This window comes from Taudactylus pleione, unplaced genomic scaffold (assembly GCF_031769625.1).
Source record: "Taudactylus pleione unplaced genomic scaffold, aTauple2 ptg000706l, whole genome shotgun sequence".
NCBI lineage: Eukaryota > Metazoa > Chordata > Amphibia > Anura > Myobatrachidae > Taudactylus > Taudactylus pleione.
The window spans coordinates 814607-886695 of NW_028285108.1; the positions used below are offsets into that span (position 1 = coordinate 814607).

The window sequence follows — 72089 nt, forward strand, 5'->3', positions numbered from 1 at the left end:
CGCCGACCTGTGAATGATCGCTTCGGTTTTCTGCCGTGTCGTCCAGATCACTTTTAAGCTGGGCCCTCTGGTAAATCTAGTGATGTTTTAGTGGACAGGGTTCAATGCCCAGACCACCTTATATGCAGGGCTGCCTCTGAGGGATGTTTTAGTGGACTGGGCCTAATGCCCAGACCACCTTATATGCAGGGCTGCCTCTGAGGGTCGTTTTAGTGACCTGGGCCTAATGCCCAGACCACCTTTTATGCAGGGCTGCCTCTAAGGGTCGTTTTAGTGACCTGGGCCTAACGCCCAGGCCACCTTATATGCAGGGCTGCCTCTGACTTGCGCCCGAACAACCTGGGCCTAATGCCCAGGTTGCTGACTGTAGAACCTAAAAATATCCCTTCAGGGCCTAATGCCCCCTGCGATCCCCGGGGCCTTGTGCCCCTCCTACGTGGCCACAGGCCTAGTGCCTGCTTATACCCACGGGCCTTATGCCCGACAACAAATTATTGATTTAACTTTAAATATAAGTAAAGGTGGCCCACGGCCTCCTACCCTGTCCGTTGGGAGAGCCTGCAGTGGGGAACTTCGATAAGCTCTTTGACTTCCCTCCACTGCAGAGCTCTCCGGTCCTCAGCTCCGCTGACCGCCGCCCGTCGCCGTCTTCCTGCTCCAGCAACAGCGCCTCCGTCTTCAGGGGTTGAGCACGGGGTCTTCCGGCGCCTCTGGAACTCTTCTCCTCCACAGACGATCTTCCTGGCTTGCTCTCCGCCGACGGACTGACTCGCCCCGCTCAGCGGCGCCTAATATATGGAGCCGCGAGGGGGCGGAGCCATGACGCGGCGAGCCACGATTGGCTCGCCGTGCCAGACTCTGATTGGCTGTCCGCCCGCGAGCCATTACTGGCTCGCCAGCGGCGCCAAATTCAAAATCCGCGCTGGTGGTTGGACGAGCTTGAATCTTTTCAGATGCAAGCTCGTCCAGCCCCGTCTCCCGCCGCCGCACCGCGCTGCCCAAACCGCCGCCGCCTGTTTGTCCAGCGGTCGCTGGACTTCGGGCAGGACCAGCCCCTACCCGGGTGACCCCGCTCACATTTCCACCCCCTGTGTCCTTTGTAGTCCCTACAAAGGAGGTCTGAGACCAGACAAAGTCGGGGTCAGCATATCGAGGCCCAGGCACGCCACGATTGAATCGTTGGGAACGTCTAGGTAAAGGTGTCACACCCGCCACCTCTGGAACATCGTCGACTTCATTCACAGTAGGAATTCCTGCGGGTGTCCACCATTCTTCTTCAAGGTTACCCATTCCGGCCGGAGTGGACAACGCGATTTCCTCATTACGCGAGTCATTCTGAATGACGTCAGGTATAGGGTCCCTTTCTGCTGAAGTTGGGAAAAGGCAGGGAAGTAACAGGTCTCGATGAAGAGTCCGCAATACCAGACCATCAGTGGATTCCACCTGATAGACCGGTCCGTCCGCTGACAAACGACATCGGATCACATAAGGTAAGACTTCCCAACGCTCAGACAATTTACCCCCCGGACGAGTCATGCGGACCAGGACCCGTTGCCCTACGGAAAACGGTTCAACCCCTCGTGCCCCAGCCGGGGTACGTCTATGATCGGCTATCATCTTTTCCATCAAATCATGAGCAATTTTCAGACGCCGCCGATGTTCCTCCACCCAACCTGTAGGAAGCGATCCCTCCCTACCATCGGACTCGGTTAGTACTAAATCCTGAACTTCCCGGCCCGGCCGACCGAACAACAAAAAGAAAGGAGAAAACCCGGTAGTACAATGTACCCTATTATTGTAGGCCCAAACCAATTCTTGCACATGTTCAGGCCACCTCCGTTTTTTTGTTTCTTCCAGGGTTCGGAGCATCTGTAGCAAGGTCCGGTTGAACCTTTCACATGCCCCATTACCCTGAGGGTGGTATGGAGTTGTACGGGACTTTTGTAGCCCGTACAGTTGGCACAGACGTTCCATTAGCCGCCCTTGGAAACAGGCTCCCTGATCTGAATGTATCCTTTCGGGACACCCATATTGCCGAATAAAATTTTCCACAATCGCTTTTGTAGCCGACTCAGCCGTCTGGTCACGGGTTGGCACTACCACAGTAAACTTTGTGAAGTGGTCCGTCATTACCAAAGCGTACTGGTGACCACTAACAGACTCTCCAATCAGCACATAATCTATCATTAATAACTCTAATGGTCAATCTGTACAGATGGTCTGAATAGGCGCATGTTGTTCCGAAGGTTTGACCACTCCACAGCGCCTACACTCCCGACAGACCCGAACGACCATGTTCTGCATTTGAGGTGCAAAATACTGACGTCGCAACCATTGATAGGTCTTATCACTGCCCAAGTGCGCTCCTTCTTGGTGTGCATTCTCAATCAGTGGTCGGACCAACGCTTCTGGTACCACTATCTGCTCTACAAACCGAAGCTCCGAACTAAGGTAGGTGCGATGCCGAAGAGTACCTGCACAAACCTTGAGTCGGTCCCACTTACGCAGCAGCTTCTGACAGAAAGTAGTAAGCCTACTCCTTTCCCATTTGCTAGGCCAGTGACCATCTTCCTTCCACTGCATAATAGCTCTGAAACCAGGGTCTTCCTGCTGTTCGCGTGCCCAGTTTTGTTCGGTATTCTGGAGTATCGTGGCACTCTGCTTGACATTCCGATCACCCTTCGTCCCTGATTTCCTCACACGTGTCAGATCGGGGACTTCTACCTCTTCCCAGTCTTCATCCCCCTGGGTCCCAGGGACTTCTACAGGAAACCGAGATAAAGCATCAGCATTTCCGTTACTTTTTCCTGGCCGGTAGCGAATGGTATAGGAAAACTTTGCTAACCGGGCTACCCAGCGTTGCTCCAGGGCCCCAAGCTTGGCAGTCCCCAAATAGGCAAGGGGGTTATTATCGGTAAAGATATCTACATGGGTGGCTGTCAGATATTCAGCAAATTTTTCGGTCACAGCCCAGACTACGGCCAATAATTCCAACTTGAAGGAACTGTAGTTGTCTGGGTTTCTCTCTGTCTCTCTCAAACTACGACTCACGTAGGCAATCACTCGCTCCTGGCCATCCTGAACCTGAGCAAGTACGGCCCCTAGGCCTTGCAAGCTCCCATCAGTATATAAAACAAATGGTGTCTCAAAATTAGCATAGGCCAATATGGGGGCTTCTGTGAGAGCCTGCTTTAAGCACGCAAAAGCCGCTTCTTGGGATACGCCCCACGCCACCGCTTGAGTTTTCTGAGTTGTGGCCACCCCTCGCAATAGGGCGTGGAGTGGCTCAGCAATCTTAGCAAAATCCTTGATAAAACGGCGGTAATAACCAACCAACCCTAAGAATGCTTGTAACTCGGTCACTGTACGGGGTGTCTTCCATTCTTGCACAGCTGCAATTTTACTTGGTGTGGGATGTACCCCATCACGCGACACCACATGCCCTAAATACTCCAAACTAGTCTTTAGTAGGTGACATTTCCGAGGTTTGACCTTCAACCCATATCCCTCCAGGCGCTGCAGGACCACCTCCAAACGAGCTAAATGTTCATCCACAGTGGCGGAATACACAATAATGTCGTCTAGATAAATCAGGAGGGTTTCGAAATTCAAATCTCCCAGACACCGCTCCATCATCCTCTGAAACGTTGCCGGGGCATTGGTGAGCCCGAATGGCATGCGGCAAAACTCGAAAAGTCCCATGGGCGTAATGAACGCAGTCTTTTCTTGATCTTGTGTGGCAACCGGTACTTGCCAGTATCCGCTGGCCAAGTCTAAGGTGGAAAAAAACTTGGCCTCGCCTAACGCCGCCAGGGACTCCTCAATCCGAGGTAGAGGGTAGGCATCCCGTACGGTGCAACTGTTCAGCCTCCGGTAGTCCACACAAAAACGGATGCTCCCATCCTTCTTCCTAACCAACACTATGGGGGCGGCCCATGGACTCTTACTCTCCTGAATCACTTCGTTATCCAGCATCTGTCGAAGCATTGTCTTGACCTCCTGATAAAGCTTTGGGGGAATAGGCCGGTATCTTTCGCGAATGGGTAAAGTGTCTCCAGTACGAATCTCATGTTGTAAATCGTCCGTGTAGCCAAAATCTTCCTCATGTCTCGAAAAAGCTTTCCGACGTCTCCACAGCATCTGGTCCAATTTCCGCACAGTATCGGAGTCACAGTCAGCTAGTGAGACATCCATCTGCTCCCTTATTATCCCTCCGTTCCACTCTATACTTGGTTCTTCCTCTTGCTCGACCTGTACCGACATGGTCCATGATTCCGTGGCTTCTGACTGAAGCAAAATACTTTGGCCTCTGCGAACACCATCACCATCAATAGCTACCACCCGGGCAATTATAGCTCCTGCTGGGACACGCTGACCTTGCTCCCCTAAGTTACATATTCGGACCAACACCTTCCCTTCCTTGACTACTGACAAAGTTCTAGCCAGAACTATTCCGGACTCTATTCCGAAGAAGCCTGTGGGTTCTATCATTACCTCGAACCCATCCAATCGCTGATGGGTACGCACCTCCAGGGGGAGTACTATCTCCTGACGAGGGGGTAGATCTATTCGTTGCCGATGGCTGGTTTTAATGAGGCCCAAAGATTCCTTTCCTTTTCCCTGGGCCCCACATCGCTGTCCCACCTGTTGAAAGGCTTGTTGAACCGGTCGTTGTACCCCCAAATGTCTCCAGTACCGAGGACCATTCTCTTGAAACAAAATTTGATCCAGGTCTTTCAATACGTTCATACCAAGGATCACCGGTCCATGACTCAAACCTGCGCTACTGACCACAAGGATACCTTTCTTCCCCAACTTTCGGCCACAAACTTCTATTTCCATCCAGACAACCCCTACCACCGGAATGGGGAGGTTGTTAGCTGCGGTGAGAGTGACCCAACTCTCCAAAACAGATTCCTTCAGGTGAGAATAATGTTTCAAGAAACAGTCCTCGGACATGGTGGTCACCTGAGATCCTGTATCCAGCAAACATTGCTGATTTTTTCCCCCTAGGCATCCAACAACAATGGGACACTCCCCTACCAATTCAGCCGAGTTGACAATGGCTATCTCTTCACGTAACTCCCCCGCGGGTGGTCCCCTTACCGCGAGGGATTCTAGTTTAACTGAGGCTCAGAAATTGCCTCGGTACAATTCCGGGCAATGTGTCCAAGCCGATTGCAACGGTAGCATCGGGGGCCCCTAGTTCCTCCCTGTCTAACTCCAACACCTCTTCCTCTGGATCCGTCTGACTCTCTGAGTCGGTACTCTTCTTCAGCTCTGCGGCCTCGTTGCCGGTATACTTCCTCTCTTAGCCGGGAAACCTCTTCTTTCATTTCCTGGGTTGCCCTAGAAAATGCTGCTTTAAGGTCTTGAACACATGATTCCAAAGGGTTGGCCTCCCGGCCCATCATGGGAGCAGACGTCGGGTGTACCCACTGTGGAGTGACAGCATATGGACCAAAATTTGCATCTCGGTCCCGGGACACGGCGTCTATCTGTATCTGGTGAAAAGTCAGTTTGTCGTCTTGCGTGATTTTATCCAACAAAATCTGTCGCAGTGGGATATTCCTCAACCCCATTGCAAATTGGTCCCGTAACATCTGGCTGGTATTTGGAAGTGCACCCATCCCATCCGGATCGCGCCTTCTAATTTCGCCCATCAATTCTTGAAGTGCGTTAGCAAACTGAGGAATGGACTCATCCTCTCTCTGGAACCGGGCAAACAACCGTTGTCGTAGGGTACCAGCCGATGATGTATTCCCATAGAGATCCCCCAGAATCTTCAGCACCTTTTTCAGGGAATCACGATCCTCTTCCGGTCTCAAAAGGATAGTACGTCTGGCTTCCCCTTCGAGAGAGTTCAGAGCTAATTGGAGTTTTGACTCCGGAGACACCTTATATAGGAGGGCAATTCCTTCGAGCCGCGATTTCCAATCCTCCAACTTTAAATTGCGGCCATCGTACCGAGGCAAATGAGCGAGGGCAGGGCCTATGTTGACCCGTCCAGTTGCCCCCCTATTCTCTTCATCGTCTGACATCCTGCCGACTACGCCAAGTGTAAAACCCTAGCGATAACTCGTTAGCCAACACTCACCAGTTTCTTCCGCGGCAGAGTCCTAGAGCCTTCGTTCCCAAATTACCAACTGATCTACGATCCGGATCCTCTTCACCATTTTAGTATAGGGTTCAAACCAGCCTGAGGTTGTAAAAGAAGGGTGTATTCAGTAACGATCCTCCTATGCTTGGTGATACAATAACCGCTAGGGATGCACGCGACCTTCACCGGTTGGGTGAATGGTCATCATTGGCACGGGGCCTCAGCTACCCAGTTTTCACCTATACAGTGCTCACACACTCAGGTGTAATTTGGATCTCACACCGTTGTGCGAGATCCCCTAACCGGCGTTTAAGGGAAGAACAGACAGAGGGAGAGAAAGTATAGACTGTTCGGATCTCTCACCGTTGTGAGAGATCCCCTATCGAATGCCCCAATGAAAGACACAGACACTGAGAGGTACTCACACTAGACCCCTTGTCACCTTGACGAGTCGTCCGCCGCCCCTGAGAAGTAAACAAAACAATCCCCCTTCTCTCCTAGACAAACACGCAAATAATGCTGTAACAACTGGGTTACCTCTTGGTATGCCTGGAAGCTTGAACTTCACTTCCAGAAACTTCCTCCGTAAACTCTCTGCTATAACGAGAAGATTCAGGGCAAACAACAAATAAACATCAACTTACACATTATATTAACTAGGCTTGGGAACAATACACCTCCAGCGGAAACACTCTCAGTTCAGCTGTCCCTCCCTTTCTCTTCCCGGCCTGCCCAGTACTCAACCTTACCCAGCTGGGGCTAAATCGGGTGATCCGGGTCTATTACTCGGATTACTTTATTCCTCGAACCACCTACCAGCACTCTGTACTCAGTGATACCAACCTCCAGCGCCGGTCACTCTGCTGCACAGGTCCGCCGACCTGTGAATGATCGCTTCGGTTTTCTGCCGTGTCGTCCAGATCACTTTTAAGCTGGGCCCTCTGGTAAATCTAGTGATGTTTTAGTGGACTGGGTTCAATGCCCAGACCACCTTATATGCAGGGCTGCCTCTGAGGGATGTTTTAGTGGACTGGGCCTAATGCCCAGACCACCTTATATGCAGGGCTGCCTCTGAGGGTCGTTTTAGTGACCTGGGCCTAATGCCCAGACCACCTTTTATGCAGGGCTGCCTCTAAGGGTCGTTTTAGTGACCTGGGCCTAACACCCAGGCCACCTTATATGCAGGGCTGCCTCTGACTTGCGCCCGAACAACCTGGGCCTAATGCCCAGGTTGCTGACTGTAGAACCTAAAAATATCCCTTCAGGGCCTAATGCCCCCTGCGATCCCCGGGGCCTTGTGCCCCTCCTACGTGGCCACAGGCCTAGTGCCTGCTTATACCCACGGGCCTTATGCCCGACAACAAATTCAAAATCCGCGTTGGTGGTTGGACGAGCTTGAATCTTTTCAGATGCAAGCTCGTCCAGCCCCGTCTCCCGCCGCCGCACCGTGCTGCCCGAACCGCCGCTGCCTGTTTGTCCAGCGGTCGCTGGACTTCGGGCCGGACCAGCCCCTACCCTGGTGACCCCGCTCACACTTGAGTAGTTGATTCAGTGCCCATTATAAGTATATTTCTATGCATTGTATGTGACTTGTGCTAGCTTTGCTGCTGTAATATGCTGTCTTAAAACTTTCTGATTGTCAGTTATATCTTTCCCTGCTGCTCTTGTTAAACCCTCAAATACTAGGTGTGTAGGGGTTCATTATTACTTCACATATACTTGTATTTGTGAAGGGTGTTACTCTGCATTACTAGCCATACACTGATTGTGTGCTGCTGGCATTATTACTATGTATTCTAATGTTAAACAGGAGCCTGAGGCCCCTGTGCTGGTTACTTGCAGATCCTGTTTAGTGGGCTTGTCCCCTCAGGATTTCATGCAGGATGTTCTGTGTGCTATTTGTTACCACCTCCCCAGTCCACCAAACTAGCCCATGTCCAGGAGCCACCTTGGGTGTCCTCCTTATCCCAGGTTATTATGCAGCTAGTAGACCGCTTATCAGCCCCCACACTGCCTCCCACCATGGGGTACCCACAGCTATTACAGCCTGCTCTGTCGGCACCCCTATGCATCCTCCTTGGATGGATGTTTATGCCCATTCAGTTCATTCATTCAGTCTACATCCTCCCTTATGGATGCCATGAATAGAAAACTGGAAACTTGTCTCAAGTCAGTCTACTCGCTTTCTGGCACTATCACTAGGTCGGCTATGGCCGCGGCCTGGGTGGCTATGGCTATCAAAGGATGGACAGAGGCACTGGAAGAGAGCCTACCATCAGACGCTACCAGGGAACAACTGGGCTACATCTCCCATATTCAGGAAGCACCCTCTTATTTGGGAAAAGCTGCATTGGATACTGGACTCCTTGCCTCTAAGGCATCTGCGACCTTGGTAGTTGCCCGCCAGGTCCTTTGGCTATGGTCCAGCAAGGCGGACATGGGAACCAAGAAGGCACTTGAATCCTTAGTCTTCTCTGGAGACAGGCTGTTCAGCGCAGAGTTGGACAAAATCGTGGCTACCGTGCAGGGGCGGATTGGGATGGAAAACCAGCCCGGGAAGTTTCTGGAAGCAGCCCTAATGGGGGATGGGTTACACCCTCTCCATATGCCCTGATTCTGAGTCGGACGCAGTTGCAGTCACTACAAACCCCTTGCATTGTGTATAGCCTTATGTCCGAATGTGCAAGGACTAAGACGCCCATCTACAGCATCCACACACACTGCAATCATGCTTTGCGCAGCATCTTCAGACCCTGCCATCGGTGGCACCATCAAAACTTGCACCAGCCCTATGCTAGGTGCAGATCCGTCTGAGTATGGTTTCGAATGTGAGTGATTCGGCTCCTCTGTACACAGCCACTTTCAGCGGCACACCCGAGACCCATCACTTTAGACAGGAGTGAGGGTGCGAAAAAATAATTAAATTCCCTTGAAAGGAAACTATGGGAGAAAGTACAAACATACAGCATGTGGGTCCCCTTAGGGATATACACTTACTACAGCCTGTATACACCAACACATAACTCTATATAATACCGCAGCCCCTATATACCACAGCCCCTATATACTGACACACAGCTCTATATACCGCAGCCCCTATATACCGACACACAGCTCTATATACCGCAGTCCCTATATACTGACACAGCTCTATATACCACAGCCCCTATATACCGACACACAGCTCTATATACCACAGTCCCTATATACCGACACACAGCTCTATATACCACAGCCCCTATATACCGACACACAGCTCTATATACCACAGTCCCTATATACCGACACACAGCTCTATATACCGACACGCAGGTCTATATTCCACAGTCCCTATATACCGACACACAGCTCTATATACCACAGTCCCTATATAATGACACACAGCTCTATATACCACAGTCCCTATATACCGACACACAGCTCTATATACCACAGTCCCTATATACTGACTCACAGCTCTATATATACCACAGCCCCTATATACCGACACACAGCTCTATATACCACAGCCCCTATATACCGACACACAGCTCTATATACCACAGTTCCTATATAATGACACACAGCTCTATATACCACAGTCCTTATATAATGACACACAGCTCTATATTCCACAGTCCCTATATAATGACACACAGCTCTATATACCACAGTCCCTATATAATGACACAGCTCTATATACCACAGTCCCTATATAATGACATACAGCTCTATATAACATCAAAGCCTCCTATATACAGATACAACCCCCTATACACTGAAATACAGTTCTATATATATCACCACAGCCCCTATACACCACCACAGCTCACTATAACACCACATCGACCTAAAAAACACCAGAGCACCCCATATAACAACAAAGTTCCTCACCTAACATCCCCCTATATAACACTACATCCCCCATATAACAACACAGCCCTGTATATATAACAACAGTGACAGTCACCTGCTGGACTCACTCCCCAGCCACAGTCATGATGTTGCCAGTCTGCCCACATTGAAGATCAGAGGATCCATTCCCTCTCTGTGCTGCAGCTGCACCTGGCTCCTCTGAGACCCCGGGCTCAGTTACTGCCTGGCTCCTCCCCTTCCTGTCACGCTGATCCATTCCCTGCACAGTGCACACATCCTACGTGCTGCCGCTCACTCAGGACTCAGGAGACAGGTCCAGTTACGCAGACAGCAGCAAGCTCTGCAGAGCAATGCAGCCTGTCGCGGTCCTTGCAGCGCGGCCAGTGTTAGTCAGACACTGCACCTGCGCTTGTTTACATACAGCCCAGCCCTGGACACTGAGTACTAGCGGCCGGCCCTTGGGGAGGGGGGCAGGAGAACATTTGAGTCGGCCCAGCGGGAACTGTCCCGATCTCCCGGCAGCCCAATCCGCCCATGCTACCGTGCCAGCCTCAATATCTGCCTTTCTGCCATCTGATAGCCTAGGCTGTCCTCTTCTCGGTCGTTTCACCCCCAGGGTAAGGTAAGAGGACAGTCCTTTTCCAGGAAGTCTAGTTCTCACAAGATATACACAAAAGAGAGACTGAGCTATATGCTCCAATGTTAGTGTTCTGCAGTATATAGTCAAATAATAGAACTACTGTCTCAATTAATACAATGTTATAAATAGAGAATACACACAATATACTGCTACTGTTTAGAAATCAGAGGTCATCTGATTAAAATGTGTATGTGAAAAAATTGTTAGGGAGGATGCCTCAAGAAGGTGAGGGCGTACCCCTGAGAGACCACTTTTCGGACCCAGGCGTCTGTTGTTGTTTGACGCCAAGAGTCGGAAAATTGAAAAAGTCAGCTTGGCTTTATGTGGTTTGTGGCTCCTGTGATCATCGCTGTCCATCACCACTGTTTATTGGGGAGAGACAGGGCCTTATTCAGACCCGGTCGCAAGTGCTGAGCGCTCGCAACCAGGTCGATGTTTGCACACTGGGCATGCGCACGTCAGAGCCGGCTCTGACGTGCGCATGCACGAGACCCGGCTAGCGACGGGCGCTCCGTCGCTACGTGTCTTGCACCAAAGGGGGCGAGCTGACGATGGTAATTGACAGCTCACCCCATTTGGGAGGCGGGCAGGGGGGATGGCCGGCCAAAAGGAGGCGTTCCCGACGGAACGCTTGCCGTTTGGGGGTGGCCCCACTGACATCAGCAATGATGTCAGTGGGGAGCTTCCTGCTCGATCAGAGCAGGAAGCTCCCTGGGGCTTGCGCTTGCCGAGACCCAACCTTAGGGTCTCGTCGCAAGCCCCGATGGTCTTGACCATCGCGACCATCACCCTGGTCAGTCGCTAAGCTGTGGGTGGTATTTTGGTTAAAAGGGAATCTCTGTCTACTTCCATTAATTTTAACCTATTATTTTTTCTTTGTTGTATCCACAGGAGGAAAAGGTCTCTATCATCTCTGTTGCCTGATGGCCGAATACCTCCAATTCTGTACAATTTCTCCTTAATCTTTTTAGTTGGCCACCTGGTATTGCACTGAGCCAATTCTCATGGTGACAACTATCTGTACTAATATAAGATTTTGAATCTGTACTCTTCTGAAAGTTTTTACTGTGGCTAATACCCTCTTTAATATAGACAGTTATGTCTAGAAAATGAATTGATGTTTTATTAATAAAATTAATGGAAGTAGACAGAGATTCCCTTTTAACCAAAATAGAGAAAAAAACAGGAAAAGAGGAACGATATAAGTGGGACTTTGGGCCTGATTCAGAGTCGGACGCTATTTGCGCTCGCTCGTTTAGAAAAAGGGGCCGGCTATTTAAATTGAGCGCTCGCTCTTTGCGGTCTGTTGACGCCTCTATGTCTGAGCGAGCGAACGAAATATGCGCTCGCTATTTTGTAAAGACGCCCCCTGGCCGCTCGCATCCTACGTCATCTCCGCTATTTATTTGATTAATCGAGTACATCGAAAGGCATCTGAACTGCTCGCAGTGCTTGTGGTTGGATTTTCCTACCGCAATCATGCGACCAGTTCAGGCTAAGAAACAACCAAGTGACGTGGTCGATGACGCTGCTTTGTTAATTATGCACACCCTTAAAACGCCCGTTTTGACCTTTTGGCACGCCTGCGTTCGGATCTCCACTCCCCTTTTTCAAGCACCTTCCCATTTTACCATCCACAAACGCCTCATTCTGTCGCTCAAATTAGCAGGCATTCGCTTTTTTGCGAGCACACAATTTCCGACCGCAATGACTGGTTCGCGCATGCGTATTACAACCCATACGCATGCGCAGTTGTGCGAACATCGCTCGGAGCGAACGAGCGGCCACTTACGAGCGGCTCTGAATCAGGCCCTTTATCACTAATTTTAACTCACAGCATAGAGATATAGAATGGATTTTAAGGAAGCACTGGTTGCTTTTAATGAGGGATCCAATTATAGGACAACATATTCCTAAAAGACCAACATATATTTATCGGAAAGCTTCAAGTTTAAAGAACCATTTAGTCTCAAGTGCACATATTGCACTCCCAAAAACTTCAGGGACAATCATTTCAAAAGTATTTTATAAATGTGGTCTATGCAGTGGATGCAAATACATAGCGAATAAGAGCATTAAGAAAATTAAAAATGTTATTATTAATAATAAAACACATCGCATAGAAGAATTTATCACGTGCAATAGTAATAACGTCATTTATGATATAGAGTGCAAGTGTGATATGTTCTATATTGGAAGGACAACACCTTTGAAAACAAGGATAAGTGAACACCTAAGGAATATTAAAAGAGGTGTTGAGAACCACTCACTGTCCGCCCATTTTAAGAAGGAACATGGGTGTTCAGTAGAAGGGATAAAGAATTTTTATGGTCTGAAACAAGTAAAAAATGATATAAGACATAAAGATATAAATAGTAATTTAGTTAAATCTGAAATTAAATGTATTTATAATTTTAATACTATATCCCCTGGGGGACTCAACCTTGATTTCGAACTAAAATGGTTTTTATAAATGGATCTTCTGAATTTTAAAGCCTGCTTTTATGTAATTTTTCGTATCTGTAGTTTTGTTCTAAAGAGTGTTCCTTGTATAATCGTGGTTTTATTTTTTATATGACCCATATTTATTCTCCTTTTTTTAGAGTCTTTTGTTTACATAACAATGTCATTTGGGACTACTATAAAATGGTGCCTCAACATTTCCAGTTCAGAATAAGCACTTTGGAGACATAGCATCGCAAGTGGAAATTAGTTGTGGCTAGATTAAGGGAGGATTAAAGGTGCAGGACCTCCGAATAACCACGTGGCCAATAACTTCCGCGTCACTTCTGGTAGTGCGGACGTACAGACCCAGCCAGGTGACGTCACGAGAAATTTCCAGCAAAATCGGAGGCCAGGACCATGGATAAGGAGATGCTCTCTATCGAACCTAATGGAGAGAAGTTTTTCATATACAGAGGGGGGGTGTTAATGAGGATTGTGATTGGCTGAGGGCTAATAGATTAGGGTATTTATTGTCATTCAGATAGGTTGTCCACCATGCATCTTGAAAAAGATCCTACCATAGGATCAAAACACGTTGGTTGAGGACATTTTTCTTGTATGGACTGACCAAACAGAGGGAGGACTTTATTGCTGCATATGATAGGATCCTGATTTACCAACTAAACTGCAGATTATGTACTCCTTTTGGTAGGTTCCTTCCAAGTATTTCTATTTTATTTCATGTATGTGATTAAAAGGTTTTAATACTACAAAACCTATATCTTTTCCATTTTTGAAGAATTTATCGATGGTGGAGCTCAATAATTTGAACGGATTGAGCTGATTATTAGACACAAGCACTTGCTACATGAATGCTCTTCATCGTGAATTCATGAGTGGATTGGTGTGGGGCAACCCCAATATTTTGTCTACATTCTAAGTTTTATGATAGAATAAAACACATAGAGTTGATCCATCAAGACTATTATCTTTTGATATGCACATGATTTAATATCAAAGTGTGAGTTGTATGCAAGGGGACTCCCCGAAAACACACAGCATCACCATTGGGACATTTATTTTATGTCTTAAACATCTATATGTTAAATTGGATTACACTATTTTGTGTTTTGTTTCTTTTTCCTTTATATGTATGAACTTTGAACCAAGGGTGAACCTAAAGTCGCATGTATAAGGGGAGTACACTTTCATTTCATATTTTACTATATCAAGCGCCTTTATGCCCAAAAATTGTACTGTTTATATATTTGAAAAATGAAAACTAGGAGCCGATTGGTTGGTACTTTATTTTGCTCCATTTTACCTCTCTCCAAGGATTGATACATCTCCCCCTGGTACATATGTGATATCTGTACTGTCAAGCATCCTACAACTTTGGGACCATATCTTTCATTATTATTTTAAAATGTTGCTCAGTTTACCCTCACTTATAGCGTATTTGAATATGAGAGTGAAAGAACATCAGGATAGTTTTATGACACTTTTGGGTGATTTACACCGTTTTTTTTTTTTTACATTGGGCAATGTGTGCATAAAATTCATTGCTTTCCCAACATGCAACTGGTAGTTACAAAATGCATCTCATTGAAAGTATAGGACAAGATCCGAACTGTGACATTTCAGGTAACATTCTTTATGCAGATTGGGCATGTATAATCACTGTCGTAGGCAGCTAAGATGGAAAAATAGGCACCTTAGGTGCTTCAGCTACTCACACAGCAAGAACCTAGACACAAGGGACTAGACACCAATCGTCAAGGACAGGCCATGGGTCTACATGTGCAACTGATTGAAGGCAAAGATCCCAAACAGAAATTGTCATACTGTATAAGACCTCATACTGTATGTGGACAGCAAAATACTCCACATACTATCAAATCTCTCATAAGAGAAAACACTATAACTATTATAACATCATATCCCCTAAAATGCTACTGTCAACATTTATAGCAATTATGGGCTATGAATAAATAGATTACTAATAGCCACCCAATACATAGAAAGCACACATATGATATAGCAGAATCTACTTTTCCAAATGCCACACAACTATACACACAGTATTCTATCCTCACATAATGTGGCTAAACAATAAGTATAGGGATATAGCTACGTATGTTATTAGCCATTGCAGGAATGAATGTAAGATTGGATACAGCAAATTTCTTTTTTGAATCAACACTTATGTTCTTCCACATTGACTACTTTTTAAGATTTTTATAATGTACAATAAATAAGTATCACTCTTACACATTTTTATATTTGTATTAATAAAAGTTATGTTTTATCTATGAATGGGGAAAGATTGTTCAGGTTAAAGTACTACAGAGTACTCTAATACCTATTAGGATGTAAGTACTTTTCCTATACGGATCCTCAGGGCACCAATAATACAATTCTCTAGTGGCCGCTAGTGCTATGTTTATCAATTTGTGCAGCTCCTCCTGCCTTTTCAGTTTTGAATATATTTTTTACTGTAGTTCGTTTTCTCAGCTCTTCTGTTATGTAATTACCACAGCATTTTTAGAAAAAAATGTGCCAGGGAATGTACAGGGACAGGTCAAAAACTGAAAACATTTGAAAGTAGAAACACTGGTCGTGAGATGCAAGGATCGCTGCTCAGCGTGTCTGTGCTCGGTGCCATTTGTAGCATATTTTAATAAAGGTGAGCTCCCCGTGCACCCCCTCCTATGCCACTGTGTATAACACACAGTATGGAATGCCCTTAACAGTGTGCCATCTGTACACCTTTATATCATCTAAACAGTTTTGCTCTGCAAAAGGAAATCTTTTTTTTTTCCATTGATCTGCAAAAGTAGGCATATTGGTGTACTTACTTCATACCACCTCCTCACAACAAGGGATGCCCCTCATTCCAGCCACAGGCCAGTGTTAACCTCTGCTCCTCTACAAATACCTCAATCTTGCTCAACATTCCATGTGATTTAATGGAAAACTTGGCACATCTGTACAATTTAGGGGCTTTGCAAATGACTGAAGCTTACAGTGGGTTGCATAGAAAAATTCAAAATCACTATAACAAATATCATCGCCGAGCATCTTTCTTGATCTAATGTGCATCTTATAATAAAAAACTGGGAGTAACAAAACTACATTACTAGCTTGCATTAATCAATTTCAATTGCGACATTGGTACATCTGTATGCGACTGAGTGTGACTGAGTGTACATTTGTGTAGAAAGGGCACCAATGTGAGTGGCCACAGCTTTTTCTCACGAGTTCCTCTGTGCTTCATTTGAGACTTTGTACATGTGTAAAACCAAGTTTTGTGCAGTTGAAGTCGCAACTTAGCATCTCTAGGATATTGTGAGTGGCTTTTCACTGTGATGCGATTAAGATGCTAAATTTTAAGAAAAACATGGTACACTACTCTTCTTCTGCTTCCTCTGAAATTCAAAAACATTTTTGAGCAGCTGACATTGGCCCAGAGGGACGTTTTGGATAAGCACATTACCAATGAGGAACTCCACTCAGTCATCGCAGAAATACGTGCCCATAAGACTCCTGGTCCTGATAGTTTCAAGGGTGATTATTATAAAATTTTGTATAGCACCATTCCCCCTTCTCTTTTGGAAATCTTTCAAACTATCCATCACCATTCCCCTCACTATCTCTCATGTAATGAATCTGACACAATTTTCTAACCTAGACCTGGGATAGTATATTTTTATAGGCTTAATATTTATTTTAAATTATTAGCTAAACTTATGGCTAATAGGCTTCAGACACTGCTGACTGACATTTTAACTTGTTACCAATTGAGGTTCTACCTTGCATTTTCCCCCTCATTTCATTGATTTTATTCTTGACTGCTGCTAGTGCTGCATTGATATGTGTCACATTTGCTATCATTTGATGTTACTGTTCTATGCTTTATTCGCTTGCTAATTTGTCTTGCTGTTGCCTATTGTTATGCCTCAATTATTTGCTATGTCCTATTGTTTAACATTCTCATATTTGTTCTGTGTTGCTTTTTTCTGTTTATGTTCTTTGCTGTGCTTCAGATTAATGATAATTTTTTTTCAATGGATAAGGTAATGGATAAGGTCAACATCTATGTGCACCAAATATACTTCTACTGTAAGAGTCATTTTATTTGTGGTGTTCTTTGACATTCATTATGGTATAAGATGCCACTTCTGGCTACTGATTCCTTCTGAATTCAGTGGTCAACAGTGCAAAAAAATGGGTTTGGTATGATATTCTGGCAGTCAGGATGCCTGCTGTCAAAATGCCAACAGCGGCATCCAGATGCTCGGAATCCTGACAGGAGTCGGGTAAGTATACTACCCCCTCCTTCACTTCCTAACCCTATCCCTCCCTTCTTGCACCCTAACCCTCCCCGTTAGTGCCTAACCCTCCCCCCTTGGTGCCTAAACCTAACCGTCCCCCCTTAGTGCCTAACCTTAATCCCCCCAAGTGGTGGCTAACCCTAACCTCCCCGTGGTGCCTAACAGGGCTGCCATCAGGAATTGTGGGGCCCGGGACTAACAAAAATAGGCAGGCACCCCCCAGCCCCCACTCAAGCCCCCCTTCCCCCACTGACTGGGAGAAAGCAGTCCCCTAGCCAGTTCCACCACTTCGAATGTTTGGCATTGGGCGGTAGTAGTGGGTGGCTCGCTCTTAGGAAGGGGCATGTCACTCTCTATAGAGGTAGCGGGCGCCGGTGGAAATAGTAAGGGCAGGCAGTCACACTTCTATTGTGTGGCAGCAAAGGGTAGTAGCGGGCGGGCCCCCTTAGTGTCCGGGCCCGAGACTCCAGACCCAGCAGTCCCCCCCTGATGGCGGCCCTGGTGCCTAATGCTAACACCCCTCCCCCCCCCCAGCGACTAACTGCTTACCTTTGATCGGGATGCCATCTGTGGGGATTCCGGCGTCGGTGTGTAGGCTGGCTTCGGTATTTAGCCGCCTATGTTTAGTCCCGGGTTTGGATTCTGACATACGGCATCCCGGCCGTCGGTGTTTTGACTATATCCCCCAAATAAAATAATCACAGGTTTGCCCAAGTGAGTGTCTGCAGAGGCAAATATTGCTAAACAAGAGTAATCACAACTATCAAATCAGGGAGATTTTATTTTTAGTTTAATACATCAGTATCCCTCCCAACATCACAGCTAAAAAGAAATTGATATGCAATAAGCCATAACCATTATCTTTTATAGGAGTAATATTAAAGTCTCATGGGAGATCACAATCCTTTGGGCCAAACAAAAAGATACACATATTGTAGTTGCAGTCTTAATGAAGAAAATAAAGAAAATCATGTAACAGTGAAGCTCAAAATTTGGATGTAGGGCAGTAGTGAGTTAATTTAAAAGTTTACTAGAAATACGTGGAGGCTTTGTAAAAACAGTAATAATTTAGGATCTTCCAGTATCCAGAACTGTAATGAGCACAGAAGTTTTCCTGGTGTAGTTGCAGAACTCCCTAAATAATCTAACACCAATTCCTTCAGCAATCACTGGATCTAACTGTCCATACCACACAGTTGTTGGGTCATAGAAACCCTACTGAAAGCAAGAATGAAAGAATATATAAAATCCAGCCATTTACAAGACCGCAAGCAGCATGGATTTACTGTGGGAAGGTTATATAAGTGGTTAAGGTGTTTGACTATATATGATATTGGTTAAATAATAAACAAAAGAGAGTTGTAGTAAATTAAATACATTAAGAAAAGTGGTAGTCTTTTATATCTTTATTGATGACATTACCATTGGTATGACTTTTTAAGATGAAAAGGGATTTGGGATTTTGGCATCCTGTACCCATCCCTTTCCTTGGGTATTAAAGGTTCCCCTAGTAGTAAGGTCCCAGGCCACTCTCCTGGACTGTTAATGTGCTTTGAGGACCGTGGTTGGGAACCCCTGTTCTAGAAGGTGCTAGATAAATGATAAGTAGAATCTGATTGGTTGCTATAGGCAACACCCCCACTTCTAAAAACCTGCACATTAGTAAATATTCCCCTAAGGGCCTGATTGATGGGAGTGAAGCAAAAAAAAAACAATTAACCATGTTGTAATGCAAGGGGTGCAGGACAAATACTGGCTGATTTTGCATGTAGCTCACAAATACTGGGCAGCTTTATTTTTACACAGCAATTTAGATTTGTGTTTGGACACAGATTTACTGGCCTTGGCTATGGATATGAGGGTTACATAGATGTTTGATGTTCTCGCAAGTGATCCGATGCTGCATCCTTGGACGCAGCTGTGGATCACACAAGCATGCCGGAGGAAGCTATTTACACAAGACGCCTCCCGCAGCATTAGCATATTCGCACAAAGTAGTTGAATCTTTGGACGGCGCTGATTTGTTCACTGTGTCCACCTCTGAATCAGCCCCAAAGTTACTTGATACTTTTTGCTTTGCTCCCAACTTAGAATTGGGCCCTAAGTACATCAATACATACATACACGTACAGAAAATAAACATCAATTCATGTTGCTGCAAATGTTTCAGGTCCAAGATTCAAACAAAGAAATATTAGGGGTCTATTTACTAAGAGGTGTTAGGAGACAGAGTGAAAAGTGATAAAGAAGTGATAAGGTGCCAGCCAATCAGCTCCCAACTGTCATTTTTCAAACTTAGCCTGTGAGATGACAGTTGGGAGCTGATTGGCTGGCACCTTATCACTTTCTTATCACTTTTCACTCTGTCTCCTAACACTGCTTAGTAAATAGACCCCTTAGTGATGATAGCATTTCTACTGCACTTAACATTTATTACAAAGCAAGCATCTCATTTAGGGCGGTATGTGCCATCCCTAAAAATGCAGTCAAACTTCTGAAAATTGCTGTTTTGCCACAAACCCTATATGCATAAATGTGGTCCGCTGGCACTGTAGCCTCCAAAGAATGCAATGAGGCTGCATGCACCAAACACTCTTTAGAGCTTGTTTCCAATAGGCAATGCCATCTATAGCCTATGGGCTTCTTAACGTAGAGTTCCCATTTATTAATGCTTATGGCGTTAATAAATGCAGCCAGGGCCGGACTGGCCATCGGGCACTTCTGGCATTTGCCAGAAGGGCCAATGATGTCAGGGCCGGTCCGCGAAGGGCGGAAGTACCCCCACGCTCCACCTCACGCCGCTGGATACATAATATGCGGTCAGGGGGAGGGAAGGGGAGGCGGCAGTGACTCGCAGCATGTCTCCTTCGAAGCTAAACCACACCCCCATTGTGAGCATGAGCACACAGGATGGACTGCCAGGGCTAATGTACAGCCCCAGTCCTTCCCTGAACGCAGCTGTGCATGCAAGACGTGGCAGGAAGTATTGCATGCAATACGCGACGCATGATACATCTTTCCCTTAGTATTGATGTTGTAAAAAGATGTTTTTAAATGTTGCAGAATAGTGGAGTCTTCAGGAATACAAGCATACGCCAAACATAGAGCACCTGCAACATGGTTACCAGGCATTTACATATTGCAACTAAGTTTCAGACTATCCAAATAGCATTTGAGCTATAACCATTAGGCCACTTCACCACACACAGCAATACTTGTGACAATGAAGTAGCAATATGAGCAAAAACAGATGATAGAGATAGATAAAAAATAGACTAATTATAGAAAGTGTTATGATATGACAATGATTTTATTCATGAGCCATTTCCCACATTTATCATTATTTACATAATAACGGTTTTACAGTTTACAGATACAATATATGATAATCTTATGTCCAAACCAAGTCATACATAATAAATTTTGTTCACTTAAAGCAGCAATATGAAGGATGATAGGAAAATACTGCATACAGTACATTTAATTTTAACAAAAAAAATATAAAAAAAAGGAAAACATTTTTTATACTTGGCTTCAAAATGTATAATGTAACATTACTACTCTCACCCCTTTAGTACCACCCCATACAGTCTTACGTAATAAGCCAAGAAAAATGCTGGCGCTGAGCTCTAAGGGGTAAATTTACTAAGAATCGAGTCTGATTGAGTTGGTTTTTTTAAACACGATTTGCACTGTCGAAATTCGGATGATTTGATGCCTCTGAAACTCTAAAATTTACTAAGAAATGAGTTTAGCTGTGTTGGACAATGGTGAAGCAGATCGAGATTTCTCCCCCAAGTAGCAAGTTGAAATAGAGATTTTTCACCAGGGGTTGCAGTGTCTTCTCTCTGCCAAACTCTCCCGAACAAGCAGCTTGCACATATCAGTGAGATATGTGAAGGCTGCTTGTGTGTTCAATCTGTAAAAAATAGGCTAATATTAAAAAAAATGATGAAGACCCCCCCCCCCCCCCCCAAAAAAAAAAAAGACATAACCAGCCTCGGACTTCTCAGCCAGTCCTGGTTCCCAAAAATATGGGAAAAAAACTGAGTAGGGTTACCCCATAATTTAGGAAGTAGCACTGGGCTGCTGAGCCTGTCCTGGTTTTAATAATGGGGCAAAAAGATGTATAGGGGTCCCCCTATTTTTAAAACCAGCACCTGACTCAAATCCAGCCAGGGTGTAATGCCACAGCCACCCCTTTCACCAGGTCTCCACATCCAAAGCATCATCACCCCAAGCCGGGGATCTCAGGGGAGGTGGGGAACTCCCAATATAGGGGTCCCCCCTCTCCCGAGCACCCCAGGCTTACGCTGAAGCCCAGGGCTTTTCTCCGCACCACTGGACTGTGGTGAAAATAGATAGTAACTATTGCCTGCCCTTTGGCACTTGTGGAACTACAAGTGCCAGAAGGCAGCTGGCATCAGTACTCCCACTGTAATAAAAGTAGTGAAAAAAAGACAAGACACACACACACACCGTAGTAAGTACAATTTTATTACATACACCTATGACACTCACACATACTTACCTGCTGCCAACTGGTAGGCCCCCTTGACCAGTAGAAATCCAATGGGTGTACCTGTAAAAAAGAACCTATACTCACCTCAGTCCTTGCGCTGGTCTCCGTAGCATCCCCGGGTCTTTGCAAAATAACAAACGGACTGTAGCGATGCATGTGTGACCACATGCATTCGCTACCTGGCTAGTGACTGGAGACACTCATGTGTCAGAAGCCAGAGCCATCAGCCAATCAGTGGCCGTTCTACAGTTAGCGGACGCTGATTGGCTGACGGCTCCGGCTAATGACAAATGCCATGAGGGGTGTCCCGTCATTAGCCGGGTAGCGGTGTATGTGACAACACATACATTGCTACAGTCCGTTTGTTTTTTTGCCAAGGCCCGGGGATGCTACGGAGGCACAAGGACAGAGGTGAGTATAGGATCTTTTTTCACAGGTACACCTATTGGATTTCTACTTGGAAAAGGCGACTGATCGTCAGGCAGCAGGTAAGTATGTCCCAACATACTGTACTTAGATAGAGTTTGCAGTGAAAAGAGAGAAATCTCACCTGAGTTTGCCTTTAGTAAATTTGCAAGTTGAATAAAATGCCTAAACTCACCCGAGATTGCAATCTCGACCAAACTCAAATCTTAGTAAATTTACCCCTAGCAGTGCTAATTATGGAGACAAAAGCAATTCCCTGATGACACACTGCAAATTAGTTTGTCCTGCACTGTGGCAATCTGCGTGTATAATATCCTCTGGGTATAGCCGCATGATAGGGAAGGTGCCAGCAGCCAGGAGGACACACTGCACTTCAATACCGCTATGCAGAGGACACTATTCATCATTGACAGCTTTTATGAAATTCCATTTGGCCAGGAATGGGTCACTGGGAGCTGTAAGTTTGTTGGGATATTTCATTACCGTAGCTCCAAGTTGTGTGTGGTACTTGTTACAATCATCGATGTTATTAATCTAGAGCTTGACTTGACTACTGCTACATTCTAACAAAACCACACTGCTACCTGTTCTAATATATATATATATATTGCAGCCAAACTAACATCTTTGTTGCTTCTATAATTCTAACAAAACTTTAGGACTGCAGAATACTTGTGTGTATGCTGCATTTTGAAAAATTGCACATTGCGTTTATTGAGTACTGCAGTTGCCTATATATGATCATAGTCCTGTGCTGAATATTGGTTAATTTTAGTATTAATAATGATTCATTATTTGGTATTATTTATTTTAACCTATTTTACCAGCTGGTATATGTATTAGTATACATATATATTTTTTATTGAATAAATATTGTCATTTATTCTGACAATCAGTGCTTCTATTTGTATATATACTGTATATAAATATATCTGTATATATATATAGATATATATAGATATATATAGATATATATATATAGTCCAGATGAGATTTGCCAGCTTCAGTTGTCTGGTGATATGGCAGTAGCTGGTCTTGAGAAAAGTCCGTGTATGGACTGAAACGTCGACCAAAGGCTATCGCTATCTACATGGATGTTACAATAAAATGATGAGTATATTTTCAAAATTTTTAAAGAGCCTGGTGAGTGCACTTTTTTTCTGAATATATATATATATATATATATATATATATTACGTTCTAAGCCCTTTCGTTCAGGAATGTCCGGTTTACACTGAGCAGTATATTTTACCCTAATAATTCATAAAAGAAAATTTCAAATATGAGGTTTAGTGGTCTCTGAAAATTGCAAGGTTGGTGTTTAGTTGTCCCATACAGGGTCATTTGATTAAAATACATTTAGACAACTCGCAACGAGTTGGATACTTAATTATTGGGGCCCACCTGGCCCCCGATAATTAATAGGACTATTAAGCATATACTGTATGGTGGGATGACGTACTATCAGAAATGTTCCCTTTCCAGTAGAACATTTCAAAAAACACTAATAAATTACTTAGTCATATTTGCAACTTGGTTAAATGTTTAATTGCTTCATAGTGGACAGAGAAAACTTCCTCTATAGTTGTCATGTTATTAATAGTATTTGTCTCATCTACTTCATGGAATGTATGACTAGTATCAGCCAGGACATCCTTTTCAGCTATTTTGGATTCCTGGCTCAACTACTTTAACCCTCCATCATCATTTATTTAACCCAACAGGGAACTAATCCTGTCTATGCTCTCCTAAGCAATCTGGGTTGGCCCTCTGTGTTTCCCTGCGGCCATGGCAGATGTGCATTCACCCCCTCCCCTGCTCTTCCTCTGTCCTCTCTCATTACTTATGTCATGTATACTATTCTTACTATCCTATACTATTATGTACACTAGACAATGTATGTATATCTTGTTACCCAGTTATACTGTATCATAAATATCCAACTGTGAATCTTTGCACTTGTTGTCAGTGTAACTCAATAAATAAATAACATGTTGTAAAATAAAAATATATTTAAATTGAATGTCCTTGCTATACAATAAAATAGTTCTAATTGACACCATGCTTGTACACTATAGCTGGCCACACATCTAAAGATTATCTGTCCAACCAGCCAACTAGTTGATTGGTTGGAATGAAAATCTGGTAAGGTATGAAAGCAAAAGACAATCAGCAATTTGCTCCCAAACGCTGGAAAATGGACAAGACTGTTGTTTGAACAAATTGTTTAGATCAAACATTTAACAAACTTCTCTGAACGACCATTTTCATCTGCTAACTGGCATTTAGGAGCAAATTGCTGATCATCAGTTACTCCCATACGTTACCAGATTTTAATTCCAACCAATCAACAAGTTGGCTGGTTGGATGTAAGTTGGTCTAGTGTGTGGCCAGCTTAACTCTCTCTGATTGCACTGTATTGAGTTAAATCTGTTTCCATCTGTCAGACTTTTCCATATGCATTTTTAAAACCATTCTCTCTGACTGTATTCTGTCAGTGCATCCTGTGAGCTTGGGAAGCATGGCCTGCATTATACTTGTTTCAGAATCATTTGTATCCAGCAAAAGATAGTTGAGAGTTATGTTTGTGGTACTGGGATATCAGCATGACTAGGAAATATTAGTTAGTATTACTGACAGATTACATTTGTGATTATGCTGGGGTGCAAGGCAGGATTAAGGTTAGTGGTAATTTATTAGTGGGCCCCATCCTCTCTAAATACGCCCCTGGATGTCTCCCACTTAGCTCCATCAGAGATCTGAAGTACTAAGTTATATTACTGCTGTTCCAGCACACTGCACCACTACCTGATTGCAGTAAACACCAGCTGATGAGTTGTATCAAACCCCATTCCACTCAAGCTACACTCCTTCTTAACTAGTATATAACAGTGAGTACAGCTGTACAACACTTAATACCAAATAACCTGTCCAACTGGTTAAGCAACTGCGTTGTCTGTAGTGATAAGGCATTTCACTAGCATGTACATGACTCTGCTATACTACCACAACTGTACACACATGTTTCCAACTAAAACATCGTAACACTGAAAAAATTAACTTCATATTGTGATGCTCATTTCCATATAAACCCTTGTAGCTCTTTTCTAATCTCAACATCCAATATCTAAACAAACATATAGAAACATCCCCTCTGCTACAATATGCAGAAAATTCACATATCTAATCTCCCTATCCAATATGATGAGTCTCTAGTGATCCTATCGGTGATGATGGGGGCCTTTCATAAAAAGTTGCATTTCTCCGTCTGTGATGTGTGAATGGAGTGGATTGGCTGCACAAATGTCCTAGTGAATTCTTTAAAATGTATCCAAAATATTAATTGTTTTGGTTAGACGAGCCCTGTGACTAATTTGATTTACTCATTCCAAACACTCTATAAAAGAACATAACCTGCCATTAGATGGCAAAAAATTGTTATACTCCAAGAGACATTGGGGGAGATTCAGTACTGGACGGAATTGCAAAGCTGTATGCAATGATTATCCCGATTATCAGGAATCTGCTTTCAGCATTGCATGTAACTGAATCAGCCTCATAAAGAACAAAAAATGAAAGGTGACAGGATTTTAGAGTAGTATTATAGGGTTCAAAAGTAACATATCCCACAGAACACTGGACTTATTGCCAATGCTATTACACAAACACATCTAATTGTCTTTATAGATCCCATTTTATATGCAGTCTACCCTCATTATTTAACTTTACTTGTATTGTCTATGGGAAAGTTTTGTTTTTTTGTATCTTTGATAAAGACTTGTCCGTCAGTGTACATACTACTTGCAGCCATGAGTGGTCCTTGCTGGTCCCTCCTGCTCACCAACAGATGTGCTGCTGGTGAGTGCTGCTGGTGAGGGCAGTAGCAGGAATTGCACACACAGGATTAGGGAATGATAACTGAAAGCATTATGAAAGCGTTGCAAAAATGCTGCGTATGATTTGTCACAGCCTCCTGTACACTGTTTATGTATACATACATCTTTGTGATGCCATTAGATATAACTTATGGGAAAGCTTTCAAATTGTTAGTACAATGATTTAAGGCAGGGTGTATGCAGTTCTCATATGTCATGCCTCTGGGGTCCCAATAAGCGGGTATGGATCACACATATGCCTGCTAAAACAAAAAAGAAACATGTCAGAATCTTATGATCTACAGAATACATTTACAAGCTGCAATCCCAAAACTCACCTGATAGCCTGTTGTAGTAGGTGAAGAGAAAAACACACAGTCCCATGCTAAGAAAAAGTAACCATCGTAGAATATCCCAGGCTCTGTTGTGTCCATGTCCACCCCTAGCATAAAAATGACCAAAGAGAAAGGTAATTCACATATCTAACAAGTGAGAGGCTGAAATTCATTATACAAATGCTATAATCCTATATACAGTATTCATATTCACAGAGAACCTCCCTTTGTTATAAAGAGCAAAACCGCAGGGCCTGCAAGATACTGACACCCAGGGGTCTATTTACTAAGCAGTGTTAGGAGAAGTGAAAAGTGAAGAGTGAAAAGTGATAAGGTGCCAGCCAATCAGCTCCCAACTGTCATTTTTCAAACACAGCCTGTGAGATGACAGTTAGGAGCTGATTGGCTGGCACCTTATCACTTTTCACTCTTCACTTTTCCTAACACTGCTTAGTAAATAGACTCCCCAGCCATCTGCTGACACTCTTACACCACACAGTTTGGAATAAAATCACCACACTTTTCTGTGTGTATCCTTTTAGTTTTAGACAATGGGAATTATTAAGAGACATACTCTTGTGATACCCCATAAGGACCTCATATTTGTGGACTTTTATATGCTGCCCTGTGCTGGGGGAATGTTCTGGAACTGCAGTGAGCAGGGACTCTATGACCCAGGAGACCGGGCAGTGTGTGCTTCAGTGCAATGTAGTAATGGCCATCGGTATGGTAACCATCGATGGTTACCATTGATAGCAAAATAGCAAGTGGCCATTGATGGTAACCAACTATGCAATGCATGACCATCGATGGTTTCACCAAGCGATGGTCATCCCTGTTCTATGACTGACTGAGAACAGGGGGCATGGCTTCATAAATGTTGAGGGGTGGAGCTATGCTCTGTGTCTTGGTACCATGTAAAAAAAAAAAACTATTTGGTTATGCTTTTCCATCGATTGAGGGAAACCATCTGGTTCTCCCCCATCGATGGGAAAAACATTCAACATCGGCCATAAACCATTGATGATTATGAATCATCGATGGTCGATGGCCATCCCTAGTGCATTGCTGTAAGTGAAACTAGGTGAGAGAGGCTGGAAGCAGCAGAAAAAAGGGTAGTGAGAGACCTGCAGGAGGGTGATCTGTAGTTATCAACAGCTGAGTGAGGAGGCTCTGAGCTGGGACACCTTGCAAAGGGACAGACTGGGGGAACTGCACTGACAGTACCTGGGGTAAGCCTTGGAGAGAGACACAATGAGACCCAGCCTGTGAAAGACAGCCCATACAGCTCCAATTCAGCCATCTGTGACAATAAATTTCTGTGGTGAGATCTGAACCCCAGCACACTGCTCTGTTCCAAGACAGTTCTCATTGATGATTAGCATTGCTATAGCATTGGTCCCCTTTAGTCCATGGAGATACTGCCCCATTACCAGCCTGTGTAATTGACATTTCACAAGTTAAATTGCTAACATGGGGGCATATTCAATTAGACGTGAAAAGTCCCAGGGGTCTATGTACTAAGCAGTGATATGAGACAGAGTGAAAAGTGATGTCAGTGATAAGGTGCCAGCCAGTCAGCTCCCAATTGTCATTTTTCAAACGCAGCCTGTGAGATGACAATTGGGAGCTGATTGGCTGGCATCTTCTCACTTATCACTTATCACTGCTTAGTACATAGACCCCCAGTCTTTTCACATTCACATTATTTTAAAAAGCAGATTGGGCCACAAATGTTTACCTGATCTCCCCACGCCATGCCCAATCCCACTGACTCTACATCCAGTTCCACTCAACCTCTGCAGATATTTTAAAGAGGAGATATCCATTACTGAGCTTTCAAACTGAAACGGCCATGACAAAATAGGGACTATTGGTAGGTATGTGAGAAGGGCGGCATGTTACTTGCTGCTCCAGGCTGGAAATGGGACAGGAATGTGCACAATACAAACTAGGACTTTTGTATGACATAAAGTAATAGTCTATGAATTGCAGGCATCTGCAAATTCCAGGCGAATCTGGCCAATATAAAGTTCACCTGGTTTTGCTTTTTAAATGATTGCTACTTTGGGCAGACTTGCTGGGAATCCGCCGATGCCTACGATTCTCAGGCTATTACATTTACCTCCAACAGAAGCAGGAGCTTTGCAATTAGTTTTACCCTGAGGGATCAATGCTTTTTTTTTTTTAACCTATTCAGACACTGAAACAATAATGATTCTTTCATATGTACTAGAGTTTACATGTTTGGTATGACATACAGCAACCCCCTAGCCTCAAATCTATTAGTATACATATGGTAAGCCTCTAGTATGCACAATACTGTTAAGACAAGACAATACTGCCAAGTTAACTGGAATATACATAATTCATAATTCAAATTAATTGGAAAGCATTTAGCCCCTGAACCCCTGTTCACTTAAACATGTCAAGGATATCCTTGCTTCCTTCTGAGTGCGTAATGCCTGCCTTTCCTGATATCCCTGGGCCTGAGGCTCCTGCCTCAAGTGCCTGTTTTGTGACCAGCTGCTCCCTGAAATATCTAGAAATGAGCGTATATTCGTTATCTCTAAATATACACATACATATGTGTTGGGCATATTTTGGAATGATTTATGTCTGTGAGAAATGTCCTATGGAGTTGATTCTGAGCTGGAAGCAAAAGAAAAAGATGCAAGTAACTTTGCGCCTGTTGCACTGCAAGGGGTTCATCATACATATATTGGTTCTGCATGCAGGGTAAATACTGGCTGCTTCTGCATGCAGGGTAAATACTGGCTGCTTCTGCTTGCAGGGTAAATACTGGCTGATTCTGCATGCAGGGTAAATACTGGCTGCTTCTGCGTGCAGGGTAAATACTGGCTGCTTCTGCGTGCAGGGTAAATACTGGCTGCTTCTGCGTGCAGGGTAAATACTGGCTGCTTCTGCATGCAGGGTAAATACTGGCTGCTTCTGCATGCAGGGTAAATACTGGCTGCTTCTGCATGCAGGGTAAATACTGGCTGCTTCTGCTTGCAGGGTAAATACTGTCTGCTTCTGCTTGCAGGGTAAATACTGTCTGCTTCTGCATGCAGGGTAAATACTGTCTGCTTCTGCATGCAGGGTAAATACTGGCTGCTTCTGCTTGCAGGGTAAATACTGGCTGCTTCTGCTTGCAGGGTAAATACTGGCTGCTTCTGCTTGCAGGGTAAATACTGGCTGCTTCTGCTTGCAGGGTAAATACTGGCTGCTTCTGCATGCAGGGTAAATACTGGCTGCTTCTGCTTGCAGGGTAAATACTGGCTGCTTCTGCATGCAGGGTAAATACTGGCTGCTTCTGCATGCAGGGTAAATACTGGCTGCTTCTGCATGCAGGGTAAATACTGGCTGCTTCTGCTTGCAGGGTAAATACTGGCTGCTTCTGCTTGCAGGGTAAATACTGGCTGCTTCTGCATGCAGGGTAAATACTGGCTGCTTCTGCATGCAGGGTAATACTGGCTGCTTCTGCTTGCAGGGTAAATACTGGCTGCTTCTGCATGCAGGGTAAATACTGGCTGCTTCTGCATGCAGGGTAAATACTGGCTGCTTCTGCATGCAGGGTAAATACTGGCTGCTTCTGCATGCAGGGTAAATACTGGCTGCTTCTGCTTGCAGGGTAAATACTGGCTGCTTCTGCATGCAGGGTAAATACTGGCTGCTACTGCATGCAGGGTAAATACTGGCTGCTTCTGCTTGCAGGGTAAATACTGGCTGCTTTCTGCTTGCAGCCCATAAATACGGCACAGCTTTATTTTTACACAGTCATTTAGAGTAAAGTTTGGACATGACCTTCCCAATCTACAAGTGCGTATCCACTTAGCGATTAAACAGGCTGATTGAACGATAATTACATAATTTTCGTTCAATCAATTGTTAATTGTCCGCAAATCGGCCATGTAAATGTCGAAAACTACCAGCGATGCGTGCGCCCGCTGGTAGTTTTTGACATCTATCTTCGCCCGAACATGATGGTCAACCTGACGACGTCATCAGGTTGAGCATGTTGGCAAGTGGATGTGCACCTTTAATCTCTCCTCTAGATTGTAAATCTCCCCCGCCTGCAGTGCAGCATGGTTTTGCTAAGGTGCAAAATTACTACTTTTTTTTTTGTTTCTACCACAGAATGAGCCCACTGGGAAGTCTCTGATGTGAGCAGTTTGCAGGGAATTACATTTACCCCTATGGCCCGTATTCAATTAGAAGCGAAAAGGCCATTGCCGGACTTTCGCCGTCATTGAGGGTTTTGGGTGCGAAAAAGTAACGCGCTTATCCCCATATTCAATTCCAAATCGGCAAAAACGGGACCCGGTGAAGCTTAAAAAGGCGAAAGTTCTGTCAGTTTTGGGGCAATCAGCTTGACACGCGATAAAAGATGCTCTGACATGGGGGATCACTCTGGATACCCCTGAATACCCCTGCTGAAGGTATTTGGCAACTTTAAATTATCTCAATAGGTGCTATTGTGCGTGTTTTAAGAAGTGGTGAAGAATAGCATTTTGGTGGGTTTTTTTTGAGAAAATACCTAGTCCCATCAAATTTGGGGTACGTGAAAATGAGTACTAGCATATTTTAAAGTTGCTAATATGACTTTTTAAAAAACATGAAAAATTCACCTGCAGCAGTCACCTGCAATCAGAAAAACATCTGCTGCATACTTGGGGACCCCCCTGGAGTCTATTTCGCTAGTTTTTAACTTTGTACCCCAACTTTGTTTTGTTTTTTTTGCCCCCAAAATTAAAGTACTTTTTTGGGGTGTAACTTTTTAAAACATTTTTGACAATGATTACCTTTAGGCACCTGTCCAAGGGCTGCAGGGTGGCTTTTGGAAGTCTGCTCCCAAAACCCCAATTCTGCACTTTTTCTCACTATGTCGATACTTTTTCGCCATTGACTTTACACACCGGTGAAAAGTCAGCCTAATTTAATACGGGGATAAATGAAATCGGCGAAAATTATGTCATCAACGTAAAAGTATCGCCGAAACTGACTTTTCGCACCAAATTGAATACGCCCCTAAATGTCCAGACGATATCAGGTAATCACATACTGCAAGGTGTTTGGACTGAAAGTGCTGTATGGCCACAAAATGATAAAGATGCCTGATAACAGTCAAATCTAAAGTGTTTGGATAGATATCTGGGAAATTGGTAAAGCAAGTAGGAGAAGAACAGCCTTTGTATGCAGGTATATACAGGTCCCAGTGATGGCGAATACTATCTAACTGCTTAGCGTGAGGGTCCGAGAGGGCATGTTTGTCCTTTTTGACAATTACCATGTGTGGTCAAACTGGATATCAATCCCTTCAGTCAGGCCTCTTGCCAAGCAGCAAAGTCTGCCTCTATATGTATAAAAACTTTTACAAGTTGTTTGAGGTCGAAAAACATCATTCTGACTTACCTGGGCCTCACTGTAACATAACTGTTTTCCAGATCCCTTGAATGGGGATTGGACTGGGCTGGGCTGATGTATTCTCTGTCTGCAAAATACAAAGAAGAGAAGAAAGGGTTCCTTACTCAGTGCACATGCCCTTATTATTAAACATACAGTAATATTTATTAATGTAAGGTATTTTTATTTTGTATCTGTTCACATTAAAATATAGCTTTTATTCAGTTTCTTATTAAAATAATTACCCAATCACTTGGTAGTTAAAGCAAAATATGTTTGAATAAAATATAGAGTGTAATCTAGTAAAGAAATAAGTGAATCAAAATTAAAAACATGCATCTGCCAATAACACAACTTTTTACTTTCTAATAGATAGTTATTTCTATTTTCCTATTTTCTGATATATGGAAGGATTATATTTTAATTCTTCAACAGTATTCTTTTACTTCAATATAATTCCTTCTTCTGAACAGTGGTACAGTTTTCAATTAATTCCTTTTCGTGTCTCTGGTGGTCACTATTGAAATTACAGTTTAATAATACCCTGCTAGTTATTCCTTAATATTTAGTGGGGTAGCACTTGCTGCTAGATTGCACTATCTTGCACTAGTGGTGACACTATGGCTCCATTACATTTCCCTAGATCATCTTATATTCTAGTATCTTGCAATATTATAATGTTCTCTTATGATATTATACATCTTTTTCTGGGCTCTATGTGCCTATACATGAACAAACACAGCTCTTAACAATTTCTTTATTTTAGTTCCAACAGCACTGTTAGGATTTTCGGTCTTGCATTCTTAAATTGCACTATTCTATATTGTTACACTAGTATTAATAGTGGTAATATCTTGGTTGTAAATTCTCTTTGGGTTCTCTTATTTTAAATAATGCTATATAGCTTATTCTGGGCACTATGGCCCTCATTCAGAGGCGGTCGGAGGATGCAAGTGGTCGCTCAGAAACTGGGTGGCCGCTTGCATCCTGACCGGCCGCCTCTGTTTCGGTCATTAGGCTGTGGGTTTACACCCACAGCGCTAACGACCGCTAGGGTGATGGTCGCGATGGTCATAGACTATTGCGACCATCGGGGCTTACGACGAGACCCTAGGGTAGGGTCTCACTTGTCGTAAGCCCCGAAGAGCTTCTGGCTCTGTCAGAGCCGGGAGCTCTCCACTGACATCACTAGTGATATCAGTGGGTCCTCCCCCAAATGGCAGGCGTTCCCATGGGAACGCCTCTGTTTGGGCTGCCACCCCCCCGGCCCGCCTTCCAAACGGGGCGAGCTGTCAATCAACATCGACAGCTCGCCCCCTTTGGAAAGAGACCCGCTACGACCAGCGCTGTCGGTCATAGCGGGTCTCACGCATGCGCACGAAGGAGCCGGCTCCCTCGTGCACATGCGCACTGGACAAACATCGAGGCAGCCATGCTAAGATAAACCAATTACAGTAGTTCACATGGGATTCCTTATATGCTGTTATTTATAATCAGTATTGTTTATTCATATGTATTTACAGGTAGCAAGTGTGGAGACAAAACACCATTAAACACCAGTAAGTGCGTAAAGGTCACATTCCCAAATACCAGTGACAGTGGAAGTACATAGCTTTTTTTGGTGGATTGTTTTTTTTGGGGGGGGGGATTGGGATATTAATAATGATCATAATAAAAAGTAAACTAAATATGTACCCTCTTATTGTTTTAATGTTTATTTATCAGTATAGTGCCACCATATTATATGGTGCTTTACTTATCCTCCATGTACCATTCACCAAACACACTAGAAAGTAGAGTGCAGAACAGTGGGACTATTACAGCTATCAGTGACCCAGTGCACAGCGCACACCAAAGTATGTATCGTTATGTTTTTTATTTTAACATATTCCCCATCTAAACATGTTCCTTTTTTTACTATTGGCTTCATTAGGGCTGAATTATTTAAATGTATATCCTGTTATGCACAGGCCCACCAAGAGCCTATTCTGGGGGTTCTGCTGGATGTATTTGGACAACATCACATAATAAAACTTAATAACTTGAAGATTTAAACCCGAGCAACGCCGGGTACTTCAGCTAGTATCATACATATATGGAATGCTGTGGCATTTGCAACCATGTAGTGTTATGAGTATTAGGGTTACGGATGGTACAAAGAGAAGTGGCCTAGCAGGACATTTTTTTTAATTTGAGCCTATAGGCATAGTGGTAATATTTTCCATCTTACAGTACTTACCATTGTTTAAAGTTACTACCAGCAAGACTTCCTTCAGGATGGTTTGTCCACCTGATTCACGACACTGATAGAGACCACTGTCCCAAAGTTCCAGCTGTGTCAGTCTCATTATTAGCACCCTCTTTTGTTTGTCAACGAAGACAAGAGCTCTTGAATTATAGTCTACATTTCTGTTTCCATCTGAATGAACCACCCATTCAAATTCATTATCATCGATTCGCTTGACCCAGGTCTTGGACCATTTCTGACTCTGATTATATTCACAAGGCATTTCCACAGTGTTATTAGCCTTATATTTGACCACATGTAAGTTGGGAGGTAACCCTGCAAAGACAGAAATATAGACATATGCACAGAGATGATAAAGAAAAGCACAAAGATACTTTCTTGATACGGAACAAACTGGTTTTGGATGGAATTCAGTCAGTTAATGGAAAAAATTAAATGGATGATGTTTCAAGTAGTGAAAAGAGTGGAAAAGTGGGCCAAAGGAGAAAACCCATAGCAACCAGTTAGCTTCTGTCTATCATTATATAGAATGTACATGATAAATGCTTCCTCAAAGCTGATTGGTTGCTATGGGCAACTTCTCCACTCTTTTTACTGACTGGTGCATCAACCTCCCAATTTTACTTACCATCAATGCGACATTCAAGACATCTGTCAGAGCACCTTATAGCTGTAACATGTCTCAGCTCACAATTCTCATATATAATCAGTCAACAAGTTTGAAGTATATCAAGTGGGAGAACATTCCCTGTCCCACAAACTCTCTATTTGCAGTACATGAGTTCACTGCAGAGAAGCATCAACACCCACTTTGATCAGACAGAGAGTTAAGAGAAGCAATGAGTGTTGGCCATTAGGGGCATTGGCAGGTTGCTGAATGGCACAATCAGTACATACAATTTATTTTATTATTTTAACTCATTAACCACCATCCAAAATTCAATATTTATATTTTTTTAGATGGACAGCTAATTATTTGTTTAACAAAAAAAATTCTGGGTGTGAAAAAGTGGCGCTGTATATCAAGTAAATCTCGTGACATATAAAAGAGAAAATGGAAATTAAATACTCAGTCTTTATATGAGTTGACAATCTCAAGGCGTATTAGTGGAGTGTCCCGGTGTACACCTTTAAATCTCATTGATGTTCTCCATTCATACATGAAAAAAATACAAGACATTCATATACAATTTTAGTGGTTAGAATACAAGATGAGTTTTAATAAATCAAGTCGTCTACAATAACGCCTGTCCCTCTAAGGCGATATGAGTGATTGTTGGAAGCCGAATTAGCCAGAATCACAGTGATATTTGTAAGACTTAACAGGTTTAATCTATGCAGGCTAAGAATTATATGAGTGTGGCAGCAAGGTGGAAATATTCATAAAGGGGTGTGACTCGGGGTGGTGAAGGATGCTGCAATATAGAATATAATGCTTTAGAGGGACAGTTAAAAAAACAAAAGACAGTTAAACATGTGGGATTTGATGAGGGTTTGAGTATGAGGGACAGAGCCAAATAAACCAAACAGAAAAGTGAGTAATATGAGCAAATCACATTGTCCAGGGCATTAGATGATGCATGTAGCTTCTGTATGGGTATGCAATCGGGAAGCCGGCGGACGTAATCCCGACGGCCGGCTTCCCGACTGCTTTATCCTGGTGAGGGTTAAATGACAGGCGTCTAAATCTAGACGCCTGTCATTTTACCGACGCGTGCAGACCGGCGCCCGGCATCCCGATCGAAGTGAAGTGCGGACAACCGTGGGGGGGGAGGGTTAGGGTTTATAGTTCCCGGGGGGGGGACTTGGGGTTAGGCACCCCCTCGGGAGGTTAGGGTTAGGCTAGGGGGAGGGAGGGTTAGGCACCCCCCCCTGGGTCTTAGGGTTAGGCACCACCCCTGGGATTTAGGTTTAGGCAGTGGGGAAGGGGGGGTTAGGGTTAGGCACTTGGATGGGGGAGGTTAGGGTTAGGGTTAGGCACATGGGTGGGAGGTTAGGGTTAGGCTAGGGGGAGGGAGGGTTAGGCACCTCTGGAGGGACGTTAGGATTAGGATTAGGCACCCCTAAGGAGGGTGAGGGTTAGGGTTATGGGGGGAGGCTAGGTTAGTAACCTAGGGACGATCGGGATTTTCACTCATGTCGGGCAGCCGCTGTTGGGATTCCAACCGCCGGACTTGCGTCTGGCGGTAAATCATACCGATTCCTTTGTATGTTTCTTGTGGTTATTCAATGATTGTTCATTGGAAATGCAGAATATATTTTATATGTACCTTTATGTGCTGCTTCTTCTGACTTCAGTTTGCAGCTCTACTATAATCACGCTAAACACCCCTAATTTTGCCTAGTGCAGCTACCCACAACCAGATTTTGAGACCTGTGTCCTGGAAAATCAGATGAGATTGGGAGGACTGTTTTTATTATGACTCAGAATGTGTGTGTTTTTTATACAAACTTTGTTTATAGAGAAAAAAATCACCACACAAGATGCATTTACAATAAATGAGAGGATTCAGGGGACAAATCAGGAATAGTAGGCATAATATAACTGCATGAGTAAGGATACATACTAAACACTAAAAAGTGTCCCTGAAACAGATGTGGTATTCAAACTGAAAAAAGAAAAAGATATCAAGAAACTAAACAAAGAAATGAAAGGAAAATAAACCTATATATTATCAGTAAATGCAAAGAGGAGGAGGGGGGGCAGAGCATCACCCCCCAAAATGAATCCTGCACACTTAAGGTGCATACACACATAATGATTTTTTGAACAATTATCGTTAACGATATCGTTCAGTCGTTGAAAAAATCGTTCACTTTCTAAGTTAAAACGATGAATGTAGTTTGTAGTTCAGTCAGACTGACCAACTCAACGAGTTAATACCTTATAGAGAGTGTCAAAATAGGATAATACCTTATAGAGAGTGTCAAAAGTTGCAGAACTTAGGGATCTATGTACTAATTATCTCAGTACTGCTGTGATTATTATGTATATATCTTGCAGGGGATATTTTCATATTTTCAATTACCCCCGCTGTGTACCAAGGGGAACTCGCAGGGACAGTGGTTGTGGTAACCGCTGTCTCTGCAAGTTATATCCCCAGCAAATTGTGGAAGTCTTTCACAGAAATGAAAGACTTCCCAGAGGGAAGCTGACACTGCCTGCACACAGTGTCAGCTTCCAGAGCCGGCCAGGGGTCAGCGGGGAAGAGATTGAAAGACTCTCTTCTGTCCCTGGAGCCTCCATAGGCTTACAGGAGTCTATATCATCTGAAGATGGTGTAAACTACCAGGGCTAAACTTTTTATTACATAGGGCTCTGATTGTAGTCCCCATTGATAATAATGGGGACTGAGATCTGCAGCGATAATTAGTCCTCTGCTGGAGATTTCTGTGAAATCTCTTGCATTGTGCTTTTAGTACATATGCAGTTTCTGCATCATTTTATGCAACAAATAGATTGTTACATAGGCCCCTTAATGAGCTAATGAGAGTATTTTGGAAAATATTCTTCTAGTACGAGGAGCTGACCATACCATGCAGTTCTCTCTCCCATGTTAACGTAAAGGGAGGTAGCATATGAAGATTTTCAATGATCAATGTATATAGTGTAGATATAGTGTGGGTGGATGTATATAGTGTAGATATAGTGTGGGTGGATGTATATAGTGTAGATATAATGCGGGTGGGGGCTTGAGTAGAGGCACTGGGGAAATAAAAAGAAGAGCCCTGTGTATGTCTTTTTTCGTCTAATTGAGGGAAAGAGGAAATGGTGAATTTGCAGATATTTCCAAATTCTGAATATGGTAAATTCCAAGACAAGACAATTGTATGTCTGATAAGGAATGCACCCCTATGAGCACATCAGCTGTCCAAACCTGAAAATCCCTGTCTCCAACAAAACTCTAAAGATGGGGCTGGAATACCCAGAGCAAAATCAGGATTAAACAAAAATGACACTAGAGGGGAGGTTGTGTGAAACCCTACTGGTACTGTGGTACACTTGCATGGAGTACCTGAATACAGTCTCTCACCTCTTCACGGTGACTCTCCTTTGTTCCGGCTATGGCATGGGTATGGCATCCATGACCAGCAGGGCCCCCGAATTCTCGGGTGCTTAGCACAAAGTACCTGATGGAGGGAACACATGTGGACAACAGGTGCAGTGCAGTAAAGAAATGTTGGGTGCCAGCCATCTCATGATGAAATAACAGGAAAACTTTATTTACACTCCACTACTTCCTCCAGCACAGTAAGCATAACGGTTACAAGCTCTACTTCGACAACTTCCTCCAGCACAATACTTGCAGGAGATGGTAAATGCTGTATTTTAAGCTTAATGGTTACAGATTAGTTACGTTCCACTCCAAATGAACACCTCCAGCGCAGACTTACACATATAACACAGCAGTGAAATAGTAGCACATACCCGGTGTTGCTGGGCTCAGTAGTTCATGACGTCACTCCCATAGTTCCGAGGACCGGGCGCCGGGGATGGAAGGCAGCAGCACTGGAGCGGGGTTTCAGGTAAGTATTGTTTTTTTTTTTTTTTTGTATGTGTGTGCGCTCGCGGGGGGGAGGTTACTACAGGGGGCATTACTGGGGCTTACTACAGGGGGCATTATTGGTGGATCACTACAGGGGGGCATTACTGGGGGCTCACTACAGGGGGAATTATTGGGGGCTCACTACTGGGGGCATTATTGGGGGCTCACTACAGGTTGCATTATTGGGGGCTTACTACCGGTGGCATTACGGGGGCTTACTACTGGGGGCTTTCTACAGGGGGCATTACGGGGGCTTAATACAGGGGGCATTAAGGGGGCATTACTGGGGGCTTAGTACAGGGGGCATTACAGGGGGCACTACAGGGAGTCTACTACTGGGGGCTTACTACTGGGGGCTTACTACAGGGGGCTTACTACTGGGAGCACTACAGGGGCTCTTACTACTGGGGCACTGCAAAGGGGGACCACTACTGGAGGGCACTACATAGGCGGCACTGTATAGGGGAACCTCTACAGAGGGCACTGCACAGGGGGACCACTACTGGGGGAACTACATAGGGGGGCGGCAGCTGGTGCCGGCATAGGTGCTGGGGGGTGGCACATTTTAATTTGGGGGGGGGCACCAACATTTATCTTGCCTCCGGGCACCTGGGATGAAGTTATGTATACAGGGGACTCCAGAGTCGAAGTTCATCGCTCTCATCTCTATCTTCACGAGAGACTGCTAACGTGCAGCACATCCCATTGCACAGGGATCCTCTCTCCTTCCATTACCCCGCATACACCTTCGGGCATACTGACGTCCTGTATATCCCAAACTCTACCTCTAGTACAAGTCCCACTATCCAGAGACCTTTCTTCTGATGTGCTGGCAACTTAATGCATACTGTTAACTCTTTCACTGCTGGGCTTCTCTACTTCAGCACATGGTTACACAGGATTCTTCCATAGGACTCCCCTCTAGCCACACTGCCATTTTGCACTGACCCCTCCCTCACTATGGGGCACTTCTCCATGGGCTATCAACCAGGGATCCAGCATTATGCATCACAGACACTCACCCTTTCAACACTTGGGCTGTCTCTTCACAGGAGCTATCTCATCTTCCACTGTGGCACCAGGCAGTAATTCCAGAGATCCTCTGCAGTTACTTCCTCACTCAACAGGCACTCTGGCTGCAGCTGCTACCTCTGCAGCACTCCCCAATTCTTATAAGGGAGTCTCATTATCAATAGTGCTGCTCCTCATATTGCAGCTCCCTTGCAGGACTAAGGGGAGGGGTGACTCCCCCTCCTTGTCTGTATCCAGGGGCCTCAAGACCCCTTATTGCCTAGGGGCTTCTCGCAGGGAGCCCCTTACTGCATTACAGGGGCATTCCCCAGTACATATAATTTGTGGCTCATGGCAGCCGCCATGCACCCTCCCCTGAATGCTAGGGTACCGCTGTCCCTCGGCCCCAGCGTAAGATGGCCACACTCCTTCTCCTCCCTGAGGATGCTTTAGGGATGGACATCGATGGTCGATGTTTGCTGACCATTTATGTTTTTCTTGTGATGTTAGAGTTTTTACCATTCGATGGCAGCATTCCAATGTTTGCCGCCATTGAACGGGTATTCATTCGATGGTGTTCCGATGGTGGCTTCTATTCTTTAAATCCTAAATGCTATGTCTCCCCTGGCTACTCTGTGCTGTGTCTCTGCATCTCAAAATCTCCATGGCTTATGCTGCTGGGATCGTTGGAGGCTGTCTCTCACTGCCTCAGACGTGACCCTCAACCCCTCCCCCCATCTCTCTAGACTGCTGCTAGCTCTGATTGGCTCTCACTGTCTCAGAGAGCCAATCAGTGTGCAACCCTGGCCCTGCAGCAGCTGTCACTCACAGACAGCTACCAATGTTTACACCAGCAGAGATTGACAGTAATATCTCTGCTGGTGCTGTAAGGTTTGTTTTCAAGTATATCCAATTCCTCCTTCATGATCCCCTCCCCCATTTTACACTTCAGTATTTTGTTACTTTGTTAAGTGTCCAGGTCTGTGTGCAGGTCCCAGTGTCAGCTGTTTCTCCTCCTTGCTCAGCTCTACCTGCCTGGCTCTGTTTTTTTTTTTTGCTCCATTCTGAGCCCTGCCCCTAAGCCCCGCCCACAGTTCCGCCCCTTGACTAGTCATATAAATAGTTTTTACCATCGAATTCTTTTCATGTGATGGTTAGTTACCATCGCATTGAAAGATTCAATGGTGGAAGCACTGCCATCATATGATAGTGGGCTTCCGATGTCCATCTCTAGGATGCTTTCTCACCTGCCGTGAGGCCACACCCCCTTTTGGTCCTGCGAGGCCACGCCCCCTGTGCAGCCTGCTTTCTTCTGCCCTCCCGGTGATTGACGGATGATGTCACCGGGAGGCGGGCCTTAATCGCGGCAGCGCTGGAGGTGGAGGTTAAGCCTAACTCTGCTGGGTATTACAGTTGGAGAGGAGATATAATAAGGGTCTTCAATATCTTCCATCAATGTAATGTAGTAGTGATGGTGTGGTGGTCAACATTTGGTACCTTCGGGAGCCAGGGAGTGATCTTCATTAGGGAAGAAAAACAATATTTCTCTAGTGTAGGACTGAGAAAAATATGTCCTGCAAGGAAATTGTATTTGGCCTCAATGATGCTGCAGTCCCTTTTCTGGCATAGTACTGTGGTTGCTGGCTCAGATCCACAGTGCTCAAAATAAACTATAGCTCCCGACAGCCTTTTCTGCAGGGAGCCATACAGACAAACTTGCAGCATTCTGTCAGGGGGGCAAGCCAAGCCAGGGCAGCAGCAAACGCTGCAGAGAGATAATAATTTCAGCCTCTGGAGATTATGGGATTTATTTAATAAGCCTTGGATGGAGACAAAGTGGACAGAGATAAAGTACCAACCAACCAGCTCCTAACTGTCATTTATCAAACACAGCCTGTGACATGGCAGTTAGGAGCTGATTGGATGGTACTTTATCTCTGTCCACTTTATTTCCACCAAAGGCTTAGGACATAGACCCCTCAGTATTTCAAATTGTAATATAGGGTACAAAGGGCTCTATTTACTACAATCCGCATATTGAATGCGGATTGTAGTGTGATATTACCAAGTGAATTCGCATTGCGAATTCAGGCAATATCACAGGGATTTACTATAAATCCCTTGCAGGGACAAAGCTTGCGATAAAGCTCTGTCCCTGCGGATCCCATCCGCACTCTAGTCGCGGTATTTTCGGAAAAAATACCGCGACTAAGAGCCCGCGCATGCGCCGACCGACCACCGCTACTACCCCCCCACCAATGCTAAGCCCCCCCCCCCGGCGCTAAGCTCCGCCCCCCGCAATCGCGGACCCCCGCTCCCCCCCCCCCCCCCGCGACCCCCCCTCCCTTCATTACACTTACCTGCATCCTCCTGGCCTTCGCTGATCTTCTCCGGGTTTCCCGATCAGGTGATCTCCCATACTGCACTGGGGCCCGATCACCTGATGACCGGGCAGCAGTGCACTGTGGGAGACCAGCTGACCGGAGAGGAGCCATCACCGGATGCCCGATCACCGGTCCCTGGATTCAGGTAAGTAAAAAATAAAATGTTTAATTTTTTTTTTATTTTTTTTACAGTAATCAGCTTGCGGTCTGCTTAGACCACATAGCTGATTACTGGTACCGGCTCCCGCCTCTGCTCTCCCCGTTAGAGCAGACTGGGAGCCCGGTAACCGGGGGAGACCCTGGATAACGGCACCTCCAGGTGGCGTTATTATCACAGGGCTTCCCCCGGTATTTTTTTACAATTTATTTTTAGTAACTGTGGTCGGATCACATTTCCCATTACAATTATGGGAAATGCGATCTGCTTTACTAAAAATAAGTGATACTGGGGGTTGGAGTAGAATTTTACTAATTCTACTCCAATTGCCCTGCAATAACTACAGGTGAAACTAAAATAATGTGAAAAGGGTGTGAAAACACCCTTTTTCACTTTATTTTAGTAAAAATAATGTTAATAAATAGAGCCCAAAGAGAGCGGAGAGAGAGAAAGAGAGAGAGAGAGTTCTGAGAGGGAACAGGTTTTGTAAGTAGGGTGGGAGTTGGAAAGGAGAGAGTGGGTAGAGAGTGTGTGGAGAAGAGATGTAAACTAAACTGCCATTAAATGAAGATATGCTATTCAGTTTCTTAGATCTTTTTTTTTATAAGGGACATGCATTTATATGTTGAGAAATAAGTAAACATAATGTTGTCAGATCTTCTTGCTTTCTGATCCATAATCTCAGCTGCAACTCAGTTCCCCCCTCAACTTGGAGGTGATGCCCCATGTGACAGCATATTCACCTGTTTAGGCTATTTAAATAAGCATAGTAGTGTAAACTCTACAGTACATACCTTGAAAAAGACAGTTTATTTTAGTGCCGCTGATCTCACAATAGTGCTATGACAAGAGGAGCACAATTTTAAAACTTGCACCTATGTGTTTCAACAATCTACTGGCATCTTTTTAAAAGTGTAGTGTACACCTTAGCAGCACTAAAATAAAACAAATCGGATACCTGACTTTATCTTGACCCATTTGGGGTGCTTACAAAGTTCCAGAAAATAGCCTGTACTACACTTCACCACAGTCCTGTGGGGCACCAAGAAAGTGACCAACCGGCTATTGAACAACCAGGCAGCATCTCTGTAGCCCTGGCTACACTCCCCAGCTAGGTTGAGCAGGGGAAGACGGCCGTACTGTACCATCAGTTCTGGACTGCATTACTTGCGGCTGCGCCACACCGCTGACCCCTGGAGAAACAAACAGTTACACCAGCCATCGACGGACATGTTGGCTGCTTCCCTCATCAGAAGAGAAGCCCACCATCCGTAGACTCTCTAGGGTCTAGCGTGTGACAGTTATCACTCACAATGACTGAGGACATGCTCCTGTGTCTAAACAATTGCAGGAGGTATAGTGGAGCACACAGTCAATCCATCTATTCAGGAACATACATTTTTTCCATCAAGGTAAATTCTGAGGGATAAATTTACTAAAGTGAGAGTTTTCAGAAGTGGAGATGTTGCCCATAGCAACCAATCAGATTCTAGCTATTATCTTCTAGAAGGTGCTCATTAAATGTTAAAGGTGCATACACACATAACGATGTTCGTAACCAACAATTTTAGTGAACGATTTTCGTTCAGATTTTCCCTTGAAAAAGTGAACGAAAATCGTTTATAAAAATAGTTGGTTACTAAATTATCGAACGACTTTGTGAACGATTTTCATGAACGATGAACGATTTTTTAATCATGCATAGAGTGAATGGACATAGGGCCTGATTCAGAGCCGGACGCTCGCTCTGAATCAGGGCCCTCCTACCTAAAAATGGAGCGGCCTCCTGGCTGCTCGCATAGCTGTAGGTGACCACCCACAGCTTATGCGAGCGGCCAAAAAGATGGTTGCGATGGTCAAGACCATCACGACCATCGGGCTTGCGACGAGACCCTGCGGTAGGGTCTCGCTGCCGCAAGCCCAGGAGTGCTTTTGGCTCTGTCAGAGCCAAAAGCACTCCCACTGACATCACTGACGTCAGTGGGGCCGGCCCCAGACGGTAGGCGTTCCCATGGGAATGCCTCCGTCTGGGCAGCAACGCCCCCGGCACGCCCACCAAAGGGGGCATGCTGTCACTCACCATCGACCGCACGCCCCCTTCTGTTGCTATGCGGGTCTCGCGCATGCACACGTCGGAGCTCCCTCCGCCGTGCGCATGCGCACTAGGGCACCATCGACCCGCTTGCGAGAGCTCATTGCTCGCGAGCGGGTCTGAATCAGGCCCATCGTTCATCGTTCATTCTGTACAACATGAACGATTTTCTGAACGAAAATCGTTTGTTGGACAGTCAGAATGGACGATGAACTACAAACTACAATGGTGAACGCGCATGAATGATTATCGTTCATCATTCACCTTAAAAAGATGAACAATTTCTAAACGATATAACGATATAACGATGTAATTAAATCGTTATGTGTGTACGCACCTTAAGTAGAATCTGATTGGTTGCTAAGGGCAACATCTTCACTTCTAAAAACTCTCACTTTAGTAAATTTATCCCTGAGTCTTCTAATTACCAACTGCGTTTTTCTCTGAGAATTTACTGCTGCTATTCAGGAACATTCCATCTATTCAGGAACATACCTGGCTGACTCACAATTGTATTTCTGAGGTGTATAAATGTACTATATGCATATTAATTACTGCAGTTCTTAAAGAGAGAACTGCAATTATATATCACTATTTGCCTGACAAGTTTGTTGCTTAATGAGATGTTTGTTTTTTAATATGGTGTCCACCAGTTACATTGTTTGATAAATTGTTAAAAATTTTACCAAGTGAGTGAGTAGGTTAGTCATTCTGCTCTCTCTAGATTCTATTGCTGCTATTTTTTTCTGTCTCGGTTAGGATCCCATGGTATCAAATGCTGCAGAGGGAACCAGAAGGATTAATATTGAACAATCACACAATCACTTATTATTATTATGATTACTACTACTACTACTACTACTACTACTACTACTACTACTACTATTGTTACTACTATACTACTACTACTGCTACTACTACTATACTACTACTGCTGCTACTACTATACTACTGCTACTTTACTACTGCTGCTGCTGCTATTGCTACTGCTACTACTACTATACTACTACTAATACTGCTACTGCCACTATATTACTGCTACTGCTGTTGCTACTGCTACAACTACTACTACTTATACTGCTACTACTACTGCCACTACTACTACTACTACTACTACTACTACTACTGCTACTACTATATTACTGCTACTACTGCTACTATACTACTGCTGCTACTACTACTACTGCTGCTATACTACTGCTACTACTACTACTGCTACTACTACTATACTACTGCTACTACTCATACTGCTACTACTACTACTGCCACTACTACTACAACTACTACTACTACTGCTACTACTACTATTACTGCTACTACTACTACTGCTACTATACTACTGCTGCTACTACTACTGCTACTACTACTGCTGCTACTACTACTACTGCCACTACTACTACTACAACAACTACTACTACTACTATTACTGCTACTGCTACTACTATACTACTGCTACTACTACTACTGCTACTACTGCTGCTATACTACTGCTACTACTCATACTGCTACTACTACTACTGCCACTACTACTACTACTGCTACTACTACTATTACTGCTACTACTACTACTGCTACTACCACTGCTGCTATACTACTGCTACTACTCATACTGCTACTACTACTACTGCCACTACTACTACAACAACTACTACTACTATTACTGCTACTGCTACTACTATACTACTGCTACTACTACTGCTACTATACTACTACTGCTACTGCTACTTATATTACTAGTGCTGCTACTGCTACTACTACTACTATTACTGCTACTACTACTATTGCTACTACTGCTACTACTATACTACTACTACTATTACTACTACTGCTACTGTACTACTACTACCACTATACTACTACTGCTACTACACTACTACTATACTACTACTGCTACTATTACTGCTACTACTGCTATACTGCTACTACTACCACTGCTACTACTACTACTATTACAGCTACTACTATTGCTACTACTGCTACTACTATACTACTGCTACTACTACCACTACTATACTACTGCTGCTGTACTACTACTATTACTACTGCTACTGCTGCTACTGCTACTACTACTATTACTACTACTATTATTACTAATATACTACTGCTACTACTACTATCTACTACTGCTGCTACTACTATACTACTGCTGCTGCTATTGCTACTGCTACTACTACTATACTACTACTAATACTTATACTGCTACTGCGTGATGGAGTATATATTCCATTGTGTCAATAATAAATTCCTTCTATTCTACTTTTAGGGAGGGGTCTTTTGTCAAGTAATGTTTGGTGGCTACCAAACCCTGTTTATGATCTATGACTGTGTACAATGACGTGATGTCACTTTTACACAGCCATAGATCGTCCTTCCATTCCACCCCCTGTAAGGTTCTTAGTATATCTGTGGTGTCTCTTATGAAGGATGTTTGTTCCTTCACATAGGGCTGTAGAAAAGTATCAATGTATCTGGATAAATTTGCAGAAATGGAATCAATCCCAGATATTATGTGTCATCCTGGTGGGTTATTGATGTCTTTATGTACTTTTGGTAAATAATAAAATACTGGTATTACTGGGTGTGCTATGTCTAGATATTCATATTCTTTCTTGGTTAGAATTCCTGTGCCTTTGCCTGTTTTCAGTAGATTTCTTAGAGTTTGTTGGTATTGTATGGTGAGATCTTTGTGTAGTGGTTTGTAGGTGGAGGTGTCGCTTAGGATTCTGTGTGATTCTCGGTTGTAATCGGAGGTGTTGAGTTACAACATAAGGACCGAATTGATCATACTACAGCCCCCCCATTTTTAAAAATTTATTTTTTCAGATTGTGACATATATATACTGGCACAAGAGGCCCTGTGCCTCTATCCTAACAAAAATAAGAATACTAATTCCCCAATATCCACCTCTGTATATCATTCTTGTGTGCAGCGCTTACCTCCACCATACAATTTTTTGAATTATAATTAGTTGTAATTAATAGGGATTCAATAGTGTATAAATAGATGAAGATGAGGCTATGAATAGTCCTGGCTGAATTAAGGCCCTGATTCAGAGCCGGACGCTCTGACCAGAGCGCTCGCTCTGAATCAGGGCCCACCTCCATAATTATGGAGCGTCCTCCTGGACGCTCGTATAGCTGTGGGTCATCACCCACAGCATATACGAGCATGCAGGATGATGGTCGCGATGGTCTTGACCATCGCGACCATCGCCACTGCGAGCCAAAGCCTGCGGGTGAGTTTCTCAACCGCAAGGCCCGGAGTGATTTTGGCTCTATCGGAGCCAAAATCACTCCCACTGACATCACTAGTGATGTCAGTGGGGCCGGCTTCTGACGGTAGGCGTTCCCATGGGAACGCCTCCGTCTGGGAGGCACACCCACCAAAGGGGGCATGCTGTCAATCAACATTGACAGCACGCCCCCTTTGATCAGACACAATGAGCGAAGGAAAGTCCTTCGCTTGTCGCGTCTCGCGCATGCGCACGACGGAGCTCCCTCCGTCATGCGCATGCGCAGTGCAGACCATCGACCCACTTGCGAGCGGACAGCCGCTCGCGAGTGGGTCTGAATCAGGCCCTAAGACAGAGCAAGGCTTAGACCTTTAATTTATAAGACTACTCAGCTCTGTGTACCAAAAAGTACAGCATTGACTTGAGCATACTTAGGATGCTTCGTGCAGCTGTAATGCTTCAGGGTGATGCCCAGGGCCAGGGGCGCTGAGAGGGGGGGATGGGCACTAATTACGCAGGCCTGGGCTTGTTGGAGGGGCCCTGGTCCTATGCCGCCCCCCTCTTTCTTATCTGTCAGCAGCCCAGCACACGCTGCTGTGTGCTGGGCTGCAATGGGAGAATGTTTGCTGCTTCTGAGCAGCAGCAGCAGTCTCCACTGCCTTTGGGGGGGAGCGATCACACTGATCGCGCCTCCCCTCTGGATTTGCGCTGGGCTGAGGGTCTCCCAGTGCTTCGCAGTGCTGCAAAAAGGTTTTCCTTTTGTTAGGTGCCCGTGATTAGGCCACGCCCCCATTCCACTGGGTCCGGGCTGCTTCACATAGCCGTTATTTTTGGCATTGTGAAAAGGGGGTGGGGCTATGATGATGCGAATCCATGGTCATGCCCCTGGCCCTGCCCCCAGCCACGCCCCCCCCGCTGTAAACAGACATTCAGCTCCCTCCTGGAAGGAGGGAGCTGAATGTCGGCAAGTATGAACCAATTAGATTCTACTTAACATCTAACTAGCACCTTCTAGAAGATAATAGCTAGAATCTGGTTGCTATGGGCAACATCTTCACTTCTAAAAACTGTCACTTTAGTATATATACCCCCTTGAATCTAGGTCAGGTGTCTATAAGCTCTTAACACCAGGATCCTTACTATGGGCCTGATTCAGATTTGGGGAATAGAGTGAGATAGAGTGAGACAGAGCAAGTAACTGTGTACCTGGACAAAGCATGTTGCAATGCAAGTGGTACAAATATCCAAAACATTTTGCATGTGGGGTAAATACTGGCTGCTTTTGCATGTAGCCTACAAATGCTGGACAGCTTTATTTTTATACTGAAATTTAGCTATCCGTTTGGACATGCCCCCTCCCAATTATAGTCTCACCTGCAGTGCAGCATGGTTTTATCAAGATGCACAGTTACTTGCTATATCTTACTCTATTCCCAAATCTGAATCAGGCCCAATGTTTTTGGATCAAGTGTCCTACTTTACAGTTGCCTGCAATTAAATTTAAACTGCAATAAAATTAGGTACAAGGTCATTGTATTGTATGGTTAGCAATTAATTAGTAATGCACAATAATTAATAACTTGGTACTACAAAATACTGGGGCCAATGTAGTCAGTTCTCGATATGTACTAAAGGAATTTGTCTTCAGCCTGCTAATGATAATAGCAGTCTAGAATGCTAAGGAAAGTAGACACTTGGGGGTATATTTACTAAATTGTGGGTTAATAGAAGTGGAAATGTTGCCCATAGCAACCAATAAGATTCTAGCTATTATCTTCTAGAATAGGGGTGGGCAATAAGTGCTCCCACCAGCTGTTTTCAGTGGCAAACGCAGGATTTCTAGAGGGGAGTTTCCAAATGTTTGATTTTAGAGTGAGTGTGGCCTGTCCATGAAGAGGGCATAATTAGCATTTATCCAGCTTTAATATGTTACATACAAAGTATATTGTGTGTGTCATAACTCCAGCATATACAGGACCAGTGATCACAGGAAGCCATTAGATGCGGCAGTAGGTCCATCCTCTCTGAGCAGAATGTTTCTTTTCAGATGTTTGCACCATTCCTGAGCATTGGAGCAAGTCCAGGAGTCTGAGGGAGCAGCAGAAGAACCCAGCACTGCCCTTTGACATATATGTACATATTGGTCTCCTTATGTACTGGATAGTGTATTATTATACAGTATTAATTATTAAGCCTATTGATGGTCTACAGCAGTGCACCCCTAACAGTGCATGTTTTCCACATCTCCTAGTTGGTGCACAGGTATATTTATTACTGGCTGACACATTTTAAAAGATCCACAGTTGATGCTAATCATTTCATTTGTGATACTGAGAAGAACATGCAGCGCTAGTAACATTCTATTATATTACTATTTCTATTGTGGTCATGGTGAGTGCTGGGGAGGGGGGTTTCCAGGCAAATGGAAACCACCCCTGCGTTTGCCTATGGTTTTAGAACTACACATCCCAGCATGCTCTGCCATCGTTTTGCTATTTGGTCATGCTAAAACTGTTGCAAGGAATGCTGAGATGTGTAGTTCAACAACAGCTGGAGGGCCACTTATTGCCCACCCCTGTTCTAGAAGCTGCTAGATAAATGATAAGTAGAATCTGATTGGTTGCTATGGGCAACATCTCCACTTCTATAAACCTGCACATTAGTAAATATACCCCTTACTGTTATGGTGGGTACCCACTGGGCGATTAAAGTGGACGACTGAACGTTAACGATATCGTTATCGTTCAGTCGTTCCCTTTATCGTCCAGTTTTATCACAAAAACGATGAATGATAACGACGACGCGCGTTCCTGCGGGTCGTTCGTCATCATCGTTCATCGGGTTAACATTCAGGCCAACCTGACGATGTCGTCAGGTTGCTGCATGTTGGGGAATGAGGGAAGAGAGCCCGGCGCTGAACAATATCATTAATGATATCGTTCAGCGGGTGTGCTCAATGTCATGAACGACATTGAGCACACCCTGCCGGGGACACACGGGACGATATCGCTCAGGGAGCATATCGTCTAGTGTGTACGCACCATAAGTTGTCTTCTCCAGTGCTGATATCGCCACTAGAAGTTCCTGTTATCTGCCTCCAGCAGAGAAAAGAGTTGAATGTTGGTTGTCCTTTGTAGTTTTGATCGTTTGTCAATAAAGTTTAAAAAAGCCACGAAGCTGCAGTGTATGTTCACACGAGGGTTCTGCTATAAAATGGAAGGTCACGTTGGAAAGGGAGGTGAAACCGACTGGCTTGTGGGGAGGTTATAATTAGAGGCTAATCAAGAAGAAGTTAATCAAGATGCAGAATGTGTCTGTCTGGACTGCAGAATTGTGACTTTCCGTTAAACCGCTTTGGTAGGACAATTCTTGATTAACATTGCGTTAGCTGCCTCCTGCTTCGCAACGATAACAAACAAAGCAGGAGCGGCTTTTCCTCCATGAAAGGGGAATATTAGTACATGGAGACAATCATTTCAAAAAGAGGATTATCATAGCCCAACCTAAATACATTTAAGTCCCAAGCTAAGGGACCATAAACATCTGAACTAATCTGTCACAATATCTATTTACACTCACCATAAACCACCTGCAGCAGAACTTTCTGTATGATCTTATAGTTCGTTCCAGTCCATACTCTCCACTGGTACAGACCCGTATCCCATTGTCGCAATTTTTCCATAGTCACATTGACAAACCCACGTCTTTCTATGGTCTGTGATATATGTACTTTGAAAACATTTTTCTTGAACGTATTTGTTGCACCAATATCGTTACACTCTTTCATAGATATCTGCCGGCACCAGCTGCTTACCAGATTCCTGTACTGACTTGTATCATAGTTATTAGTGATGGTGATGTAGCCATTAACTGCAGCCTGGACTTCACGGACATGTGGATATGAGGAACCTGGAGGTCAGGATCAATACTATTAGACAGCCTTACAGTACCATATCAATACAGACAATATTAATTCTACATATGTTACAGTGATGGACTTCACCTCTATATAAAGTCATGCTCTTAAAATGTTAAATATATATACATATTGAAAAACAAATAAGCCATCTGTAACACTCACTGTGTATCAATGTATAGAGGAGAAGGTGGAAAGCTACAGGTCTCCATATCGCTTGGTACAGGACTGTGTTGAACACCATCATTTTTGTGCTACTGGATTTTTGACTTGTCAGAAAGGACTGTACAATCTTTGTGACACTGTATATTCTTTAGGAACAATATGCCTGCATCATTCTTCCCAAGCCTTGTTGATAGGAAGTTTTGGAAGAAACTGATAACCACAGAAAGGAAACAGTTTGTCATTAAGGACTCTCCACTACACAAAATAGGTCTGATATAGCACAACTGCCGAGCATTTTACATTTCATTATTTACATATACTGAAATATAAAATTATGTAGTCCATTAAAATTATTTAAAGTGGCATCCTTATACAGGGCTAATTAATATGCCAAGGGCAAATAACTTAATGAAATGTAATGTGAATGACAAATCTTATAAACTAATACATGGAAAAATATATATTTTTTTCTTTTTTGGGATGTAAAGATCATGGCTCTGTTAGGACTCAGGATAATTTTAAAATTTAGGCTAAGATGCCTTTAGGATTCTGCATGAGTTTTTACTAAGGTTAATGTGACAGTAGGTGAAAGTTTGAAATAAGGGCTCAATCAATGAAAATTATGCTGTTGTGTTATATTATTTTAACATAATATTATTCTAAAGGGGCCTATCCATTAGCAGATCTTTCTGTAAGATGAAAGACAAAAGATTTATCCCTTGAAAACTCCTGGGGCTGCTGTGACAGATATCTGTCATGTACATGACAGATTTTTGCGAACGACGAACGATATCGCATGACATCATTCTGGGAGTGGATTTTTTTAATGTTTCTATTTATTTTCATTAAAAAAAATCGTTCGTCGTTCATCGTTTACCGCAACAGATATTTCTAATATCTGTCAGCGATAAACGATAATTGACCAACATGTTGGAGAAGCAAAAGACCAAATTTGTCGGCCGCGGGAGTGCGCATTTTTGTCGTTCAGAGCCTATCCATTAGCAGATAAATTGAACGACTGAACGATAAATCGTTCAAATTTATCTGCTAATGGATAGGCCCCTTAAGACAAATGCTCCCTGCCTCTATAGATAGAGGTGCTGGAACAGTGGGGCAAGAAGGTGGCATATCTTCCCCCTCCCAAAAACAAACAAACATTTGAGAGTGGTGCCATCTGGGATGGATTACTACAGACAGTGGGCCTGATTCAGACCCGCGTGCAAATTGCGTCCACTCGCTGGCAAAAAGGGGCCGGATATTTAAATTAAGTGCTCGCACTGCGTCTCATAAGGACACCCTCTATGTCTTAGCGAGCCTCGGCAACAAGCGCTCGCTAGTGTATAAAGACACCCCCTTGCCACTCGCAACACACGTCATTTCCGGTTTTTGAAGGAATAATTGGAAATATCGAGAGCCACCAGAGCTGCTCGTAGCGCTTGAGGTAGACCGTACCCTCCTGCAAGCACTGCGAACAGTTCAGGGTAAAAAACAACCAAGTGACGTGTTCAATGACGCTACTTTGCTAATTATGCACACCCATTAAACTCCATTCTGACGGTTAGACATGCCTGCGTTCGCAGCACCACTCCCCCGTTCACAAGCACCTTCCCCTGTTACCACCCACAAACGGCGCTGTCACTCATTCCACTGGGCAGTCTTTTCAGGGCAAGCGAGCAAAATCCAATCGCTCGTGCTAGTTTGCACATGCGCACTGCGACTTACACGCATGCGCAGATGGGCGACCATCGCTCAGAGGGAGCGAGCGCAACTTAGCGTACGGGTCTGAATCAGGCACATTATCTGGATGGGCAGAGAGAAATAATCCTCTTTCCGGGTGCTCCACCTCCTCCCTCCCCACAGCCCTTTTCTGCCCACCTCTGGGACCCTCCACCCCCTGCACTTGGCTCTGACCATTGTGTGGCTAGTTACTGTGGGCTGGCCCCTCCTTTGGGACCAGCCCTATGCTCTTCTCACCTCCCATTTTACATGACTCGGAGCAGCTACACTCTATTTATTACAGCCTGACCTCTGACCCCTACCTATCACATCCTGCCCTCTGATCCTACCTGTCACAGCCTGCCCTCTGCCTATACCTGTCACAGCCTGCCCTCTGCCCCATCGATCACAGCCTGCCCTCTGACCCTTACCTGTCACAGCCTGGCCTCTGCCCCATCTATCACAGCCTGCCCTCTGCTTATACCTGTCACAGCCTGCCCTCTGCCTATACCTGTCACAGCCTGCCCTCTGCCTATATCTGTCTCAGCCTGCCCTCTGACCCTTACCTGTCACAGCCTGCCCTCTGTCCCGATCTGTCTCAGCCTCTCCTCTGCCTATACCTGTCACAGCCTGCCCTCTGCCCCCATCTGTCACAGCCTGCCCTCTGACCCTTACCTGTCACAGCCTGCCCTCTGTCCCAATCTGTCTCAGCCTCTCCTCTGCCTATACCTGTCACAGCCTGCCCTCTGCCCCCATCTGTCACAGCCTGCCCTCTGCTCCCTACCTGCTACAGTCAGCTCTCTGTCCCCAACCTGTCATAGCCTACTCTCTACCCCTATCTGTCAAAGTCTGCCCTCTGCTCCCTAACTGTTAGAGCCTGCCTTCTGCCCTAAAACATGGGCCGGCTTGAGGGCCGTTTTGGCGGAGCGGCCACATGAATGCGCCACCCCATAGTGAAGCAAGTGATGGGAGGGTGAACACAGATAAGTCTTCTGTGCGGGGCTGGGGCAATAATTAATGTGTGTTTTCTTAATTTCCTGTGGGGGACCATATGTTTTATTTTTTCGCTGCAAAGGAGAATATGTTTGTTTATTTTTCTGTGGGGACAATGGCCCTCATTCAGAGCCGTTCGTTAGCATCAGTACGCTCGTTGCGTTCCGATGTTGTGAAACCACGCATGCGCCGGTGTAACACTGCGCATGTGCGTACGGCAGATTGCGAGCTTTTTTTGTCTCGTTCGTCAAATTGCGAACAGGAAGTGAAACGTGATTGACAGAACAGTCCGTTTTTGGATGTTGACGGGGGTGGAGATGGGAAAACGCAGGTCGTTGCGAGGCGTTTTTGGGGCGTACATAAATTAGCTCATGCGAACGTCAAATGTGTTCGTACCAAGTCATACGTCACTGGCTGATCCTCTTTCCGTTCAAACTGCTCGCACAGCTTGGGGTGTGGATTACTCGACCACAATGTCGATGGACTTGTCCTCCGGTCCGGGCCTTCTCGATGTTTCATCAATTTATCACGGCTTGTCAGAAAAACAATCAACTTTGAATTGAAAACCAGCTTGTAATGTGTTTTGAAAAGAGTTTTTTGGGTTAGCACAAAACCGTACGCAGGTGAAAATCTCAGCTGCTAATTTCAGGATTACACAATCAATTAGCGTACATTTTTAGGAATGTTCTTTACAATTTTTTTTGGGTTTTGTGATATTGTAACAATAATGTCATCATGTTTGTGTGTATTTTACCATTTTGCTTTGGCCCGGAGAATTTGCATCCTGTTTTTAATTTCAAAGTGTTCCTTAAAGAACCCTTTTTTTTTTAAACCTTTGTTTGTTTGTTTTTGTTTTCGTTTTTGGCTTGTGGGCCAGGATTAACTCTAAACCATTTTTCAAATAATATCACAATACAATGGAGAACATTTGTCAAATTTTTTATTTCATCAACACATTTTTAAAGATTTCATGTGCATTTGGAAATTAAAGTTTTTGGTCATTGTTAGCCAATAATAACGGAAAGAATTATGCAAAAAATATTGCTAGTTTTGGCAAACTTAAAAAAACACATTAAAAACAATTCACAAGAAAGGAGAGGGAAGTTTTGGCCCTAAAGGAATATGGGGCAAGCACAGAAGGAGTGTGGGAAAAGTAGCCAGTACTGTCATCGTTTTTTTCCCCGTTTGGCTGGGGTAGGGTGGGCGCCAGACCGACTCCAGGTTGTCCTCTGGCTGGCCTGTCCAGAGGCAGATGTTGTGGCCTCTGCACTAGGCACAGGGCTAGGCACATTTGGAGGAATGGCTGTTGTTGGGCCAGAGGTGGAGGATCCTGATGATCTGGCAGGAAGGGAGGTCGGCTCCACCATGTGCTGGCGAACGAGCTGCTCCAGGGCATTGGCTATTCTGATGTTGGCCCTGGTATTTTCAGCCAGGGCCTGACCAATGGTCACGTTGGCCGCAGCATTTTGCTCCAGGGCCTCAGCCACCCGTAGCAGACGCGTCCATCCTCTGCAGAATCTCCGTATGGTAATCCGATTTAAAATTGAGTTCTGTGAGGAGGGACACTGCCTGCGAGGGGGATTGCCCTGGACTGGCTTCTGCAGGGTCCTCAGCCGGATGTTCTGGTTCCTCCCCTGCAGAGCCAGCAGAAATTCTGCGGCCAAGGCTCCCCTCTGGAGCAGACTCATCCGCCTGTGTCTCTGTGAGAAAAAAGAGAAAAGAGTCACATTAGAATCTACATATTGTCTCAAAAACATTTCAGAGTTGTTTCCATCACAACATTTACCTGGGACAACATGAGGAGCCGCAAAGTCTGGCATGTCCGTATCCATGTTGGACACGCCAAACACCTCCACAGCCTGCACACACCCCTGTACCAGCTCTTCAAAATCAGTCAGCTCCAATGACACAGCTGTCCCCCTTGCATGCCTAGCCCTGTCAGCCAGTTTTTGCTTCAGCCGATATTTGAAGTCTTGCCATCTGTGGGTGAAAAAGTTGGCATTATTCCTGCATTATTTGGCCCTGTATCCCCTTTTATTTTTACTAACCTGCGTTTGACATCCCGGGCTAGACGGACAAAATCACCCACCCTATTGACAGCACTGGCTATCACCTCACACATTCTCCACTTCTGGCTTACACCCATATTCCTGTCTGCCTGTGGCAGGATGTCCACACACTTTCCATCTCCTTGCTTGTGAATTGTGGCTGCCTTTTCTTTTTGCCAGCTTTGGCTGGAATACTGGGCCCAGCAGCCTCTTCCATGTCATCCTCAACACCTATTTACATTAAATTAATTTAAATTTAGATGTCAATCTTTCACTATATTCTGGTTCTAAATAATCCTTGAATAGAAATGAGAGAAATACTTACCGGCCGCCTCTTGGCCATTGTTTGGCTGGTCTGTAGCCATTTTGCTTGTTAAAACTTGAACTACACCAGACCGTTTGTGTTTTTCCGTGACGTATTTATACATGTGTCCTTATTATTCGACCGCATCATTGATTGTGCGTTCCTATGATCCGTCCTTAATTTGAGCAGGAAACTAAACACTATTTATGGCTTTTGGCGACTCGAGTCGAGGTGGCGGGTGTTGTTTGTTGGAGGTTGCGTGGTTCGGAGTGTATTGTTGGAGGGAGTAGTGTTTGGAGGTGGATTTTGGGAGTTGGTTCGAGGCGTTTATTTTTTTAAATTTTCCGTTCGCATTTTTTGGTGTGGTTATTTTCTTGGTTGTTTATTTTTGGAGTAAGTTTTTTCCCGTCATCCTTGTTTAAATTATGGATCTACAAAATAGTTTATTTTTTTCTTAAAATATTATGTATGTTTTTTTGTAGTTTTTTTTTGGCTGTGCCCCAACGACGTTTTTGGACTGTGACTTATTTATCGTGTATTGGTAAGTTTTGATTATAACTGGATTTTAAAATGTTCATGTATTGTTCTTCGCATATTTTGGAGTCAGGTTTTTTTAGGGTTTTTTTGGGATGTTAAAAATGCGAACTATTTAGCGCACTTTTGTTTGCTTCTTCCCCCTTGTAAAAATGCAAACTATTTAGCGCACTTTTGTTTGCTTCTTCCCCCTTGTAAAAATGCAAACTATTTAGCGCACTTTTGTTTGCTTCTTCCCCCTTGTAAAAATGCAAACTATTTAGCGCACTTTTGTTTGCTTCTTCCCCCTTGTAAAAATGCAAACTATTTAGCGCACTTTTGTTTGCTTCTTCCCCCTTGTAAAAATGCGAACTATTTAGCGCACTTTTGTTTGCTTCTTCCCCCTTGTAAAAATGCGAACTATTTAGCGTTCTAATTTTTTGGGGTGTTTGTTTTTAGCAAATTTTTAAAGTCCTCTCAATGTAGGTTTGCAAGTTTTCGAAATGTGGGCTCCCCCCCTATATTTTTGCCCATTTTCAAAATTATTAAGATTACAAAATGACCACCCAAAATTCGTAACTAATTTTTTTCTGTTGAAATGTAGGTTGTTGCAATCATGACAATACCCCGGCATGTAAACATCTTTGGATTTTAACGGAAAGATAAGTATTTTTTTCAACATTTTATTTTCAACATACATTAACTACATTACTTACCATTTCAGGTTGATGTTGGTCGTATTATTTTGGCCATGCTGCCGGAAGCCGACCAACCTCAATCTCGTCCCAGGCGTAGGCATCATAGGCGTGCAAGGCCCCAGATATATAGAACATGTGTCACCCTTTTTGGAATGCCAGATGATGAGGTGTTAAGGCGCTACCGTCTTCTGCCACAAATCATCATAGACACTCTCTCATTAATAGAGAGTGATCTTGAGCGGCAAATTGACAGTCCTACAGCAATACCACCACTTACGCAATTAATGTCAGTGTTACATTTCTGTGCCTCAGGATCATTTCAAACCACGGTGGGAATAGTTGCGGGAATCTCCCAATCCTCCTTTTCAAGGATCCTGAGGGCAGTGATGGAGGCCCTTTTCAAGCACCTCCATCATTTTATTAAATTGCCTTTGGATATGGGTTCCCTTAGTGTGGCGAAGGCCAATTTTTACCAAATAGCTGGCTTCCCACACTTCATAGGGGTTGTGGATGGTACTCACATACCACTTCAGCCTCCAACACGGCTGGAGGCCATTTTTAGGAACTGAAAACACTATCACTCACTGAATGTAATGGTGGTATGTGATTCCTCCCTCCAGATCCAGTCCCTGAATGCAAAATTACACGGGAGTGCACATGACTCATTCGTCATCCGGCAATCAGGGATTTGGCATAAATTAAACAACCTACAAGCTGGTGATGCGTGGCTTCTGGGTAGGTGAAGACCTTTATTAGATACCAATGCAAATCTTGATACACAGTGATCCTGATTTTGTAACTTCTTTTTCACAGGAGACAGTGGCTACCCTTGCATGCCCTGGCTGCTCACTCCTTATTTGGCTCCCACACCAGACCCACAAAGTGAGTATAATTCCACACTTACAGCCACCAGGCAAGTGGTGGAGCGCTGTATCGGCCTTTTAAAAGGCCGATTCAGATGCCTCCACCGCTCTGGTGGCGAGCTCATGTATTTGCCGGATATGGTTTCGAAAATTGTGGTCCTGTGTGGGATATTTCGCCATAAGGAGTGGTGTCCCAATGCAGCCAGAGGATGCCTTGCCTGAGGATGGCCCCCCGAGGTTGGTCGGGGTCAGTATGTGGGGGGGGCCATGCGTGATGATGTGGTGGCTAGATTTTTTAGGTAATTATTGTCCCAAATGAAATTATATGACACAATGTAGACATGTAATAATTTTTTTTTAAATTTTAACATTTATTTTTATCTTTTTGTGTTTTATTCCATAATATTTTTCGGAAAAATGATGACTACTACCTGATCCTAAAAATTTACTTTATGTGGACACATTGGATATAACTTCTGGACCAAATTTGTCGGTGCCTCATTTGTGGAATCATGTTGGCATGCTACTTCATAAAACAGTTCTTGATTGTTTTTTTTTTTTTTTGGGTGTAGGCTGTATTTTTGAGAGTGTTTTCACTGTGTGTATTGATTGTGAAAAATCACTTTGTGTTTCTTATTTGTGATTAAAATATTTTTTGTTACGTTTAAACAAACATTTCATTTCTAAATTACTTGAACGTGTAACCTGGTTCAAAAAAGGAACACTTGCTTAATGGCTAATCCTGTAATGAATAAAAATGATCAGTATTTTACCATGCTTTGGGGCTAAAAACAAACACCAAAAGGTATTATGGTGAATCAGTATGTTTTCTAATCTCGGCCTAAGCAGGTTACATTTAATATTTACCTTACCCCCCAAAAAATTTAAACAACAAATGCTGGTAATTCTACAAACCTATTGGTATTGTTAGGTGTTTAATGTGCCAGCTTACATTATTCAGCTTTCTACAATCTAAGTTACATTACTTTAAAAAACTTGCTGCAATAGTTGACTTATGTAAGGTTAAACAATCTAATATTTACAGAGAAGGAATGAGACTTTAAACCAAAATTTTTATTTTTATTTTTGAAAACATGTAAAATTTTTGGGCCAAGAAAAAAATTAGTGGCGCAGGATCCCCGACATCTGATCGAGGACCACCTGCAGGCCTATAACATAGCCCCTCAGCCTCTGCACACAAGCTGCTACCTCGGTCAGCCGCCTCTGGTCCTCTGTGGGTTAAAAAATTGAGGTGCTTAATAAAATGAAACCTTAATTTTGGTTTACAAACAACTTCAAAAGCAAATTCGACTTTACAAAAAGTGAAATTTTTTTAAAACATTACAATTCAAAACCAAAATTCTTTGCCAAAGAAAATTTAAAAAAATGACTCCAAAAAAAGAAAAAAAAGGAGAAAGTACGCCCAAAAACTACATTTGTTGGTACCGTAAACAAGAGATACAAGTATGAGTGTTTGGACATGTGTGATATGTGTAAGGGGAAAACATCATAGACATTTTTAAACAAAGATATATATAACAAACATTAGAAATAACTAAAAATTGCACAGGCAAAGGATAACATCCACCAAAAACGAAAAAAAAAAAAAAAAAGTTTGAAAGGGAAACATACCGTTCACAATGACGGCTGGACCTGTAGCCCCATCATCGTCCTCCTCGGAGGTAGGCCAATGCAGATCTGATGTAGGAGGGGTTATTTCTGAAGGTGGTGAGGGGGTGTAAAAGAGAGGGATGGTTGGAGGGGAGGGTGATGAAAAGAGAGAGGGGGGTTGAGGGGAGGGGGAATTTTGAGGGATGGGAAATATCTTAGAGGGAGGGGCATCCGGGTCTGGCCAGGCTGGGTTGGAGGGTGAATTAGGGGTAGGTTGGGGAGAGGAGGATTGGCTGGGAGTTGAGGATAGGGGACGAGGCCGACGTCGTCGCTGGCGATGACGGCGTAGTCTGCGCTCTGCCCCTAAATGATGGATAACAATCTAAGTTTTGTTTAATTTTTTGCCTTTAAAAAATAAAAAAAAAATTAACACAAAAAAACGCAAACCGGAAAACATGCACACGCAGATATGTACTAAATTAAGAAACAGGGCAAGAATGAAAACAGGCACACGCAGATATGTACTAAATAAAGAAACAGGGCAAGAATGAAAACAGGCACACGCAGATATGTACTAAATAAAGAAACAGGGCAAGAATGAAAACAGGCACACGCATATATGTACTAAATAAAGAAACAGGGCAAGAATGAAAACAGGCACACGCAGATATGTACTAAATAAAGAAACAGGGCAAGAATGAAAACAGGCACACGCAGATAGGTCCGCAAAAAAAAACATGAAATCCAACCAAAAAAGACTTACTTTCAGCTATACGCTGTCTAAAACATGCCAGCAAGCGTGGCGTGCGGCGTTGCAGATTGGACCACCTGCGCTCGAGCTGGCCGATCTGTCGGCGTGAGCCGAAGGAGCGCAGGCGGCGGCGAACCTCCGCATAGGCGGAACGCTTCTCTCTATTGCTGATGGGGGGAGGCTGGCTGGTTATCCGCCGGTCCATAACCTCCGTAAGTACAAGAAGCTCCCGCCTGGTGAATGCAGAGGCTCTCATGATGGCAATGGTGTATTTTTTTTAAATCAGTTTTAATAAAGACCAGATAATAATTTTGATTGGCTAATGTAGTTGGAAAATTAACAGGAACCATTCTATTGGTTAGTGTAGGAGTCATGTGTTCTACAGGCTAAAAAATCTAATGTGATTTATGATAGGCTTAATGCAGTGACATGCGTTAGCTAATTCAAATAAAGAACTTAAACAAGTAAAATATGCGTAAGACAAAACACGGAAAACAATAGGATAATTGGATAAAACATGTATTTTGGATAAAGTAAACCATTGTTTAAACCATACGTATTCTGCTGGAAAAAAAAAACACGGACAAGAGTAAAGTTTATTGAACGTGAAAAAAAAAAACGATTGGCAAACATGTGAAGAGCAATTAAGCTAATTGATATATTGATTGGCATGCTACGATTGAAGTAGGTATGCAGAATGAACGAGCAGGTAATCGAAATCTGACAGGCCCACTTCCGGTTTGTACTTGTGCGAGCGTTCCCAGCAAGCAAATTTGGAGATGTACGGTCGCAATTTGGCTCGCTCGTTAGCTAGAGGAGGGGTTGGGAGACTATGGGGCGGAAGATTAGCTGCGTATGAAATTACGAGCGAGCGCTTGAATTTACATTTTTCGGCACGTACGCCGAACGTGCGAACGGCCACTTGCGTCCGAGTCTGAATCAGGGCCAATGTGTGATGTGTGTGTTTCTGTGGGGACAATGTGTAGCTGCGGCTGCACACATTTCTGTGCACAGCCTCCCGAGGTGGTGAGCAGAAATGTGTGGTAAGTCGACCATTTAGGGAGTTTGGGCGCCCAAAGCAGGACTTTAGACGAGGTTAGCTGCTATATATGTTTTGTATGTTTCCTTTAGGGTACAATGTGTTTTATGTTTTTCTTGTAGGGGACAATATGTTTTATTTTTTTCCTGTAGGGGACAATGGGCCGGATTCAGAGATGTACGCTAACCCAATGATTAGTGCACATCTCCAATCGTAAGAGGACTTTGCAAGTGCAGCACTCCATTTGTGAGTGCTCACAGTGCCTCCTAGCCACAGACTGATTGACAGGCTGCGGCATTTGGGAGGCCGAGCGGTGTCATTCCTGGGCAGTGTTCCAGAAAAAGGGGGCATGTTGCCCCCATTTTTCAGGAGGGACGAGTCCAGGGTCTGCACAAGCTGCCAGGACTCGGTCAGGCTGCGGTAAGCTGCAGCTACCGCTGCCTGGCCAAATGGGTAACCATCATGAACGATGATCACAATGGTGATCCCAGGCTGCGACCTCGGTCACAGCGCTGGGATTGCAGATGCAGCAAGCAAGTGTTTGTTTCCTACAGACACGTCCTGATACATTAGCAGTTTACATGAACGGAATTGCACAGCCGCTTTTGTGCAGTTTGTGGGTGACAGAAAGAAATTCCTGACTGTGGGGCCTATTCATCAAACGATAAATGGCTCGGTAACCATGCAGAAACGCTAGTTTCCGCATGTTTCAGTTACCGGGCCATTATATTCAGCAAAACGAGAACAAGCACCACTTTCAAACGACGCTTGCTCTCATAGCCCTGCTCCTTCCTATGGGAAGGAGTTCCGGGGATGCGAAGAGAGAGCAGAGGGGATCCCTCCTCCACCTTCTCCCGGACTCCCCGGCGGCAGTGCACATGCTCGAGTCACGCATGCGTAACTGGGACACCAGGAAGGAGATAAGTAACACAGGTACAGCTGTCTCCTCTATCCCCCGCTGTGAGTTGGATACTTAAGTATCCCTCGCAGCGGGTTCAATACTAAATCATCAGAGGCCATATGGCCTCCGAAGATGAATAGGCCCCTGTGACACTAAAGGGTCATTGTCCCTCACCTCTCCTCCTTTAGTCATTGCACCTCATCTCTCCTCCTTTAGTCATTGTACCTCCCTCTCCTCCTTTAGTCATTGTCCCTCACCTCTCCTCCTTTAGTCATTGTACTTCACATCTCCTCCTTTAATCATTGCACTTCACCTCTCCTGCTTTAGACATTGTCCCTCACCTCTCCTTCTTTAATCATTGCACCTCACCTCTCCTCCTTTAGTCATTGTACCTCACCTCTCCTCCTTTAGAAATTGCATCTCACCTCTCCTGCTTTAGTCATTGTACCTACCTCACCTCTCCTGCGTTAGTCATTATACCTCTCCTGCTGAAGTCATTGCATCTCACCTCTCCTCCTTTAGTCATTGTACCTCACCTCTCCTGCTTTAGTCATTGTACCTCACCTCTCTTCCTTTAATTATTGCACCTCACCAATAATAATTTAATATTCCACCTTACCTCTCCTCCATGAAGTTGAAGTTAGCTAACTGACTAAGAAACTGGTAGGATAAGAAGCTAACTTGAGCCTTGTCTCACCTTCTTAGTCTTTCCACCTCACCTCACCTCAATGTATTTCAGTATCCGACAGGTCTAGCTGATGTTTGCTGACTGCTGAGATACAAAAATCATGTCTGCGTAGGTGCAAAAGGTCACCTGATGTATGTGATGAAACATTGGCTTAATGAAAAAACTGTGCTTCTGCCTATATACAGATGTAGGACAACTCTCATGAGGGTATTAGAGATGAAGTACAGGGGAAGTAATAAATGCCTGATATCCGGGATGCAGATGCTCTCACCATCTACCTGAATGGTTGCTGGTAAGGTCCTGCGGGTTTCGAAGAGGAGAGGAAAGGAGACTAAGTAGGGCCGGACTTAGCCTAATATTTTTGGTAAGCGAATACTGATTTTGACACCCCCTAGCCGACTTTGCGCACGCCGAAGGCACGTGCACCCAACAAAGGAAAGGGGTGAGGTCTCATGGGAAAAGCCATAATCACGAGCCCTGCCCCATCATTTCCATCATGCTAGGTGCATGCCCAGTGCTCTGGGAGCTGCTGGGCATGTTCCCAGTCCCTTTCTCCAAACAATAGATGCCATGGCATCTATTCACCATTTGTTCTGCTGAGCAGAGCAGCAGGTGATAGGGGCTTCCCCCATCTGGTACACTGTGGCCCATGGGTGGGGCGGCATGTCAGTGCCTGCAAAGCAGTACTGTCTCGCCAAAATCGGGATGGTTGCATGCGTAGTGCATCGCAGTGCGCATGCGCAAACCAGTGCGAAAGATTGGTAAGCATTTGCTCACTGCACATAGACAGCCCAGCAGAGTGAGTGACGGGAGAAGCCGTTTGTGGGTGGTGACAGGAGCTGGCCATTAAAAACGGAGGAGTGGAGTTGCGAACGCAGGCGTGCCTGAGCATCTAAATGCCGTTTCAGAGGCATGCATAATTAACAGGCAGCATCATAGTACATGTCATCTGGTTGAATTTTACACTGAATTTCTTTCAGTGCTTGCGGTACGGTATAGTCAACCTCAAGAGCTGCGAATGCATACGATGGTACTCGATGGCACCGATGGTTGCATACACCTCCTGGAGAGGACGTGCGCAAGTGGGCATCTTAAGACAGGCTGGTGGGCATCTGCATACACAAAGCGATCGCACGCCAAGACATAGTGGGCGTTCTTATGCCTTGCCGTGCGATCGCCTACCTTGCCGTTACTTAGTCAAATTTGCATACGCATCGAACGAGCGTACGCATCTAGCGAGCGGGTCTGAATCGAGCCCTTAGTACCCAACACTGGCTAGTTAGACCACCCTTCACCACACTAACACACTCTCCCCTAGCAAGCCTAGCACACATCATTTGCAAACCAGAACACAACCTTGCCACCCTAGCACCCGCTTCCATTGCACATTATATTACTCCATAATAAGATGTTAGCAGCAAATTTATCATTATAAAATTGGAGCCTGATATTAATGTCATCACACACTTAATCGCAGCTGTAGCTGATGACTTCCCCCCACTGCAGAATACTGTGGTCCGCCATTGTCACTGCCATCTGAAAAGGAGGACTGTGCCACCAAAATCAAGATGGTTGGGAGGGAGGTGTGATTGATATATATATATATATATATAATATGTATATATATACCGAGACAGACTCCGGCACTACAGTGCTCTCCCTTTTATATTTGCTCCGGTGCCCTCCCTGAGGGTCAAAACCCCCCCCAATATAAACAGCAAGGGAAAATAGGCGGCACTCAGAGACTCCAGTCTTCAAACAAAAATAACCCCATGACCGGGGTTTTTATTTATTTATATACACAAACACACACTTACTGTATATCTAGTGCATATACAGAGGTAATGTACAGTAGTGTGCATGGGCCCCTGTCCTACACCTGGGCAATACATAGTAAGACATCAAAGATATTATCAATACAGTATAAATAGCTAATAGAATGCTGTAAAATTTATTACAACACACAAATTTCAAAAGTCCTAATGCAGAAAAAAATTGTTATATTTGTAAATACATTACAGCTCCCAATGTATAAACTATATATGCTAGTTTCCATTTATTGAAGTGATTGCCTTACATTTTTATAGTAAATATGATTATTAATTGCATCTGTTATTTATTTCACCACAGCTGACAGCTGACAGCCCGATTGTGGTGAAATTGTGCGTACTGTCTCTCTGACACTTCCCCGCTGCAGGGGGAGAGTGTTTGCGGCAGGCAGCAGGCTCCTCTGAGGCGGATTCCCTTCAAGTCAGGTATTTCTCTTTCTGGTGGGTCGCGACTTACGCCGATGGCGCATCCAGCTCCTGCAATACTTTAAGTAACAGGGCCTGCCTAACACCATACATGGGCGCACTGTCCCCCACGACTCCCTTTTGTTTCCAACGGTGCTGCCGTGTGTTCCTCTCTCATCCCAGGTCCGCTCAATATGAAGACCTGGGAAAGCAGAAAGAACCGGACCCTCACACCGTACCTAACCATTTATCTGTCCTTTTTGAACCTCTTTGGTTCTTGCTGCCAGCTCATTTATGAATAGCAGTGTTCATGTATTTTACCCCTATTGTTTCTCCATGAAGTATAATTAATAATCACAGGAGACAGGGGCTGCAACATTGTATACATGACTAGATGTGTAATTTATTATTTATTGTCTATTATTTGTTTCTAATACATGATACTGAATTGCTGGCATTTATGGTTGAGAGAAAGACAGAGAGAAAACAAACCTCTCATATAACAAAAGTATGATCGAGAATATATCTGTCCTGTATGTATATACTATACCTGCAACATTTATCAAAACGTTTTTAGAAGCATTATAGTGTTTAAATTCTAATTTATGTGTATTTTGTTTGCTTATAGTGCTACTACATAAATGAATTAATGAAGAAAGGGAGTGAATATACTAACTGCTAAACCTGCCTATTTTACCCATTAGGGGATATATTGTTAATGATTAAGGGTCTGATTCAGAGTTGGGAATAGAGTGAGATATCTTGATCAACTGTGAACCTGAACAAACCATATTGCAATGGAAGGGGTGTAAATACATACATTTTTTTACATGTGGGGTAAATACTGGCTGCTTTTGCATGTAGCCCACAAATACTGCACAGCTTTATTATTACTCTACAATTTAGATGTCAGTTTGGAAACACTCCTCCCAAATCTAAATCTCTCTGCACATTTTAAATCTGCCCCACTTGCAGTGCAGCATGGTTTCACCAAGATGATCAGTTGAGAGAGATATCTTTCTCTATTCCCAAGTCTGAATCAGGCCCTAAGTATGATCACCACAAGGTAATTATTTCATACACAATTGCAGAATGTCTAATATATTTATGTTTGCTTATAGATGGATATGATATTTATGTGTGCTTATTGATGGGTGACTCTATCATATTTTCATAATCAGAGTCATAAATATTCCCAATTTCTTTTAAAGAAGGATCCGATTAAAAGTTATATTTTCATTATGTTCATTTTCGGATATCAACTGTATGATATTTATGGGTGTTTATTGATGGGTGACTGTCATATTTTCACACTCAGAGTCAAAATAATCCCCAATCTCTTTAAAGAGGGAACCGATTAAAAGTTATATTGTAATTATGTATATTTCCTGATATCAATTATATCAATTAATTTATTATAAAATGATATTCGATTCCAGGGAGCACTTCCAGCTATATACAAAATTTGGTAACTAATTATTAGAATGTACTAAATTGCTGGTCTATAAATTTAATTACATTTTTGTCCTGTGCAGGATATTATTTGTGTTTCTTGTCAAATGAGCCTCTCACCAGTTGTCTCCTCCCTGTCTTTACAAAAAAACAATTGAGTGGTCCAAAGAAGCGCAGTCCTCTGGAAATTTGTAAGTTGATGTCCGTCTTGGTAAGGACCACTGCTCAGAGACAAAAGAGAAGTACACAGCAGGTTATGCCAAATGTACAGGAATGCAGCAACTGTCAGGGGTCTTCCTTCTGGGACTCAGCTCTCAATAAAGAAATGCATTCACATAAAGGTTTCTTTCTGTCACAGTCAACCAATAAATATACAATACTTTTTCACACATTCCCCGCTTGAACCCTACGGTACTAACACTCACCTGGGATCAGGTGCAAACGTTCCCACAAAGGTTTCTTTAGGGGTAATCCTTCTTGATCAAAAAAAGTACATACAAATAATAGAGATGTGCACTGACCTTCATGTTTTGGTTTTGGATCTGGATCTCCCCTGGTTTTGGATCTGGATGGGTGTGCCAAAGCCTGTTTTGTTTTTCGGTTTTGGATCTGGATTTTTTCTTAAAAAATCATAAAAACAGCTAAAATCACATAAAATTGGCCTTTTTTTATTCCTACAGTATTATTAACCTCAATAACATTTATTTCCACTTGTTTCCAGTAAATTTTGATCACCTCACAACTCATAATTATGATTTTTTCATCTAGTTAAGGGACAAATGGTTGCATCCAGTTAGCTGGCTCAGAACTGAGTGATAAATATAGTTGAGGACTGTGCAAAGGATTGAAGAATTGATAATTGGTACAGCCCCTGGCTGAAGAATAAATAATTGGTACAGCCACTGGCTGAAGAAATTAATTGATAATTGGTGCAGCCTCTGAATGAAGAATTAATAATTGGTGCAGCCCCTGGCTGAAGAATTAATAATTGGTGCAGCCCCTGGCTGGCTAAAGAATTGATAATTGGTGCAGCCTCTGGCTGAAGAATTGATAATTGGTGCAGCCCCTGGATGAAGAATTAATAATTGGTGCAGCCCCTGGCTGAAGAATTGATAATTGGTGCAGCCCCTGGCTGGCTAAAGAATTGATAATTGGTGCAGCCACTGGCTGAATAAATTAATTGATAATTGGTGCAGCCCTTGGCTGAATTGATAATTGGTGCAGTCCCTGGCTGGCTGAAGAATTGATAATTGGTGCAGCCCCTGGCTGAAGAATTGCTAATTGGTGCAGCCACTGACTGAAGAATTGCTAATTGGTGCAGCCCCTGGCTGAAGAATTGATAGTTGATAGTTAATTGTTGATGCAGCCTCCAGGCTGAGTAGTAGTAGAATACAGAGCTATGATTAGGAAGGAACCAGTCCTGCAACAGCCTTGAGGCCTGGAACTCTTGGCAAGTTGCGGCCATTACAGCCTTGAGGGCTGGTGAGGAGTGACGACAGGTGGCCTTTGGGCCGTGAAGCAGGATGCAGCCTTTGGGCCGTGTAGCGGCCTTAAGGGCTGAGAACCCTTGGCTGAATGTCACTGTTGTGTGACTTGCGCCGTTGGGTTGACACAACAATCCGCAATTGGTTCAGAATTTTCTTTAAAAAAAATGAAAGGGGCATGCAGGAGATGCTGTCTGTGGCCATTACAATTCCTGGACATTCATAAACCATAACATTAAAAATGTCAAGCAGCAATGCCCCAACCAGCACATAATGGAAAGGAAAAAGGTGAAAGATGGAATTGTCCTTGGGCCCTCCAACCCACCCTTATGTTGTATATGAAACAGGACATTCACAGTTTAACAAACCAATCACTTCAGCGACAGGGACTGCCATTTGCCGCTGAAATTATTGGTTTGTTTGGACCCCCCACAAAACAAGCTGCCAATGCACAGTGGACATTGGTGGCAATGATCCCATACACAAACTGGCTTTACAATACATTTGATGTCATCATCGTCATTGTCATCGTCATCCTCATCAGTGTGTGAATCTTCCTCTTCTTCACACAATATGAATTCATCCCCGCTGGAATCCACCATTACAGAGTCAGACGCTTCTGTATTTTTTGGACTTAAGTGCTGGTAAAGGTCTTCCTCGTGGAATTTGTAATTCATTTTAATGAACATCATCTTTTCCACATTTTGGGGAAGTAACCTCCTACGATGATCACTGACAAGATACCTGGCTGTGCTGAAAACTCATTCAGAGAACACACTGGAGGGTGGGCAACTTAAGTACTGCAAAGCCAGTTTGTGTAAGGGACTCCAAATTGCCTCTTTTTTTTCTTCCAGTAGTGAAACGGACTGTCTGACATGCCTGTTTGGATGCTATCCCTAAAATAGTCATCCACCATTCTCTGAATGGTGACTGTATCAGACAAAGTCACAGTAGACATGTCACTCATTGTAGGCAGTTCTTTCAGACCCAACCAGAAGTCATTAGATTTTGCTGACTGATCTGCATCACCACCAGCAGTGGGCAGCTGTAGAAACAGAAGGAAGAGATGCTGCCGTGTCACATTTTGCTTGAGCTGACAATTTTTTCACCACCAGCTCTTTGCATCTTTTCAGATTTATGTCCGTCGGAAAGAAAGACACAAGGGGGTAAATTTACCTGAATTGAGAATCGAGTCTGGGAGAGCTTTGATTTTTTTTTCAACTTGATTAGCTTCACCTAAACTCTATGATTTGAAGCTCCTGAGACTCGCAAATTTACAAAGGGAGTTTAGCTGAGAGTGAGATGGCCGATGGTGAAGCAGAACGAGATTTCTCTGCCGAGTAGCAGGTTTTGCAGGAGATTTCTCCCCCGAGTATCAGGTTTTGCAGGAGATGACTCCCCTGAGATTGCAGTGTCTTCTCTCTGCAAAACTCTCCCGAGCAAGCAGCCAGCACATATCAGTGAGATTTGTGTAAGCTGCTTGTGTTGTACCTGTAAGAAAATGGGTTAAAAGTGTTAAAAAAAAATGACATAGGGCTCCCCCCTAAAGCTTAACCAGCCCCAGGCCTGCCAGCCTGACCTGGTTTCTAAGATTATGGGGAACAAATTGTGTAGGGTTCCCACGTAATTTAGTAACCAACACCAGGCTGCAGGGCCAGTCCTGATTTTAAATATAGGGAGGAAAAATTGCGTAGGGTCCCCCTATATTTAAAACCAGCACCAGACCCAAAACGGCCGGGCTGTAATGCCACAGCCCGGAGACCCTTTCACCGGAGCTCCGGGTCCAAAGCATTATCAGCCCAAGCCAGTCAGGCCAAGCCGGGGATCTCAGGGGAGGTGGGGACCCACCAAAAAAGGTGTCCCCCTCTCCCTTAACTCCAGGCTTGGTCTGAAGCCCGGGGCTCTTCCCCGCACCCCTGGAGCATTGGGTATGGGGGTAATAAAGTGGGGAAATATAATTAAACTATTGTATTTTACAGTGGGACTACAGGTGCCAGCATGCTGCTCTTTGGCACTTGAGGAACTACAAGTGCCAGCAGACGGGCGGCACCTATACCCCCACTGTAAAATAAATAGTTAAATAAAGACAAAACACACACACCGTGCCAAATATAACTTTATTACACACACCTACCCATTCACACATACTTACCTATACCAGATGTTTCTGTCCCCTTCTCCAGTAGAATCCATATTGACTGGCCCTCCAAAAAAGATTTCATGCTCACCTATATCCTGGCGCTGGTCTCCACAGTAATCCATGGACTTTAGAAAACAAAAAAAAGATCTTACTGAACCACGCACTGGGTATCAGTATGTGTGTTGCCACACATACTGATACCTCCCGAATGCCAGTTGACGGGACTGCACAGGGTTTGCATGTCCCACATGGGAACTGTCAGTAGCCGGAGCTGGTGGGACATGCAAACCCCGTGCAGTCCCGTCAGCTGGCATTCGGGAGGTATCAGTATGTGTGGCAAAACACATACTTATACCCAGTGCGTGGTTTGGTAAGATTGTTTTTTTGCTTTCAAAAGTCCATGGATTACTGTGGAGACCAGCGCCAGGATATAGGTGAGTATGAAATCTGGTATAGGTAAGTATATGTAAATGGGTAGGTGTGTGTAATAAAGTTTTACTAATCATGGTGTGTGTGTTTTGTCTTTATTTAACTATTTATTTTACAGTGGGGGTACAGGTGCTGCCAGTCTGCTGGCACTTGTAGTTCTACAAGTGCCAAAGGGCAGGCATGCTGGCACCTGTAGTCCCACTGTAAAATACAATAGTTTAATTATATTTCCCCACTTTATTATCCCCGTACCCAATGCTCCAGGGGTGTGGGGAAGAGCCCTGGGCTTCAGTCCAAGCCTGGGGTTTCGGGGTGGGGACCCCGTCTTGGGGGATCCCCACCTCCCCTGAGATCCCCGGCTTGGCCTGGCCGGCTTGGCCTGATAATGCTTTGGACCTGGAGCTCCGGTGAAAGGGTCTCCGGGCTGTGGCATTACAGCCTGGCCGTTTTGGATCTGGTGCTGGTTTTAAATATAGGGGGACCCTACGCAATTTTCTCCTCCCTATATTTAAAATCAGGACTGGCCCTGCAGCC

General features: G+C 44.2%; 2 protein-coding genes and 1 long non-coding RNA gene across 4 annotated transcripts in view; 1 reads left to right on the plus strand and 2 right to left on the minus strand.

The window, feature by feature from the left end:
• The window catches only part of LOC148477613 (uncharacterized), a 41472-nt gene extending 31309 nt beyond the window's left edge, over positions 1–10163 (minus strand). The window contains exon 1 of the long non-coding RNA XR_015872492.1: positions 10050–10163. This is a non-coding gene — a long non-coding RNA (uncharacterized LOC148477613). The remainder of the gene's footprint in view (positions 1–10049) is intronic.
• The window catches only part of AMPD2 (adenosine monophosphate deaminase 2), a 224639-nt gene extending 210686 nt beyond the window's left edge, over positions 1–13953 (plus strand). The window contains exon 19 of one of the 2 annotated variants that reach the window (XM_088456455.1): positions 13199–13953. The gene's annotated coding sequence lies outside the window, so the exon portion shown is untranslated. The other variant, XM_088456454.1, reaches the window with a different exon arrangement.
• Positions 13954–26376: 12423 nt separating this feature from the next.
• LOC148477614 (polymeric immunoglobulin receptor-like) lies at positions 26377–51770 on the minus strand. The gene is made up of 7 exons (XM_088456463.1): positions 51686–51770; positions 51190–51519; positions 34140–34501; positions 33452–33501; positions 31948–32031; positions 26536–26639; positions 26377–26460 (listed from the first exon to the last, which is right to left on the minus strand). The coding sequence occupies exons 1-7, from the start codon at positions 51768–51770 to the stop codon at positions 26405–26407; spliced, it is 1071 nt and encodes a 356-aa protein (XP_088312589.1). The 3' UTR covers positions 26377–26404.
• Positions 51771–72089: the final 20319 nt, after the last annotated feature.

Excerpts from the sequence above, each read along its gene's own strand:
- LOC148477614 (XM_088456463.1), bottom strand. The coding sequence starts at position 51,770 with ATGGTGTTCAACACAGTCCTGTACCAAGCGATATGGAGACCTGTAGCT. Across the intron at positions 32,032-33,451 it reads CACTTGCTACCTGTAAATAC|TGCAGACAGAGAATACATCA; the intron begins ATATGAATAAAC and ends TTCTTTGTATTT. Across the intron at positions 26,640-31,947 it reads TATGTTACAGTGAGGCCCAG|GGGTGGACATGGACACAACA; the intron begins GTAAGTCAGAAT and ends TTTTTATGCTAG.